Source organism: Tachypleus tridentatus, chromosome 1, assembly GCF_004210375.1.
Source record: "Tachypleus tridentatus isolate NWPU-2018 chromosome 1, ASM421037v1, whole genome shotgun sequence".
NCBI classification, from domain to species: Eukaryota; Metazoa; Arthropoda; class Merostomata; order Xiphosura; family Limulidae; genus Tachypleus; species Tachypleus tridentatus.
Window position 1 is genome coordinate 174,774,254 of NC_134825.1, and position 59,541 is coordinate 174,833,794.

At 32.8% G+C, this 59,541-nt stretch overlaps 1 protein-coding gene across 2 annotated transcripts; it reads right to left on the bottom strand.

The window, feature by feature from the left end:
• Positions 1–14,204: 14,204 nt before the first annotated feature.
• LOC143230573 (protein AATF-like) lies at positions 14,205–51,927 on the bottom strand. Of its 2 annotated transcripts, none has more exons than XM_076464367.1 (14): positions 51,802–51,927; positions 47,096–47,269; positions 46,108–46,210; positions 45,271–45,443; positions 43,906–43,986; positions 35,956–36,093; positions 34,726–34,849; positions 32,932–33,060; positions 26,667–26,775; positions 25,273–25,386; positions 24,933–25,072; positions 15,043–15,123; positions 14,747–14,818; positions 14,205–14,328 (listed from the first exon to the last, which is right to left on the bottom strand). In XM_076464367.1, exons 1-14 carry the CDS (start codon positions 51,908–51,910, stop codon positions 14,271–14,273), a joined length of 1,605 nt encoding a protein of 534 aa, XP_076320482.1. In that variant the 5' UTR covers positions 51,911–51,927; the 3' UTR covers positions 14,205–14,270. The 2 variants fall into 2 exon arrangements, with proteins under 2 accessions (XP_076320482.1, XP_076320472.1); XM_076464357.1 differs by having other exon boundaries at positions 46,108–46,213.
• Positions 51,928–59,541: the final 7,614 nt, after the last annotated feature.

Sequence of the window (59,541 nt, forward strand, 5' to 3'; positions counted from 1 at the left end):
CACTTGAGTAAGTCCGTAAATTTACCAGGAAGTAAGGAGCGACAGTAAGTACTACTGAAGCGCCTTAGGTACAGATTATTCGTTTTACATACCGCATTTTTATATCATCCGCCTTAGAGATTATAACAAGGTTTACAGTTTAACTTAGACAAATTTAATCGTTAGAAACTCATACCAGGATACATTAATATCTGAAATCTGTAAGCTAAGCGTAATTTAATAACGCAAACAAGAAATTAACAAATAAGTTAATAATAAATGTAATCTATCATTTAAGCTACAGTGATTTGTTATAACAAAAACACATATTTTTATTACATCTTTCTGCCATACTTATTCGAGTTATTATACAAAATAAAAATTGACAGTAAGAGTACACATGCACGTAGGTACACACACAGTTCATTTCTATGACAATGAATCGTTACCATTAAATACAACTATACATTCGCTTACACTCGAAACATATGGTAACAAAGTTCAAATAAATTATAAAACAATATACACAAAATATTGTTAATAAATACGTGTAAAACATTTTAATCAAAGTATAGCAGCAAGACTAAAGTTTCCAGACCTTCGACTCCACATGGGTCAGACAATTTATAAAATAAAATGTCGTTTGAAAGAACACGTGTTGTCAGTTAAAAAAGAAAAATTGCAATTTATTTTATGTACCAAAGCATACTATTAATTATAACCACCAAAACTTATGGGACAAGACCGAATTAATTTGTTCCCTAAATAATTACATTGACTGAAAGTAAGAGTTAATTTAAAATTGACATATACCACGTCCTATAAAAATGAGTTTTAAATGTACTACATACAATGTTATCTCATTTATTTTCATTTGTCTGACGATGTTTACAAATGTGGTCAAAACATGTAGCAAATAATCTTTGTTTTTGGAATAATAAATAACTGTAGCATAAATAGTGTATCACTTTTTCTTTTATTAGATAATACAATATATAGTGTAAACCAAACAAATAAATTGTTTATTTGATCACGGAAAATAGTATGAATCACATCTTTCGCTATTTGATGCATAATCAAAATTTTCTGACATTTTCTTACGTCAATGTTAGCATGGGAGCGAATCAGACATTTAAAAAGTAGGCATTTTCAAAATTAAATATTAAATGGCTTAAACGTAACACCTTAAAACCTAACATAATGAGATCAGTTTTTGTGACTTTCATAAACCTGTTTCATATAAACTGTTAGTTAAACTATTATTGACAGAAATGAATAAAAATTTGCCTCTGAAGAAGAAAGGCTCACCTTTCAAAAGCGCTCAGGTTATAGGGTTTTTATTCATTTCTATTAAGACTTCTTGAACCTACGTGTTTTTTTAACATCATGAAATTATTCTAGTAGCCTTAGGCAGGAAGTAACATATAATTTATATATATATATATTTACGTAATAGTGATCTTACTCTTTTTTTGAAATTATAACAGTTTTAGGCGGTTCAAGAGACTTGAAATGGTATCTTAATGTAATTGGTATAACATTTAGTACACGAAATTGTTGAAAATGTTAAGTGTTAACATGTTAATGTAATAAATAATATTAATATTATACTAGCTTAGCAATAAATATAATTATATTTTATAACTTGGAAATTTTGAATTTTTAAATCCTATTAAACGTACAGAATGAATTGCTTCATATTTTCAGTTGGATATCGGCTTTGTTAGCTGGTTCTGAACTACAGTCTTTAGTCAAAACATTTCACAAAACTTCATCTGCTTCATTGCTTACCAAATATAAACTAGGCCTAAATAAGCACTAACACATTGAGGCTCAATAATTTTATAAAACATTCCAGTTTTTATCACTTTAAGTGAAAAGCTAACTGAATATTGTAAATACTGAATATTAAATTGAATAATATTAATGTTATTTACCGTAATCTTGCATATTCTTTCTTTATTTCTGAATAAACTTACCTAACGTGTTACTGTTAGGCTTATTCATTGCATCAAGCCTTAATATTTTATAAAAATATTTTCAGGTATCTTTGTTAGGTTTAGGCAAAAGTTCTAAAACTAATTACTGTTACAATGATTTGGTGCTCACCAAAACAAAATGCTAAATAGTATAACTGCCTCTTCTAACTCAGATAACAGTACTATAAGTTAACAGTAATATATACCGTGTGCCTGACGAAAAACGTCTGTCGCAAATGTTGCATGAGATGAAGAAAAGTTTCTCTTATATCTGTGTTAATTAACTGTTATTACTTTTTAAGTTTCCTCTGAATAACTGTTTATGCTCACATCTCACAGTACAACAGTCAGTGAATAACATTAAAGAGTAAACAAAGATAGAACTCACTTGAATCGCAAACACATACAAGAAAAGTAATACGTTATTACGCCATAGTTATAACTACCTCGCTTGTGTGATATATGAAGCACTCTTTCGTCTGTAATAGTCTCCTGATAGTAGTTATTCGTTTTGGTTAATTATATACCCCCAACTTATTAATAAATGCATAACAACTGACGACTGCGTGAATAGATAACAGGTAAATTAATGCTTTTTCTTCGAATCACTTAATTCTAACATTATAAATAAAATATTCTCGTAGAAAAATTAGAGCCAGAAATTTTGTGTTCCGAGTGAGCGCGAGTAGTCTTAGTCCCCAAGTATATTTTTAATTGTACAACTCCTTAACAATAAAAATGTATTAATTTTTTCGATACTTCACATTAGTAGCACTTATAACCTTTTAGCTCTTTCTTTTTCATGAACACGACGAAAATTAGTGTTAAGTTGAATTTTCGAGATAGTGAAAAATAATAATAATAATAATGAACAAAAAAATCTTTGTACAAAATTCAAATAAAACAAAATCTTACACATTTTGAAAACATTTTGTTTTGTTGGGTGGGTCTTTTTGGATAATCGGTAAAACATAATAATGATGATATGAGAAACGGTTTATTTTTTGGATTACACTTTTTAATACTAACACGGTTTCACAAATTAACGACAGGTCAAGTTTCAAAATTATCGTCAAAGGTGACTTACCTGCTAATTTTCTCGTGTTTATGATAATACTTATATCCAAGTCTTTGTTGAAAATAAAGTAACAGAAATAAATATACTAACCAACTCGTTAACTCAGTAATTAGTTTAACGCTATTTCTTTGTTTAAATTTCAAGCAAAGGTACTTGAGAATTATCTACGTTAGCTGCCTTTCGTTTGTTGTTAAAGAGTAATCCAAAATTGATGGCGTGTGATTTTTTAATTTATCAAATAGTGTGAATGAGTATCACATTTTAGCGCCTTCATGGCAATGGGAAAAGTTTCGATCCTGTAACCCGCAGATTGTCAGTACAGCGCAATAACCACCAGACCATCCACCACTGTAAAAAACACCTAATCAATCAACAGTCTACCTTAAATTTCGTCTATCTCGCGTTTTATATTGTTCAAATCCTTTCCTTCACATTCAAAAACATTCATTCACGAAGCAAAACGCTCATCACGCGATCTCTTATCTCTCAAAAACAAACAAACAAATTCTAAATTCAGAACAAACAACAATCTACAATACCATGAGTTAAAATAAAACTAATATAAGTTTATTTATCTGTCATTTATCATAAACATTGTCAGTTATCTTATAAAAGTTTTTATTGACACACACACACACATATATTACATTTTCAAATATTAACCCAGCGTTTAAACACCAATCCCTTTATAATGAAATATTTTTCAACCCCATATATTTCCCCTTTAAATGTACACCATCTCTTAATATAATAAAATAATATTTTCCCTCAAAAACGGACCTAGAGCCGCCTAGAGGAACCACCCGTTTTATCCAACTGCATCATCATGCAGTAATATGTTGTCTATCACGCAGTCAAACGATACTAAATTGATGCGTAAAACGCGTGCATGCTATGAATCACGAGAAGAGTCATGCACTCTGTAGGCTACTATACAACAAGAAATAAATAACAATATTTGTTAGTCTTATTTTTTATTTTATTTACTCTTGAAACAGAATCCTGCGGGAATACATGTAGTATTACAGATTTTTACAGTCTGAGATACGTACTGTAACTTACAAAACATTTGTTAAACGTGTTATTTTGCTGTCACATTGATATTGAATAAAAAGTGTGTAGATGACTCTCGATATCATCTTTACGAACAATAACGTTTTTGTCCCAGTTTACTCTTTGTGCAAAAGAAAACTCTTCTTCGACTCTGTTTCTTTTAAATATAAAATTATATAATGCAATATATTACTTCGGTATATTATTTCATTAGAAACTTACGATTAACAGCTGTGATAGCTGGACATCAAATATTTCCTCTCTACCACATAAACTAGGAAGAACTAGTCCAAGAGTAAATTTATTACAAAACGTGCACTTTTCTTATTAGACAGCCGTATTAGGCCAGTATTTAAATAATGATGCAATTTAAACAACTGATAGTCTTACTGTGATTTTATATCAAAAACAAATCATTTACTAAATCCTAAATTTTAATACCAATTTATGAATACTCATGATAGAGGAAAAGAATATATTCAGTGAAAACTACGTCTATCCTTCTAACATCTTCTACCACATGATGGCATTTACATTTTCGTATTATTTCACTTTTAAAAACCCGCTAAAACAATCACAATAACTTGTGGTGTTGTATATAAAACATGTTTTGCTTACTCGTTAAGAACAACGGTACACGATGAGCTATGCTCTGCAAAAACAACAACAAAAACAGGTATCGAAACCAAATTTTATTACTAAGTCGTGTGACTTATGGTTCATCCATCAGGAGAATAAAGAATAAAAGGTATTACCTAGAATTTTATCAAATATAACACAGATTTTTCTAGTATGTGCTGTTTTAATTTTTCGATATAAATAAGCCAACAATGATAGTTTAGATCTAAGAGACTATATATTTAATACTTCTAAAACCTCGATGAAAGATTAAAACTAAACATTATCAAGAAATTCCAAATGTTCTTATTTTTGAAACCCAATATGTAATTCTTCTCCATTTGGTTAAAACAAATATAATATTATACAGATTAGCTTTGACAAATGAATCACCTGAGAAACGACCAAACAAACGTTACAATAATATAAAGTTCTGTGGAAGATATATTTTTTCTTTTGTTTCAAGTTAAATACAAAGGTACAGTAGGGGCTACCTGTAATATGCCCTCCACGAGTATTGAAACCTAGTTTCTAGCATTGTAAGTCTGCAGACATGCCGCTGTGCTACTGAGAGGCAAACTACAGTTTAATCTGATGGATCAAATACAGTATGTTCCCCAGATAACAACTGGTTTCCAGAGATAAATATTAATTTAGTGTACAACTGATAGATCTACATCCCCGTGACCGTTAAGATTAATAATGATTTAAACCTTCTGGTTTTTCATTTACCTGTTGCGTGTTTCAACATTTTGATTAGCCATCTGAATCATACTGTTTTTAGTTTCTTTCCTCCTGCTTTGATGGGACACTTAATCAACCTATTCTCATTTTTATTCGTAGAAAAATTTCCTAACACTAACAACGGGTGTTCTTTCGACAGGAAAAATAGTTCAAGGTAAATGTTTCATTGCAAGGCTGGCTGGATGTTGTTCGTTTTTATGCGTTTTTTTTTACTTATCTTACAATAACAATTTCCAATATCGATACGTCTCATCACTTCAATTAAGAAATATAACAGTCTAGTTCGTTTCTGGGCGGCAAAAGGACATGAAAAAGCTATCATTGACATCTTCAGGAAAAATGTTAAGCAGATGTACAAAAATGATGCCACTTCCCAGCTTATCTTGTAACAAAGTGTGGGGAGACAGCTTACAACACGTTCTAACATATTTGTTTTTGTAATGCAAAATCGAGATAAGCTTATTATTAACTTCGTATCTTTAACTTCGTATCTTTAACTATTGTTTGTTTGTTTTGAATTTCGCGCAAAGCTACACGAGGGCTATCTGCGCTAGCCGTCCCTAATTTAGCAGTGTAAAACTAGAGGGAAGGCAGCTAGTCATCACCACCCACCGCCAACTATTGGGCTACTCTTTTACCAACGAATAGTGGGATTGACCGTCACATTATAACGCCCCCACGGCTGAAAGGGCGAGCATGTTTAGCGCGACGGGGATGCGAACCCGCGACCTTCAGATTACGAGTCGCACGCCTTAACACGCTTGGCCATGCTGGGCCTTAAAATATTAAGACTCGAAAAACAAACAAGAGAGTAAAATAAGGATTTGACAGCTGACATCGTGGTTAAGAGCAAGAAGCCAATTTTGCCAAAACAAATATTCACGTGTTGGAATGGAATCACATTTTGAATTGATATATTTCAATAATTAGGATCTTACTTAAGGTATTGAAATGTGAATAAAACTATTTTTGTGCTATATTTTTAAAAAGTGCAAATACAATTGGACAATGAGACAATGTCTTTTACAAACTTGACTCTGAAATACGAAATTGAAGATGATTCGAAAATGCGATCCGATTGCTACACAAACTGAACTGAAAAAGACGGTTTGAGTGTTTAAATTTTGCACAAAAATACACTAGGGTTTTTTGTTTGTTTGTTTTTTTTTGAATTTCCCGCAAAATTACACAAGGGTTATCTGCGCTAACCGTCCCTAATTTAGCAGTGTAAGACTAGAGAGAAGGCAGTTAATCATCACTACCCATCTCAAACTCTTGTACTACTCTTTTACCAAGGAATAGTGAGACTGACCGTAACATTTTAACGCCCTCACTGCTGAAAGGGCGAGCATGTTTGGTGCGACGGGGATTCGATTTCACGACCCTCAGGTTGCAATTCAAGCGGTCTAATCACCTAGCCATGTCAGGTTTAACCGCCGGGTCATTCCAGGCCTTTTTCGAATGAAGAACAGTCAGTTTCACGTCATTGGTTATTAATTTTTTTTAGAATTTTTGCCAAAAGCTACAAATCAAGGGGTATCTGAACATGACCGATACTAACTTTTAGAAGTGATGCCATAGAGAGAAGACAGTACCGCTGCTCACCGCTAACTTTTAAGATGTCCTTGTCCCATTTATTGTAATGATTTATTATTTACCAAAGTATTCATAAAAGCAATTGTTTCTAATTTCTCTAAATTCCTTATTAAGTAAATCTTCTACAAACTTGGTTCAACAAAAAAAAACTTTCGTTATTTAGAATGCTTGAAAATGAGCTTGAAAAATTTACGATTTAATCCGATGTCAAACTACGCACAATTTGTTAAAATTGAACATCTATTGCAAGTCGTGTCTCCAACTAGTTTATTTCTTGTTAATACCTTCTATATCCAATGACTTAACATTTTTGTAAATTACCAGATAAATATTTAATAATTGTAATTTTTATTTGGACTGTAATAATCTTATCAGATTTCTACATTCGGAAGAAAATCGCATTACTATAGATTTGTTAGTAATTAAACATGGAACTATAAAATATACAATCTGCACTCTGTCCATAGCATTGCTGTACAAAATGTTATATACAAATTAGAATAATTCCCATGAATATTAACTGTTGTCAAAACATGAAAATTATCTATTATATGTCTGAAAGAAACTTTTTTGGATTTAAACAATTATATAAAAAATGTTTGGCTATAGTTAGGAGTTTCTTCCAGTTAGAAGTGATGTAGTATGTCTAAATAAATGGCTATAGTTACGAGTTTCTTCCAGTTAGAAGTGATGTAGTATGTCTAAATAAATGGCTATAGTTATGAGTTTCTTCCAGCTAGAAGTGATGTAGTATGTCTAAATAAATGGCTATAGTTATGAGTTTCTTCCAGTTAGAAGTGATGTAGTATATCTAAATAAATGGCTATAGTTATGAGTTTCTTCCAGTTAGAAGTGATGTAGTATGTCTAAATAAATGGCTATAGTTATGAGTTTCTTCCAGCTAGAAGTGATGTAGTATGTCTAAATAAATGGCTATAGTTACGAGTTTCTTCCAGTTAGAAGTGATGTAGTATGTCTAAATAAATGGCTATAGTTATGAGTTTCTTCCAGCTAGAAGTGATGTAGTATGTCTAAATAAATGGCTATAGTTATGAGTTTCTTCCAGCTAGAAGTGATGTAGTATGTCTAAATAAATGGCTATAGTTATGAGTTTCTTCCAGTTAGAAGTGTAGTATGTCTAAATAAATGGCTATAGTTATGAGTTTCTTCCAGTTAGAAGTGATGTAGTATGTCTAAATAAATGGCTATAGTTATGAGTTTCTTCCAGTTAGAAGTGATGTAGTATGTCTAAATAAATGGCTATAGTTACGAGTTTCTTCCAGTTAGAAGTGATGTAGTATGTCTAAATAAATGGCTATAGTTACGAGTTTCTTCCAGTTAGAAGTGTTGTAGTATGTCTAAATAAATGGCTATAGTTATGAGTTTCTTCCAGTTAGAAGTGATGTAGTATGTCTAAATAAATGGCTATAGTTATGAGTTTCTTCCAGTTAGAAGTGATGTAGTATGTCTAAATAAATGGCTATAGTTATGAGTTTCTTCCAGCTAGAAGTGATGTAGTATGTCTAAATAAATGGCTATAGTTATGAGTTTCTTCCAGCTAGAAGTGATGTAGTATGTCTAAATAAATGGCTATAGTTATGAGTTTCTTCCAGCTAGAAGTGATGTAGTATATCTAAATAAATGGCTATAGTTATGAGTTTCTTCCAGTTAGAAGTGATGTAGTATGTCTAAATAAATGGCTATAGTTATGAGTTTCTTCCAGTTAGAAGTGATGTAGTATGTCTAAATAAATGGCTATAGTTATGAGTTTCTTCCAGCTAGAAGTGATGTAGTATGTCTAAATAAATGGCTATAGTTACGAGTTTCTTCCAGTTAGAAGTGATGTAGTATGTCTAAATAAATGGCTATAGTTACGAGTTTCTTCCAGTTAGAAGTGTTGTAGTATGTCTAAATAAATGGCTATAGTTATGAGTTTCTTCCAGTTAGAAGTGATGTAGTATGTCTAAATAAATGGCTATAGTTATGAGTTTCTTCCAGCTAGAAGTGATGTAGTATGTCTAAATAAATGGCTATAGTTATGAGTTTCTTCCAGCTAGAAGTGATGTAGTATGTCTAAATAAATGGCTATAGTTATGAGTTTCTTCCAGTTAGAAGTGTAGTATGTCTAAATAAATGGCTATAGTTATGAGTTTCTTCCAGTTAGAAGTGATGTAGTATGTCTAAATAAATGGCTATAGTTATGAGTTTCTTCCAGTTAGAAGTGATGTAGTATGTCTAAATAAATGGCTATAGTTACGAGTTTCTTCCAGTTAGAAGTGTTGTAGTATGTCTAAATAAATGGCTATAGTTATGAGTTTCTTCCAGTTAGAAGTGTTGTAGTATGTCTAAATAAATGGCTATAGTTATGAGTTTCTTCCAGTTAGAAGTGATGTAGTATGTCTAAATAAATGGCTATAGTTATGAGTTTCTTCCAGTTAGAAGTGATGTAGTATGTCTAAATAAATGGCTATAGTTATGAGTTTCTTCCAGTTAGAAGTGATGTAGTATGTCTAAATAAATGGCTATAGTTATGAGTTTCTTCCAGTTAGAAGTGATGTAGTATGTCTAAATAAATGGCTATAGTTATGAGTTTCTTCCAGTTAGAAGTGATGTAGTATGTCTAAATAAATGGCTATAGTTATGAGTTTCTTCCAGTTAGAAGTGATGTAGTATGTCTAAATAAATGGCTATAGTTATGAGTTTCTTCCAGTTAGAAGTGATGTAGTATGTCTAAATAAATGGCTATAGTTATGAGTTTCTTCCAGTTAGAAGTGATGTAGTATGTCTAAATAAATGGCTATAGTTAGGAGTTTCTTCCAGTTAGAAGTGATGTACTATGTCTAAATAAATGGCTATAGTTAGGAGTTTCTTCCAGTTAGAAGTGATGTAGTATGTCTAAATAAATGGCTATAGTTATGAGTTTCTTCCAGTTAGAAGTGATGTACTATGTCTAAATAAATGGCTTAAGTATATTCACGTGACAAATAACAGAAGTTGACGAACTCTATTTTGAAATAAGCACGATACAAAAACGTAAAACATCTGGTAGCTTGGATATTTTCCTTAACTTCTACTGGGTTTAGTCGAAATCTGTATCTAACTTCGAATCACTATGCAACTACAATGATGACTGGTTTAAGCAGCCATGTAACACAGTTCTGTTTTGTATATAATTATTAGCATGAAGGTTAATAAGCTAATGTTTTTAATTAAATAAATTTTAACACCCAGTCTGATGAGACTGAATTCAGGGAAGAGTGCACGCTTTCTGGTGAGAACCAAAAATGTTCTATGATAAAGAAATCGATCTGTTGATCTCAAAGAACCACATTTTACTTTTAATAGAACTCAACAATGTTAGGCCATGAAGGTTCAAAGTTTAGGGTATCGGTCCAGATTGGGTTTCTATTTCACAAACTAGTAAAAGTGTTCATGTTCAGGCAGGTGCTGCATCTAGTCACCTTATAGCAACCAGTAGGCTTCACTCAGGTTTCCTTAATCATTTCTATCAACAGAACCTGTGAAAACCGTCGAGAAAATGGGTTGATAGAGCTGATAAACTAGATTTGGTATTGCACAAGATGCATGTTTTGTGTGGAATTTTAATTAGAGGTATGGGTTGTACTCCCTTATAGCATGGAAACATGCGAATTCAGTCATTAATAAAAATTTCAGGTATCACAAGTACTTGTCCATAATTTAGAAAAAGAAGAAAGAGAGTTTCATAAAGCTATATTATAACAAGATAAAAGGAATACAAATGGTTTAAGTAGGATACCATCTTCAATCAAAACAGACCGAATTAAAAATGTTGCAATTGTATTTGTCTAAAAAATAATTGTATATGTGTTGCTATTTATTTATTTTGTCTTTCATTAACAGACAAACACATTTCAATTAAGGAAATGTCAGAATTTAAATTTTCAAAATCTGTGTCCGATAAATTTTTCATTAATAATTTTATCAGTGTAAGAGAAAATTATTGCATTAAAATACTTTTGTCTGTTTCTGAGGGAAGTTTTCTGATCAGTAACCTAACCATCTCTGAAGGAAGTTTTCTAATTGGTAACCTAACTAAAAAACTATCTGGATACATTGTAACTTTTGAAGTTACCAAGTGTCAAAAATTAAATATGTTTTAGTTTATGACAAAATACATTACGTTATTTAGTACTTAAATATGTCGGATATATTATCACAAAATGGTTGATAACAATGTAAATGATTTATTTTACTGGCCTAATAATGACGTCCAGTTAAAAAAAGCTCATAAGACTATTTCAACTACACCTTGTTCACAATGCAACTGCCAACAAGACCTTTCACTACATACAAGACTTAAACGGGCTTACTGCAGTAGTCTTAAAGTGTTATTTTATGAAACAACAAGCTATACCATATAGATCACCACACCTGCTGAAACATGGCATTTGGTAATAACATGTGTGACCTGATTCACATATAATACTGATGATAAATTAAAACACATTATTCTCATGACATTATATCATAAAGACACTATCAAGTTTCACCTTATGTAAGCTAAGAATATATTATAGCATCAGTGTTCATTCTCATTTCCTTCTTGAACCTAAAGCTTTGTTTAGTTTTTCTTTTTTCATACTAGTAGCTTATGATTGATGTACACTAGTAACATTCTCTACCAAACCTAAGAGCAACCAAACATTCTTTCCTATGTATTTCATTTAATCATCCCAATAGTTTACATTCTTTCCTATGTATTTCATTTAATCACCCCAATAGTTTCAGTACCAAGAGTCCAAGGTTTTTCCATTTCACTTGCTCAGTTTTTCCCCCAAGATATTTAAAGTATTAACAACGCAAGAGTTTTAAACAAAAACACAGGTACAACAATCCAAGGTTCTTTCACCAAATACAACATGACATTTCCAGAGATGCCAACTATTTCAAATGACCAAGCGTAATGATTGTAGACAGAGCCCTTTCACAGTTTTAGTCCTTTTAGATTTGCCAGAAACAAGACAATCTGGTGAACGAGGCCTCTTTTTTTCCATCTTGTGAACGATCGCATTGGTGTTTCTATGCCGCTTAGAAAACGAGAAATACCCATCTACACGAGCACTGATTGGCTGACAAGCACTGATGACGTAACTATGGATTTCCCCACTCAAACTATTGATCGACGTTGGAGGTACAAATATTTTTTATTATTTCAAGCACAAACATGATTATCACAAGTAGCCATTTGGTTTATGTCTTTTATTTATTAGCAAAATTTATTTGTATCTCACTAGAAATTTTCTTTGCACCCTTTTCAAGCCCTGGGGATTAATTTATCACTTTATTGCATAGGCCTAAGATACAGAGAAGAGATTAGAAGCTGCTGAAATGTGGTTCCTTGGAAGGATGCTAAAAATATCATGGACTGAAAGAAAAACAAATGTGGAAGTCATGGAACTGGCAGGATACAAAAGGACCCTCATGAGAACTATAAGAAAGAGACAAATGGAATTTCTAGGACACATCTGTAGGAAGAATGGGATAGAGAAACAGATGCTACGTGGAAAAATAGAAGGGAGGAAAAGTAGAGGGTGTCAAAGAACTAAATATATCGACAACCTCAATAACTATGTCACCAAGAACTCAATGAGCAACATTGAGTTGATAAGGAGGATTGACAACAGAGAAGTCTGGCATGCCATGTCTGCCGTAGATTTGACACATGAAGAAGAAGTATAGGCCTATATAATAATTTGGGAGTTGCAACAAGTCGTAATATTTGTCTGAATGAGCATATACTCGTAACGTATACACCAAAACCATAATGATTATGCTCATATCATAACGGTTGGCATCTCTGCATGTCCTTGAAATTTTGATGTTTAACAATCAATTTTCACCACACACTCCATGCTGGTTTAACATTTTCTCACATGTCACTTTATAAACTTAAGTTTTATATTCAGAATCAAAGTTTTGTTGCTTTTATGTAGGCTCTTAAGCATTAATAAGTAACATCACTCTTGATTTAGTGTGTCCACTAGTGTGCACATTAATAAGTAGCATCACTCGATTTACTGTGTCCACTAGTGTGCACATTAATAAGTAGCATCACTCGATTTACTGTGTCCACTAGTGTGCACATTAATACGTAGCATCACTCTTGATTTACTGTGTCCACTAGTGTGCACATTAATACGTAGCATCACTCTTGATTTACTGTGTCCACTAGTGTGCACATTAATAAGTAACATCACTCTTGATTTACTGTGTCCACTAGTGTGCACATTAATAAGTAACATCACTCTTGATTTACTGTGTCCACTAGTGTGCACATTAATAAGTAGCATCACTCTTGATTTACTGTGTCCACTAGTGTGCACATTAATAAGTAGCATCACTCTTGATTTACTGTGTCCACTAGTGTGCACATTAATAAGTAGCATCACTCGATTTACTGTGTCCACTAGTATGCACATTAATAAGTAACATCACTCTTGATTTACTGTGTCCACTAGTGTGCACATTAATAAGTAACATCACTCTTGATTTACTGTGTCCACTAGTGTGCACATTAATAAGTAACATCACTCTTGATTTACTGTGTCCACTAGTGTGCACATTAATAAGTAACATCACTCTTGATTTACTGTGTCCACTAGTGTGCACATTAATACGTAACATCACTCTTGATTTACTGTGTCCACTAGTGTGCACATTAATACGTAACATCACTCTTGATTTACTGTGTCCACTAGTGTGCACATTAATAAGTAACATCACTCTTGATTTACTGTGTCCACTAGTGTGCACATTAATAAGTAACATCACTCTTGATTTACTGTGTCCACTAGTGTGCACATTAATAAGTAACATCACTCTTGATTTACTGTGTCCACTAGTGTGCACATTAATAAGTAACATCACTCTTGATTTACTGTGTCCACTAGTGTGCACATTAATAAGTAACATCACTCTTGATTTACTGTGTCCACTAGTGTGCACATTAATAAGTAACATCACCCTTGATTTACTGTGTCCACTAGTGTGCACATTAATAAGTAACATCACCCTTGATTTACTGTGTCCACTAGTGTGCACATTATTACATGAAAAATGAAATTCAAAAAAATTCTTATAAATGTTTTCTGAAGAAGGTAATCACCCAGAGCAGGTTTAGCCAGATTTTTTTTAATTAAAATTATTTTTACAAGTAAATTTACACATCAGTAACGTTACTGTCACAATGATGATATGTGGTAACTTTTCTTCCCAAACAGTGAGCTGTATAACTCATTCCTGAAAGAATGAAAAAAAAAATGCAAGTTTTCATCCAAGTTGCAACTGGAGAAAAATGGAAAAACTACATCAGAATATAAATATCTTATTACAAACAACTGAATAAATAACAAAAATCCAGGCGATTTTAAAAGTAATCTGGGAAAAAATATGCCACACTAACAGTAAATAATAATAATATAGATAAGGTAGCAAACACACAGTTACTGGAATAAGCTCATTAAAACATTCACACTTACTGACATAATAAATTATAAAACTTATACGCAACAAGAAAATCTCTTAAACACAGTTGTCTGTGATGCCCCAGCACATCACGCAGTCCATTAAATAAAAGTTAGTCGTGACCAACACAGTAGCAAATGTGTTAAGTACATTTCCTGTCATAATTGACAAAACCATTCAAAACCTTGCATACCTTGCTTCGTCAGTCATCAAAGAATTGTCAAGAGGAGCCATGAAATTTACAAGTTTAGGGTGGACATCATATCTGAAAGAATCAAGATTACAAATGTATACACCTAACAATGACTGGTTATTTCTAATCATATTTAAATACAAAGAGAAAATCTACATCATACACAAAATGATTGAAATTTCCAAAACCATAATCACTTTAATTGCTATAAATTGAGGAAGTATTACATGAGATTCAACATCAAATCATCATAAAGAAAATCTTCCAGTTTTCAGTATTTAAATGTAATATCTTACCTAACCTTCCTTCCTTTACTTGCTTTAGTGTCAACTTTCCTCTTTATTTTACTTCTCAGTTTCTGTATCTCTAACCAATGTCTATTTGATGAAGAAAAGAAAAAACTGATAAAATTTAGGCTTAAAGCTGTTTTTCAATTAAATGCACATAGATGAATAATTATTACACGTTGAATGTAAACAATGAAAGAGGTTCAACAACCAACAAAATGAGTGTTGTCATCACAACATCCTATTCAGTCTTACCAACTCTTCTTTGGACTCACAAAATACCTTGTTTTCTCCTGGTGCATCCTACTGGAAAAATTAAAGTTAATTTCATGTGTCCAACAAATTATTTCACATTCCACTCACTATCAGGTGTTGTACAGATAGTATCACCGTGTTCTCTACTTTACTCCAGTTAAAGACATCTGTGATGCACTTTACATCCGTCATTGTCTTTAATTTTTGTTGCACCAAAGCAATCAATTAATATATATATTAATTCAGCTGAGTTCAGACCCTATGCTATGTGTTATTTGTTCAGTTTTCACTGCTTTGCAACTGCAGTCATAGTTTATTGTAACAATTGTTATTAAAACAAGTAATAAAAAAGTTTGTAAAAATCAATGATGAAGTAGAAATGGTAATACCAAAAGTAAACAAACAATAAACACTGTAGCCAACTCTTTCCAATAATAACTTTTACCTATAATTCAATGTTGAATTCCTGTCAGATGCATGAATTCAGGTTTGAATAAAAGAATTTAACCTAAGTAGAGCTATACTGTCTTACAGTGGTTAATAACCTGTCTTATAGTGGTTAATAAATTCAAATTTGTGAAACTGATTTAGTAATTAGTGGCTACCTTGTTTCTGCACTTGCTGCCATCCCCATGTTATATTTAGTTTTTCCAAATATTTTTTATACTTGTTTCTCGTCTTTTTTTAAAACAATTTCATTGAACTAGGTTGATAAGCGAACATTCGTTTTATTTTTACAACTCATTGTTAATATCATATCAATTTTGTCAGTTTCTCTAATTCTGGATTACACTGTGAGGTCAGTGAAGGTGAAATGGTTCTTTCACAATGGTACAACAAGTACCCCCAGAGTACTGGATCAATATTAAGGAGATATTTACAGAACTACATGAGCACAAATCGGTTCTACCACACGCTAGGTCTGGTTTGTTTCGAATTTCACTCAAAGCTACATAAGGGCTAGCTGCGCTAGTCATCCCTAATTTAACAGTGTAAGACTAGAGGGAAGGCAGCTAGTCATCACCACCCACCACTAACTCTTGGGCTACTCTTTTACCAACGAATAGTGGGATTGACCGTAACATTATAACACCCCCACAGCTGAAATGGAGAGCATGTTTGGTGCAACCAGGATTTGAACCCACGACCCTCAGATTATGAGTCGAATGCCTTAACCCACATGGCCATGCCGGGCCTGAATATATATAAAGTGGTGACTGCTTCAAGTGCAATGTAATTTTCATCTGACAGCTTAAAATACTTTCATCTTAAAATTCTCAAATTTCATTTGCATAATCTCTAAAACCTTTGAAATAAATTTAAAGCTTTTATCAGTAAAGTTTTATTTATATTTTGTCTAATTTCTTCTATAAGAGATTAGTAAATTTCACTAGAGTCATAACCACCAATAATACAAAACATGAAATAAATTTAAATTACCCATTCATTCTTTCCAGAATGACTTCAAATTGTAATGCACCACTACATTTTTATCCTACATAGCTTTAAACTCATAACAGCATAGATATGCTTCCACTTAAGTTTTTGTCTCATTGCCCTTTAAACCTTGTTTAATATTCATGCTATATAAGTAGTAAATCACTTGTAATGTGCAGCTCACATTATCCTATCGAATCACTTAACGCACAAGCTGCTAGTGCCTTGTTCGTGAGCATATCTTATGAATATTTTTTACTTAATTTAGTTATTCTAACTTTATTTAACCTAAAAAAAACTTTTTATATTCTAGTTCTTTTATAATAATATATAAAGAACACACATGAAAAACAAAAAAATATAGTACTGACACGTGTCTTTTATTTTTGCTGTCAAATATTGATGAAACTTAACCCTACTTTTTATAATAATGGTACTGCTTCACTAAAAATTATCTAATAAAATAATGTACCAAAAACAATGTCCTATAACACAGTTTTCCTAAGTGTACAACAAGAGCCATTAAAAATTCAGCTAAGCTAGTTGACATATTTACCATTGGGAATAAGTTTGAACTAGAATTGAAATAGACAATTAACATTACAAAAAATTGTAATATGTCATTTGATAGAATAAAACTTTGGCTTTCTATTAGTATTAAATAATATGGATGAAATGTGAAAGTAAACTTTTGGCATTTACTAAAAGAGAGGATGTGACAGATTGGCATGACAAAATATGTTCTGATTTTCTATGTGACAGACAGGCATGACAAATATGTTCTGATTTTCTATGTGACAGATAGGCATGACAAAATATGTTCTGATTTTCTATGTGACAGACAGGCATGACAAAATATGTTCTGATTTTCTATGTGACAGATAGGCATGACAAATATGTTCTGATTTTCTATGTGACAGACAGGCATGACAAATATGTTCTGATTTTCTATGTGACAGACAGGCATGACAAATATGTTCTGATTTTCTATGTGACAGACAGGCATGACAAATATGTTCTGATTTTCTATGTGACAGACAGGCATGACAAATATGTTCTGATTTTCTATGTGACAGACAGGCATGACAAATATGTTCTGATTTTCTATGTGACAGACAGGCATGACAAATATGTTCTGATTTTCTATGTGACAGACAGGCATGACAAATATGTTCTGATTTTCTATGTGACAGACAGGCATGACAAATATGTTCTGATTTTCTATGTGACAGACAGGCATGACAAATATGTTCTGATTTTCTATGTGACAGACAAATATGGATTTTCTATGACAGAAGGCATGACAAATTTCTGATTTTCTATGTGACAGACAGGCATGACAAATATGTTCTGATTTTCTATGTGACAGACAGGCATGACAAATATGTTCTGATTTTCTATGTGACAGATAGGCATGACAAATATGTTCTGATTTTCTATGTGACAGATGACAAATATGTTCTGATTTTCTATGTGACAGAAGGCATGACAAATATGTTCTGATTTTCTATGTGACAGATAGGCATGACAAATATGTTCTGATTTTCTATGTGACAGATAGGCATGACAAATATGTTCTGATTTTCTATGTTCTGATATTTCTGATTTTCTATGTGACAGATAGGCATGACAAATATGTTCTGATTTTCATGTTCTGACATGACAGACAGGCATGACAAATATGCATGACAAATATGTTCTGATTTTCTATGTGACAGACAGGCATGAGGCATGACAGAAGGCATGACAAATATGTTCTGATTTTCTATGTGACAGACAGGCATGACAAATATGTTCTGATTTTCTATGTGACAGACAGGCATGACAAAATATGTTCTGATTTTCTATGTGACAGACAGGCATGACAAATATGTTCTGATTTTCTATGTGACACAGATGACAGTTCTGCATGACAGACAGGCATGACAAATATGTTCTGATTTTCTATGTGACAGACAGGCATGACAAATATGTTCTGATTTTCTATGTGACAGACAGGCATGACAAATATGTTCTGATTTTCTATGTGACAGACAGGCATGACAAATATGTTCTGATTTTCTATGTGACAGACAGGCATGACAAATATGTTCTGATTTTCTATGTGACAGACAGGCATGACAAATATGTTCTGATTTTCTATGTGACAGACAGGCATGACAAATATGTTCTGATTTTCTATGTGACAGACAGGCATGACAAATATGTTCTGATTTTCTATGTGACAGACAGGCATGACAAATATGTTCTGATTTTCTATGTGACAGACAGGCATGACAAATATGTTCTGATTTTCTATGTGACAGATAGGCATGACAAATATGTTCTGATTTTCTATGTGACAGATCATGACAAATATGTTCTGATTTTCTATGTGACAGACAGGCATGACAAATATGTTCTGATTTTCTATGTGACAGACAGGCATGACAAATATGTTCTGATTTTCTATGTGACAGACAGGCATGACAAATATGTTCTGATTTTCTATGTGACAGACAGGCATGACAAATATGTTCTGATTTTCTATGTGACAGATAGGCATGACAAATATGTTCTGATTTTCTATGTGACAGATAGGCATGACAAATATGTTCTGATTTTCTATGTGACAGACAGGCATGACAAATATGTTCTGATTTTCTATGTGACAGACAGGCATGACAAATATGTTCTGATTTTCTATGTGACAGACAGGCATGACAAATATGTTCTGATTTTCTATGTGACAGACAGGCATGACAAATATGTTCTGATTTTCTATGTGACAGACAGGCATGACAAATATGTTCTGATTTTCTATGTGACAGAAGGCATGACAAATATGTTCTGATTTTCTATGTGACAGACAGGCATGACAAATATGTTCTGATTTTCTATGTGACAGACAGGCATGACAAATATGTTCTGATTTTCTATGTGACAGACAGGCATGACAAATATGTTCTGATTTTCTATGTGACAGACAGGCATGACAAATATGTTCTGATTTTCTATGTGACAGACAGGCATGACAAATATGTTCTGATTTTCTATGTGACAGATAGGCATGACAAATATGTTCTGATTTTCTATGTGACAGACAGGCATGACAAATATGTTCTGATTTTCTATGTGACAGACAGGCATGACAAATATGTTCTGATTTTCTATATGACAAATATGTTCTGATTTTCTATGTGACAGATGACAAATATGTTCTGATTTTCTATGACAGAAGGCATGACAAATATGTTCTGATTTTCTATGTGACAGACAGGCATGACAAATATGTTCTGATTTTCTATGTGACAGATAGGCATGACAAATATGTTCTGATTTTCTATGTGACAGATAGGCATGACAAATGATATGTTCTGATTTTCTATGTGACAGACAGGCATGACAAATATGTTCTGATTTTCTATGTGACAGACAGGCATGACAAATATGTTCTGATTTTCTATGTGACAGACATTCTATGTGACAGACAGGCATGACAAATATGTTCTGATTTTCTATGTGACAGACAGATGACAAATATGTTCTGATTTTCATGTGACAGACAGGCATGACAAATATGTTCTGATTTTCTATGTGACAGACAGGCATGACAAATATGTTCTGATTTTCTATGTGACAGACAGGCATGACAAATATGTTCTGATTTTCTATGTGACAGACAGGCATGACAAATATGTTCTGATTTTCTATGTGACAGACAGGCATGACATGACAAATATGTTCTGATTTTCTATGTGACAGATGAGGCATGACAAATATGTTCTGATTTTCTATGTGACAGACAGGCATGACAAATGACAAATATGTTCTGATTTTCTATGTGACAGATAGGCATGACAAATATGTTCTGATTTTCTATGTGACAGACAGGCATGACAAATATGTTCTGATTTTCTATGTTCTGATTTTCTATGTGACAGGCATGACAAATATGTTCTGATTTTCTATGTGACAGACAGGCATGACAAATATGTTCTGATTTTCTATGTGACATGTGACAGACAGGCATGACAAATATGTTCTGATTTTCTATGTGACAGACAGGCATGACAAATATGTTCTGATTTTCTATGTGACAGACAGGCATGACAAATATGTTCTGATTTTCTATGTGACAGACAGGCATGACAAATATGTTCTGATTTTCTATGTGACAGACAGGCATGACAAATATGTTCTGATTTTCTATGTGACAGACAGGCATGACAAATATGTTCTGATTTTCTATGTGACAGACAGGCATGACAAATATGTTCTGATTTTCTATGTGACAGACAGGCATGACAAATATGTTCTGATTTTCTATGTGACAGACAGGCATGACAAATATGTTCTGATTTTCTATGTGACAGACAGGCATGACAAATATGTTCTGATTTTCTATGTGACAGACAGGCATGACAAATATGTTCTGATTTTCTATGTGACAGACAGGCATGACAAATATGTTCTGATTTTCTATGTGACAGACAGGCATGACAAATATGTTCTGATTTTCTATGTGACAGACAGGCATGACAAATATGTTCTGATTTTCTATGTGACAGACAGGCATGACAAATATGTTCTGATTTTCTATGTGACAGACAGGCATGACAAATATGTTCTGATTTTCTATGTGACAGACAGGCATGACAAATATGTTCTGATTTTCTATGTGACAGACAGGCATGACAAATATGTTCTGATTTTCTATGTGACAGACAGGCATGACAAATATGTTCTGATTTTCTATGTGACAGACAGGCATGACAAATATGTTCTGATTTTCTATGTGACAGACAGGCATGACAAATATGTTCTGATTTTCTATGTGACAGACAGGCTATGTGACAGAAGGCATGACAAATATGTTCTGATTTTCTATGTGACAGACAGGCATGACAAATATGTTCTGATTTTCTATGTGACAGACAGGCATGACAAATATGTTCTGATTTTCTATGTGACAGACAGGCATGACAAATATGTTCTGATTTTCTATGTGACAGACAGGCATGACAAATATGTTCTGATTTTCTATGTGACAGACAGGCATGACAAATATGTTCTGATTTTCTATGTGACAGACAGGCATGACAAATATGTTCTGATTTTCTATGTGACAGACAGGCATGACAAATATGTTCTGATTTTCTATGTGACAGACAGGCATGACAAATATGTTCTGATTTTCTATGTGACAGACAGGCATGACAAATATGTTCTGATTTTCTATGTGACAGACAGGCATGACAAATATGTTCTGATTTTCTATGTGACAGACAGGCATGACAAATATGTTCAGACAGGCATGACAAATATGTTTCTATGTGACAGACAGGCATGACAAATATGTTCTGATTTTCTATGTGACAGACAGGCATGACAAATATGTTCTGATTTTCTATGTGACAGACAGGCATGACAAATATGTTCTGATTTTCTATGTGACAGACAGGCATGACAAATATGTTCTGATTTTCTATGTGACAGACAGGCATGACAAATATGTTCTGATTTTCTATGTGACAGACAGGCATGACAAATATGTTCTGATTTTCTATGTGACAGATAGGCATGACAAATATGTTCTGATTTTCTATGTGACAGACAGGCATGACAAATATGTTCTGATTTTCTATGTGACAGACAGGCATGACAAATATGTTCTGATTTTCTATGTGACAGACAGGCATGACAAATATGTTCTGATTTTCTATGTGACAGACAGGCATGACAAATATGTTCTGATTTTCTATGTGACAGACAGGCATGACAAATATGTTCTGATTTTCTATGTGACAGATAGGCATGACAAATATGTTCTGATTTTCTATGTGACAGACAGGCATGACAAATATGTTCTGATTTTCTATGTGACAGACAGGCATGACAAATATGTTCTGATTTTCTATGTGACAGACAGGCATGACAAATATGTTCTGATTTTCTATGTGACAGACAGGCATGACAAATATGTTCTGATTTTCTATGTGACAGACAGGCATGACAAATATGTTCTGATTTTCTATGTGACAGATAGGCATGACAAATATGTTCTGATTTTCTATGTGACAGACAGGCATGACAAATATGTTCTGATTTTCTATTTGATAGTTTTGTAATGAAGTAAGATCGAAACAGATTATACTTTGTCTGAAAAATGACATTATGAGTAACTTGTGTTATATTTCATACTTCATGGAGGGGTTGTATATAAATTAGAGAAGAGGTGATACCTAAGGAACAAATGTCATAATTCTCACTCTTGGGGAAACCAAAGTTTTTTTTTAGTATTGCCCTGTAAAATTAAGAACTTAAAACTTACATAATATGAAACTTTGGATCACTAGCTACATTTTTATGCCACGTTTATTCATATAACATGATAACAAAGTAGTTTAATTAAATTTTGAATGTAAGCAACTAAAACCTTGTAAGACACTGACAAAATGACAGCTGTTGTCAGAAAGTTAATCAGCACGTCGAACTTAACCGTCTATTGTTTACACCAAGCCAAACTTAACCGTCTATTGTTTACACCAAGTCAAACTTAACAGTCTATTGTTTACACCAAGTCAAACTTAACAGTCTATTGTTTACACCAAGTCAAACTTAACAGTCTATTGTTTACACCAAGTCAAACTTAACAGTCTATTGTTTACACCAAGTCAAACTTAACAGTCTATTGTTTACACCAAGTCAAACTTAACAGTCTATTGTTTACACCAAGTCAAACTTAACAGTCTATTGTTTACACCAATTTCACAAGGTTCAATGCTATACATATGTATCTGTTAGACTTACCTTTCTATTTTGTAAATATACCAAGAAGGTAGTTTGTATCTGTGTCACAGTAAGATTAAGTAAATGTTGTGATGGTAAACAACAATCAATAATACTGAGTAGACAGCTGGTAAATTTAACATTTTCCTTTCCTGAAAATGTATTTCCAATAAAAAGTCACTTCCACCCACACAGTTTAGTTTTTCCACATGTTTACATATTCTGCCAAAGAGAGTCGTAAGCTACCAGCTTTGTAAAACATCCCACCTAATTTCTCCTTGCACCATTGTATGATGCTGTCATCATGCAGATGAACCCACTACCAGTAGTGGTGTGGCATTCCTCCATATTCAATGTCTCCATACAGATATCATTCTTGTGAATCTTTGTTCTATGAGACACAATTTAAGAAAGGTGTACTGAAAGTGGGGAGAATGAGTGGGTGTATATATATATATGTTAACATCTGAAATAAATACCTCTTCACACAGCTTCCCCAGAATCACACACTGAGGAAATAGAATACAGGGTATATATATATATATATATGGGGGTGAACAGTACTACATTCCCAGTGTTACAACAGCCCCATTTGTTACTGTACTGGAACCCCTTAATCCAGCCCTGGCACATAAATCTCAATTGTTAAGGATTCTCAATAGTCCACGATCACAGCATCAAGAAGCTGATAAATGTCAAGGGTCTCCCATGCTCCATTCCATAAAGGGTAAAGTGGGGGGAATTCACTCAGGAAAGACCTGTAGAATGTGCCCAGATCCCCCCTTCAGTCCAGAAAGAGCAACTATTTGCCACAAAACCATATTTTAAAAGTCAGCAACCACTAACCAGAGTAGTGGACAAAAACTGCTTTGGTACATTTTCCATGAATGGGTACAGTGTGGATAAGAAAATATAGTGAGTACATACACACATATAGATAACCATAAAGTAACTGCAAGTGGTTTTGTAAAAAAAATCTATCTCTCAGAATCAGGGCAGAGCATTTTCCATTATCCTGGCTCAATGCAAATTTCTGATAGATATACCCTGGAAGGAAACAGTGGAATCCTATTAGTAATTGAGAAGCAAGAAAAAAGGTTTTGTTTACTCAACTGGAAAACAACTATGGGTGGACATCCAGCTGGAGATGAGACAGCAAGTGATCCAGTAAACAAAGTATTTAGATGGTGACCAGCACGTATTTAGTAGAAAGTTGTAATGTACTGTTCCATCCAAAAATGTCACTCAATCTCATCTACTGCTCACCAGTTCAACATGCTGGCATCCATTCAGCTAAGAAAATAGTGATGCTGGCATCTGTTAAGCTAAGAAAACGATGATACTGACAGCTGTGGGGCTAAGGAAACTGATACTGACATCTGCTACTTAGGAAACAGCGATATATGTAACAAATTATAATAGACAACAGGACTTACCGACTTAAGGCAATTGGATCATTCACATCAACAGTTTTTCTTTCTATCAGTTCCCTCAATAACTGATGGTAGAAATCATCATCATCGTAAATCTCACTGTCATATTCTTTTAGATGCTCTTCTTGTTTAGGTAGATTTTCCTGAAATTAAATAAAATGTTGACAGAATGAAAGAGGATACACACGCTCAGAGAAACATGAAAGAGGATACACACACTCAGAGAAACATGAAAGAGGATACACACACTCAGAAAAAAAAAAAATAATTTTCTCAACTACTAATAATTTGCTTCAAATGTGAAACTTGTTTAAAACCACATCCTAAATTGAATGTCACTAACCTGCTCAGAAACTTCCACTTCTTTGGATACTTCTACTTCTGGCTTTCCTAGGACTTTATACACAGATCTCTTTAACTGTGTTCTCTTTATTAGTCTTTCTTTGTCCATTAGAATCTTTAAAAATTCAAATTAATACATTACATGCAAAGAAATCCCCACACATATCAATGTTTTCTAGGGAAAGGAAATCAGTTATAGTACATGAGGCAAACAATAGTCTGATTATTTGTATATTATATTCCTTTGTAAATTTAATTTAATTATAATGTTTGGTACATTTCATTTTTTTAAATTTAAAAAGATTTCTTATCATTGTTAACACAGCACATCCATTTAGGACTAAACTGAATCTCCTCAGCTTGCCAAACCTTTTGAGATATTACTTAGGATTGCAGCTGAAAATTTAAAGCAAACTGAAGAATGAACACATTCTCATTACTTCGAGGCTTGTTTTTCTCTTTCTTTTCATGATTTGCTTTAGGGTATTAATTGCTTTTAGTTAGACTGGTGTATAGCAGTAGCAACATTTTATAATACTTGTAATTCTATCCATACCAACATTTAAGTATTAATAACTCGTTCGTGCTAAATGCAATCTTAATTTTCCCAACCAAGTTTTACAAAACTGTTCACTTCCAATAAATGCATGAATATTTTCTCTTTTAACATGAAAAAAATAATTACATTCACCAAACCTACTGACAGATAGAAAGAATTATCACCTAGACCCTTGTTATCATTATACGAAGAAACTGTCACATTAATAATTTCTTCCCCACTTAATGTTTTTTCTTGTGCTCTAAATATTGTAGAACCTCATGTAACAGAAGCCCAAAGTTCAACAGATACTGTCATTTTATATTTCTACTAGTAAATATTTAAAATATTAAAGGTAGTTCAAAACATAAACTGATTAGAAATATACAAGAACACCAGCTTCGTTTTAAGATTAATATTTTAATTATTATTCTTTCTAAAAATTTATGAGCAAAAACAGTGAAGAATATACTATAATATACCAGAAATCATCAAACCAAGTGAAATAAAACAGACATGTACTCGTAAAAACATTAATTACATCATCAATTTTCCTGAACGACAACTGTTAACGCTGTGAACTAGAATAGGTAAGTGAGCTACAATTATTATCAATTTCATCTAATTAACTCACAAATTAGATTTGAGGACAAGGATTGATGAAACAAATAAATATTTTATTCTTAACACCAAATGTTCATTTTTTTACTTTATTTTTTATGATACACATCTGACAAGCAACTTTGATTAATTGCTTGGTATGAAACCAAAGTTAATTTAAATGTGCTTAACTTAATTCTATATTTAGATTGCTAATTACCTTCAAATGTGACAACTAGAACAGTACAGACACTTACTTGTTCTATCTGTTTCAAAGCAGACTGTTCAAAAGCACTGAAGTTCTTGCGACTAGCTTTTCCAGTTACCAATTTTGTTTTTTCATTCCATTTGTGTATTGTGGCATTTCTTCACCAGGTTTAAAAGTAACAATAAAAACTTCATGTTAACTTTTTCCTAATCTAACAAGTCAGAAGAAATAATTTAATTAAGTATTCAGGGTTCACATTTCCATTTAGAAAAAACAATAAAGTTGTTAGTGGAAAAAAAATGTTATTTTACTTAAAAAAACTATTTTTGAACGAGAGGCAAGAAAAACATGATACAACAAAAATCACTTGCATACAAACTAATAAAGACTATTACATAATTTGTTATAATGTTAAATAAATCATAACGTTCAACTATTTAGTAGAAACATTTAAACTACACTATTACGTATTGAAATCATAAGGTGTAAAACAGGCTTACAAATTAAACAGTGAACCCTGTACTGTGACATTTACAGAGACCTAAGGTGTAAAACAGGCTTACAAATTAAACAGTGAACCCTGTACTGTGACATTTACAGACACATGGGTGTAAAACAAGCTTACAAAATAAACAGCGAACATTCTACTGTAACATTTACAGAGGAGACCTAGATGTAAAACAAACTTACAAATTAAACAGCTTAACATTCTACTGTAACATTTACAGAGAGACCTAGATGTAAAACAAGCTTACAAAATAAACAGTGAACATTCTACTGTAACATTTACAGAGAAGACCTAGATGTAAAACAAGCTTACAAAATAAACAGTGAACATTCTACTGTAACATTTACAGAGGAGACCTAGATGTAAAACAAGCACAAAATAAACAGTGAACATTCTACTGTAAAACAAGCTTACAAAATAAACAGTGAACCTTCTACTGAAGCATTTATAGAGGAGACCTAGATGTAAAACAAGCTTACAAAATAAACAGCGAACATTCTACTGTAACATTTACAGAGGAGACCTAGATGTAAAACAAGCTTACAAAATAAACAGCGAACATTCTACTGTAACATTTACAGAGGAGACCTAGATGTAAAACAAGCTTACAAAATAAACAGCGAACATTCTACTGTAACATTTACAGAGGAGACCTAGATGTAAAACAAGCTTACAAAATAAACAGCGAACATTCTACTGTAACATTTATAGAGGAGACATAGATGTAAAACAAGCTTACAAAATAAACAGTAAACCTTCTACTGTAACATTTATAGAGGAGACCTAGATGTAAAACAAGCTTACAAAATAAACAGTGAACATTCTACTGTAACATTTATAGAGAAGACATAGGTGTAAAACAAGCTTACAAAATAAACAGTGAACCTTCTACTGTAACATTTATAGAGGAGACCTAGATGTAAAACAAGCTTACAAAATAAACAGTAAACCTTCTACTGAAACATTTATAGAGGAGACCTAGATGTAAAACAAGCTTACAAAATAAACAGTGAACATTCTACTGTAACATTTATAGAGGAGACATAGATGTAAAATAAGCTTACAAAATAAACAGTGAACATTCTACTGTAACATTTATAGAACAGTGAACATTCTACTGTAAACATTTATAGAGGAGACCTAGATGTAAAACAAGTAAAAATAAAAGTGAACATTCTACTGTAACAATAAAGACAGATGTAAAACAAACACAAAATAAACAGTGAACATTCTACTGTAACATTTATAGAGGAGACATAGGTGTAAAACAAGCTTACAAAATAAACAGTAAACCTTCTACTGAAACATTTATAGAGGAGACCTAGATGTAAAACAAGCTTACAAAATAAACAGCGAACATTCTACTGTAACATTTATAGAGGAGACATATGTGTAAAACAAGCTTACAAAATAAACAGTAAACCTTCTACTGAAACATTTATAGAGGAGACCTAGATGTAAAACAACCTTACAAAATAAACAGTCAACATTCTACTGTAACATTTATAGAGGAGACCCAGATGTAAAACAACCTTACAAAATAAACAGTCAACATTCTACTGTAACATTTATAGAGGAGACCCAGATGTAAAACAAGCTTAAAAAATAAACAGTGAACATTCTACTGTAACATTTATAGAGGAGACATAGGTGTAAAACAAGCTTACAAAATAAACAGTAAACCTTCTACTGTAACATTTATAGAGGAGACCTAGATGTAAAACAAGCTTACAAAATAAACAGTGAACATTCTACTGTAACATTTATAGAGGAGACATAGGTGTAAAACAAGCTTACAAAATAAACAGTAAACATTCTACTGTAACATTTATAGAGAAGACATAGATGTAAAACAAACTTACAAAATAAACAGTCAACATTCTACTGTAACATTTATAGAGAAGACACAGGTGTAAAACAAACTTACAAAATAAACAGTCAACCTTCTACTGAAACATTTATAGAGAAGACATAGATGTAAAACAACCTTACAAAATAAACAGTCAACATTCTACTGTAACATTTATAGAGGAGACCCAGATGTAAAACAAGCTTAAAAAATAAACAGTGAACATTCTACTGTAACATTTATAGAGGAGACCTAGATGTAAAACAAGCTTGCAAAATAAACAGTGAACATTCTACTGTAACATTTACAGAGGAGACCTAGATGTAAAACAAGCTTGCAAAATAAACAGTGAACATTCTACTGTAACATTTATAGAGACATAGGTGTAAAACAAGCTTACAAAATAAACAGTGAACATTCTACTGTAACATTTATAGAGGAGACCTAATGGAAAATTATGACACATGAACAAACACAGAAAGTTGGTTCATTATTAAGGTCATTACTGATGTATAATTAACATACATAGCAAGATGGAAATGTGAACTATACATCTCAATAAAATACTAAAAGTTTTATTAAATACACTAAAGAAATAAACATAGATAATCAGTGTGTTACAGAAGGTCTATGGAAGAAGTTTATTTGTTTCTCTTAGACAGTACCTTACTATAGGCTAACCATCCAAACATAATGGCACCTTGGAGGTGGTTTCGCTAGATTGTAGATAGGGACAGTGAGAATCTTGTTAATCCATTGTTTATTATGTTTCTATGATCAATACTGCAGAATACTATTTTATAGTTGTTAAAATAATCAGTATTTCAGAACACTATTTATTATATTTCTATGATCAATACTGCAGAATACTATTTATAGTTGTTAAAATAATCAGTATTTCAGAACACTGTTTATTATATTTCTATGATCAATACTGCAGAATACTATTTATAGTTGTTAAAATAATCAACATTCCAGAACACTGTTTATTACGTTTCTATGATCAATACTGGAGAATACTATTTATAGTTGTTAAAATAATCAACATTTCAGAACACTGTTTATTACGTTTCTATGATCAATACTGGAGAATACTATTTATAGTTGTTAAAATAATCAACATTTCAGAACACTGTTTATTACGTTTCTATGATCAATACTGGAGAATACTATTTATAGTTGTTAAAATAATCAACATTTCAGAACACTGTTTATTACGTTTCTATGATCAATACTGGAGAATACTATTTATAGTTGTTAAAATAATCAACATTTCAGAACACTGTTTATTACATTTCTATGATCAATACTGGAGAATACTATTTATAGTTGTTAAAATAATCAACATTTCAGAACAGTGTATATTACGTTTCTATGATCAATACTGGAGAATACTATTTATAGTTGTTAAAATAATCAACATTTCAGAACAGTGTATATTACGTTTCTATGATCAATACTGGAGAATACTATTTATAGTTGTTAAAATAATCAACATTTCAGAACACTGTTTATTACGTTTCTATGATCAATACTGGAGAATACTATTTATAGTTGTTAAAATAATCAACATTTCAGAACACTGTTTATTACGTTTCTATGATCAATACTGGAGAATACTATTTATAGTTGTTAAAATAATCAACATTTCAGAACACTGTTTATTACGTTTCTATGATCAATACTGGAGAATACTATTTATAGTTGTTAAAATAATCAACATTTCAGAACACTGTTTATTACGTTTCTATGATCAATACTGGAGAATACTATTTATAGTTGTTAAAATAATCAACATTTCAGAACACTGTTTATTACGTTTCTATGATCAATACTGGAGAATACTATTTATAGTTGTTAAAATAATCAATGTTTCAGAACAGTGTATATATTCTTTGATAGATTGTTTAGGCAAAGTATTCACGATGAAACTTTGTAGAATGGACAACAACTGCCTGTTGTAGAGACACAAGTGTAGAGGATGACGTTTCGAAAGTCTTCCACCTTTCTACAAAGTTTCAACAGTGTGTATAATTATGTTTCTATAATCAGTATTTCAAAACATTATGAAATAAGTACCTCAGACAATATTACAGTACAATAAGTTGAATAAACTTTACCCATGTGATTTCCTTGAGCAAAAATTGAGAAGTAGGATTTGTCCTACAAGTGTCACACATATTAGTCCTAAAACATGACATGTATCCATCATGGCAGTCAAAAGTTGCATATTTCTACAAATAGTGTTGACACAGAATGTTGTTTAAACAGTCTGTATTGAAAGTTTTGTAGGGTTACATCTATGACATGACATATTTCAAAGTGTAAACACATATCTAAACTGAAAGGTAAGACAGACCACTGAATACACATGCTAACTTTTCAATCATTTAGTGGTTTAAATTTACTACCGACCAACTGCGTTATAAATGCAATGAGAAACCATATTTCAGACATCAGCTATAATGATTTTACTGGACCATGTGTTGGTGTATCATCAGCTATAATGATTTTACTGGACCATGTGTTGGTGTATCATCAGCTATAATGATTTTACTGGACCATGTGTTGGTGTATCATCAGCTATAATGATTTTACTGGACCATGTGTTGGTGTATCATCAGCTATAATGATTTTACTGGACCATGTGTTGGTGTATCATCAGCTATAATGATTTTACTGGACCATGTGTTGGTGTAACATCAGCTATAATGATTTTACTGGACCATGTGTTGATGTATCATCAGCTATAATGATTTTACTGGACCATGTGTTGGTGTATCATCAGCTATAATGATTTTACTGGACCATGTGTTGATGTATCATCAGCTATAATGATTTTACTGGACCATGTGTTGGTGTATCATCAGCTATAATGATTTTACTGGACCATGTGTTGGTGTATCATCAGCTATAATGATTTTACTGGACCATGTGTTGATGTATCATCAGCTATAATGATTTTACTTGACCATGTGTTGATGTATCATCAGCTATAATGATTTTACTTGACCATGTGTTGATGTATCATCAGCTATAATGATTTTACTGGACCATGTGTTGATGTATCATCAGCTATAATGATTTTACTGGACCATGTGTTGATGTAACATCAGCTATAATGATTTTACTGGACCATGTGTTGATGTAACATCAGCTATAATGATTTTACTTGACCATGTGTTGATGTATCATCAGCTATAATGATTTTACTGGACCATGTGTTGGTGTATCATTAGCTATAATGATTTTACTGGACCATGTGTTGATGTAACATCAGCTATAATGATTTTACTGGGCCATGTGTTGGTGTATCATTAGCTATAATGATTTTACTGGACCATGTGTTGATGTATCATTAGCTATAATGATTTTACTGGACCATGTGTTGATGTAACATCAGCTATAATGATTTTACTGGGCCATGTGTTGGTGTATCATTAGCTATAATGATTTTACTGGACCATGTGTTGATGTATCATCAGCTATAATGATTTTACTGGACCATGTGTTGATGTATCATCAGCTATAATGATTTTACTGGACCATGTGTTGGTGTAACATCAGCTATAATGATTTTACTGGACCATGTGTTGGTGTAACATCATCAATCTTAGACTGATCAATTACCAAAGTTCACATAATATATGACTGATTATAACTGAAACTCTCTCATTTTCATAACAATAAATTCCTATTGAACATCAGATACTGGCAGCCCCATCTACCCACTTGTTTTACAAATCAAATCAGTTGTCATACTACAAACTATATGCACAACTAATGCTTTGCTGCCCTCTACAGTAAGAAATCACTTATTTAAATGCTGTTAGCCTTACACTTTGTGGTCAAATTTTTATTATAATCAACTGGAAATCCGTCTACAATTATACTTAAAAAATCATACAAGAAACTAAAAACTATACATTAATATAAACACATAAAATGAGTTCAAACCTGAAATTAGTAAAGGATTTATGACGTTTGGCAAGAAATTCGGAGTATTCTCCTCCGTTAAGTTTTCTCTTGACAGGCAAACTTGTCTTTTTTATATCTTCTTCAGATTCACTGGTTATCTCTTCATTGCTAAGAAGCAAACCAAGGCAAAACTATCATATAATGACCACCTCTTCCCCACTAACCAATAAAACTAGGTTTCCCTGTGATTTACTGAGTTACTTACTGGATGCATAATTGACTTTTTATCTCTCACATTTAATAATAAAATGAACAGATAATGTATGTCATAGAGGCTTCATGTAATAATTTAACTCCTGAAAAATAAACATCACAGAATCGTTTAATTGCATAAACACAGAAATATATGTACTTAAGAATATATAAATATATGTACTTAAGAATATATAAATATATGTACTTAAGAATATATAAATATATGTACTTAAGAATATATAAATATATGTACTTAAGAATATATAAATATATGTACTTAAGAATATATAAATATATGTACTTAAAAATATATAAATATATGTACTGAGAAATGCAGACTATACAACTCCTTGACAATAAGCTTTCAAGTTGACACAAAATTAGCTATATGACAAAAAATTATGTTCTCTTTCATCGTGACAATGTTACATTTCACACACAGCTCTTCACGTAACAACAATTCATCAGTTGGTTAATGGATCTTCTGTTTCACCATGACTATGTCATGCTTCACACTGCTCCTCATGTAACAACTACAATTTAGAGATTTTCTAACGTGTTACTACACATCACCAGATTCTCTCCTTCACCTATGTCATGCTTCACACTGCTCCTCATGTAACAACTACAAGTTATAGATTTACTAACACGTTACTACACATCACTAAATTCTCTCCTTCACCACGATTATGTCATGCTTCACACTGCTCCTTGTGTAACAACTACAAGTGATATATTTTCTAACACGTCACTAGATTCTCTCCTTCACCATGACTATGTCATGCTTCACACTGCTCCTCGTGTAACAACTACAAGTTATAGATTTGCTAACAGGTTACTAGACATCTGTCACTAGATTCTCTCCTTCACCATGACTATGTCATGCTTCACACTGCTCCTCATGTAACAACTACAATTTAGAGATTTGCTAACAGGTTACTAGACATCTGTCACTATATTCTCTCCTTCACCATGACTATGTCATGCTTCACACTGCTCCTCATGTAACAACTACAAGTTACAGATTTACTAACACGTTACTACACATCACTAAATTCTCTCCTTCACCATGACTATGTCATGCTTCACACTGCTCCTCATGTAACAACTACAAGTTATAGATTTACTAACACGTTACTACACATCACTAAATTCTCTCCTTCACCACGACTATGTCATTCACACTGCTCCTCGTGTAACAACTACAAGTTATAGATTTTCTAACACATTACTACTACTCTCCTTCACCATGACTATGTCATGCTTCACACTCTCCTCGTGTAACAACTACAAGTAGATTCTGTCCTTCACCATGTCTATGTCATGCTTTACACTGCTCCTCGTGTAACAATTTTAATCCACGAGTCCATTAAAACATTCACTCCATCAACAACAGCTGCCCTCTGAAAACTCAATAACATCAATGAACATGTTAAATTTTATAACATGAACTTTGATGTCTCATTGCTTACATTATCCGATATGTCCGACTCAAAAAAAAAAAAATACCTAGCTAATTTCTGAAGACCATAAAACTAATCCCACTGATTTACAATAAATTTGAAATAAAATATTTACCTATCAGTTTTGTTTCTTAGACTGCTGTCAAGTTGAATAACATGCTGTGTCTCTGGATTGGCTTGAAGCAAAGTTTCCTGAAGGTGAGTCAGGGTGTCTAACAGCAGTTTCACATCTTTCTGACCTAGAAAAAATTAATGAATATGGTTTTCACTGTAGCTCATCTCACAATGATTTAAAAATTTTAGAAGATACAAATAATACCTACATTTTTTTGTTTCCATTTCTAATCACATATTAACAATATTAAAAGTATTAAGCTTATGAATAATTAAGTATTAAGTATTAAACTTACGAATAATTAAGTATTAAGTATTAAACTTATGAATAATTAAGTGCTGGCATCCCTTTACAATCCTCTTCCACTTCGGTCAGCAGCCTCAGAGAACTTTGTCAAATTTTTATTTGTATGCAGCAGTTGTTCAACTTCCAAATACCTTACTAGCTAGAAGCATACTGTGTGACATGATAAGGCTAATCTGGCTAGAACTTGCCAACTTCATTTCATGAGACCAGATATTTCTGCCCATGCAGATCTTATGTGACCATTCATCGTCCAGACATGGCTGCTTTCAATTACCATCTTGTATGACACTGAGCAACAGAATTTGCCTTTAATTAAAAATCACAAAGTTTCCGTAGCTATTCACATCTAATGTGGAACAAACACACAAGTCTATGTTATTGTGAATGGTATCAAGAATTTTTTTCTCTTAATTTTAGTTACAAATTTACCAGTTTTACAATATCCATATTAATAGCAGAAGCTGTTATGTTATGGACATTCACTAAAGTTGTAATCATACAATTGATTACAATATCTAGGCTCAGAAGTAAACAAAGCAGATGGTGTTTATTCTCTATGAATGTAAACAGTTATTGGAACAGCTGTACAAAGTGTTTAATTATAAATTTTCAAATGTAAATACAATTTTTGTGCCCATTTAAATGCTGGTTTTACTTTAAGAACGTAAATATTTGTTCAAGAATTATTACTTTATATAAGCCCTTCCTGTTAACAACTTGCACAAAAATACGACTCTATCATATTCAAGAGTCTGCTGAGGTGTCTCAGTGAATAAAGACAATAAATCAAAGCTTGAAATTTTATAGTGTTGACTAGGCAATACAAACTGTGAGTAAAAATAATATATTTGTTTTATTATATTGACTATAAAAGCATTTTTCATTTATTCTCTCAACAGAACCACAAATACTTTTTAAACGAACCTTTCTTTAAGGCATCTCTGTAGTCTTGGTCACCCAAGGTACGGAAATCTTCAAACACATCAAACTGAGGAAGTTTGTTGACTAGGACCAACAATTTCTGCATTTTGATCCTGCAGTCCAGAAGTGAATCCCAAATAGCTACCAACAAATACAACAGTAATACATTTAAATATCTAAATTACACTGTATATAAATTTCACACAACCTTGCTACTTTTATTTCATCAAAACTTTAATAAACAGTTAATAATTCTTTAATTACCTCTACTATATTTATTAAAGTGTTTTAAGGTGTCTACTCATGGAGACTTTAAGCTGTGAGAAACTTGTAAAAATGAACATTTATCCCACAGACATACTCCTGAACAATGTTTCACTAATACTTTACCAACTAAAGTTGCAAGAAAAAATATTTTTCTTTCAGTAATTACACCTTCTCTTAGATCTGAAAATACAATCTTACCATGACTTTGTTAAACCTAAAATGATATAACCTTTTCATTACACTTGCACCAATGAATATATTTATCAAAAGACTGAAAAAAACAAACTTTATGGGATAATGACATGATAACTCTAGTTTGATTCAGATTTGTATAACTGTTATTCCTGTGGTGGGTCAAGTACATATTACAAACATTTCATATGATTACTTTCAAAATTTAATTAAACTACCTTTATGTCACTGTATATGAAACATGCTTCATATCAAAATATATTTTATAAATCAAATAATATTACACCAAATCAAATAATAATACATCAAATGAAATAATAACATCATATAAAGGGAAGTATTTAAATACATTCTCATATGACCTCCGAGTCGCACGATATGTTGGTATTCTGACTCCTTATTTGTAGACTTTTTCTCTTCCCATATACACACCTTATACTGTTCAACCAATTAGAAATACATGCTAAATATATCAATTAGCCAGAATGTATCAACCTTTAAGCTTCTTGTTTAACAGATATCACTATTTGTTTAACCCCATGACACACACCCATCCAATATCCCATCTTTTAATAAATATCTGTAATTCTCTCTGATACTGCTATTGGATATTTTGAAATAAAAATAGCACATTCAAAACTATATAAATCAAATCAGTAATGACAAGAAAACCCACTTGTAGAGAAAAATATATATGTAAAAATGGCTGGTTTGGGTTGAGAAAATTTTATGTAGAGGAGCGAACCTGTGAACCTGACGATGACTGAAGAAGGTTGAAACATTGTTCACTCCTCTACATAAAAATTTTCTCAACCCAAACCAGCCATTTTTACATATAAAATTCAAAATATGTTTTGTAGAAACCTAAACTGACAGTTTGCAGAAAAAGCTAGATGTGCTTAGTCTATTGATGTTGCTATAATGGAATTTTTAATCTATTTATAAGTTAGAAAATTAGATAAATTATAATGACTTTGGTACATTCTATTATCATGCTTGATGTATCTTTTGTATCATAAAATAAATATTTGAAAGGTAAATAAATTATTTTTGGACAACTAACAAATTACTAAGTCACACATTTCAATACAAAACCTCAAACAGAGGTGTTAAATTTCATTTTTATGAAAGGTTTTCATTGTTACATATTTTTTAACAAAAGCAATAATTATAAATTGATTATGATAGATAAAAATTTAACTGAAAACTCTTATGATCTCTCTTAAAGGAACACACATAAGCTGCTGTATCATTATGTAACTTAATAGTTTGTTTACCCTGAATTATTGTACAATTTACTGCTTTGTTACCCTCCTTAGAGACAGTTCAAAAATGAATGAAATTAAATAAAAGTTGTGAAAAAAATATGAGGCCTAGAGCTGTTAGGATAAACAATTGTTAGAACCTGCACTGATTCTAGAAAAAAAAATGTATATTTGATTTTACTTTGTATATTTCACCTTTTCATTAATGATTTTACCACCAGGGCAGAGATAAAAGATGTAAAATAAAAACCTAACACTTCACCTTTAATCTTAATCTACACTAACACTAACTGTCAAATGTTAACAATACTTTACCTTTAATCTTAAACTATACTAACACTAACTGTCAAATGTTAAACAATACTTTACCTTTAATCTTAAACTATACTAACACTAACTGTTAAATGTTAAACAATACTTCACCTTTAATCTTAATCTACACTAACTGTTAAATGTTAAACAATACTTTACCTTTAATCTTATGTACTAACACTAAATGTTAAACAATACTTTACCTTTAATCTTAAATGTTAAATGTTAAACAATAACCTTTAAAAAACTAACTGTTGAATGTTAAACAATATTTAGAAACTTATGAATGTTTATTTAGAAATTATGAAAAGAAGCATTACTATTCTTGACATAAAAATCTCCTTTCACTTGATCTGACTCAGTAATATGTTCACACATGTAGCTTTAACAAAATGATTTATCAGAATGATTTGATTTTTCTCAAACAGTTTTAGTTTACTAAAACATTGAAAAGTTTTTTTGCAGATAAACTTAGTAGATAAAGATTTATAGCACATATAATTTCATGGTTAAAAACCATACTTTTAGTTTACTGAAACGTTAAGTTTTTTGAAGATTGGTTGGTTGGTTGGTTGGTCTGGCATTTTATGGCACATAGCAACTAGGCTATATGGGCCAAACATCTGGTAAAAAGTTAAAGTATTAAAATCCATAAAAATGAATTAAGGTAAAACAAAACAGTTTAATTTTAGAATCAAAAACATAAATAGTGTTAAAACCAATATTTATATCTAGTATACAGCAATAAGAGAGAAACTATAGTAATACAAGTTTTAAAGGACTTTCTGTAGCATAATTTTAATTATCATAACTCGCCAGAATGACTAACAGGTAAGTTCAAACATAAGCGTTAGTCACCTGAAGTTGGCCTTTCCAGTCTTGGTTTCGAGTTATTTGATATTATTGCTGTTTTCTAATTTTATAACAAATTAGTTGTACTTCACAAAAACAAATCATATCAAATAAAGTTCTAATTTAGGAATTAAAAACTTAAATAGTGTTAAAAATGTAAAAAACTAAACACATTTGTAAGGTAGAAAGAGTCACCATTGCCAATGACACTGTCCAACATTATGGATAAACCTTGGTACAAAACATGTGTGACCAACATGGCATGGTATCCAGAAGAACTGGATAAAGTGGATGTTACAGAGAAATAGGCCAGTCAGTTTTGAATATTTGCAATAATAGGGTGAGAGCCAACATGAAATAATTCTGGGGCTAACAGAAAGCTAAGTGAATCATTATATATAGTACAGTTCATGTACTGCATAGCTTCTATGTGATCCAGGGCAAGAGAAATGATATACAATTCGACAGTGAATGCAGAAACTGTAGAGGGGATTCTGTGGGCAACAACAGAATCACGGCAAACAATGGCAGAGTTCGCAGAGTCATCGTATTTCGAACCATCTGTATAAATGGGAATGGAAGGATGGTTCGAAAGATGTTCAGCAAAAAGAAGGCAATACTTCCACAATCAGGAGTGTCTGTGTTCTTCAGATGACTTAAAGAAAGGTCACATTTGGAGATAGTAGTTAGCCATGGTGGGATGGGCTAATCTGTGAATGCTGCTATGTCATCCACAGATAGACCCAATTCATCCAACTGCACCTGGATGTGAAGGCTAAAAGGAACAACGGCAGATTGTCTGTTATAAAAAAGTGTGACCCAGTAAGGAAGAAAAATAAAACCCTATGTGGGATGCTGTGGTAAAGATCAAAATTTTGAAGCATTCATTAAAGACAGTTACAAATGCCAAAGGTATATAAGGAGTTCATGTGAATCCGTGTACAAACTCTGGACTGGAGAAGTGCGGAAGGCTCCTGTGTAGAGCCTAAGCCCCTGATGGTGAACAGGGTTCAATTTCAAGGCAAGAGACCCATGGTCTAGTTTTGATCAAGCAAAGGTACAACAGATTTTTAGCATGGAACATCAATCTGCCCCCAAGAGGTGGAAGAGAGGACAAGGAGGATGCTCATTGCCATTTTACACTTGACACATAGCTGCTTGATATGTGGAGTAAGTTCTGTTTACAGTCAAAGATAAGCCCCAAGAACTTTGCCTAATGGACCACAGGAAGCCTAACTTCATCAGTACAAAGTTCAGAATCAGGGTGAATACCCAATTGATGCCAAAAGTGCATGCACACAGTTTTGGAGAGAGAAAGGTTGAAACCATTTCCTGGTCCACTTTAGTAAACGATTGAGGGCAGTCTGTAGCTACTGCACAACATACCTCATGTTCAATGGCTGACACAAGATGTGTCATCGACAAAGAGACTGTTTGCAACAGTATGGGGTAGTTGTCCACCAATGACATCAATCTTTATAATGAATGTGTGACACTCAACACAAAGCCCTGAGGGACTCCAAGTTCCTGTGGGAAAGAATTGGAAAATGTTGAACCCACACAGACCTGGAATCACTGACTCGTTAAAAAATGTTTAATAAAAATTGATAAATTGCAATGCATTCCACACAAGTGAAAATTTCGCAAGATACTATACCTCCACATTGTATCATAAGCTTTCTCAAGGTAAAAAAAATTAGATGGTCCATGGTGGAGCGTTGTCTTCAAAACCCACATTGTGTGGGTGAGAGGAGGTTGTTTGATTCAAGGAACCAAACAAGATGAGCATTAATCATCCTCTCTAAGGTTTTACAGAGATATCTCATCAAAGCAACTGGACAGCAGTTCAAAGGAATCTTGGCATCCTTTCCAGGTTTAGGAAAAGGGAGTACAATAGTATGGTGCCAAGCAACAGGAAAAACATTCTACTACCAGATCCAATTAAAAATAACCAGAAGAATAGCAAGAGAAGCAGAAGAGAGATGGTGCAACATCTGGTAATGAATATCATCAGGTCCGACTGATGTATTACCATACCGATGAAGAGCAAGTTTAAGTTCCATCAGTATAAGGGGGTGATTATAGTCATAGAAACGATCAGCCCAAAAGGAAAGAGGTGATTGTTCTGCCCAAGTTTTTTGATGAGAGCTGAAACAGAAGTGCTAGATGCATGATTAAAGCTTTTGCCTGGGCATCAACAACTTCCTGGCCATCAGAGAACAAGATTGAAGGGGAGCAGAAGTACACTGAACATTAACCTTTGTCCCATATGGCTTTGGAATTGGTGGTAAAAGAAATGCTAGAGGTGTATTTAATCCAAGATTCCTTCTGGCTTTGACGTCTGACCTGTCATCCATGTGCACGGGCCTACTGAAATGCAATGTGGTTTAAAAATGTGGGATATCTAGCACCACCCCTGAGGGGATTATGTCCATTTAAATCCCCCAATGGTAAAAAAGGGATGGTAGCTGCTCAATGAGGACATCAAGGTCTGATTGATTATAGATCTCTTCAGGAGGCAGGTAGAGAGAACAAATAGTGATGGTACAGCCCAGGGAAACACAGATGTCTACAGCATCCAAGGGTGTATCAAGTGACAAAGATAGGGTGGGCACATGCTGATCAACCAGCAATGCCACCCCACCATGCACACATCCATCATACGACCTGTCATTTCTGTACAAGGAAAATTGCCAAATGGTGATTGTACCAGCAGGTTTCAGAAATGTTTCCTGTAAGGAAAGGCACATGGGATGGTAAGAATCAATCAAATCCTTAATGTCATCTACATTTGATCAAAAACCTCTACAGTTCCACTGGATCAGAATGGTCATTGTTATTTATCTGCAGGAGAATGTGGCAAGCAGAACTTCTGTTTGCAACCACGTTTGTTCCCCCCTCCTTATTGGACAAAGAACTATCAACCTCCATGGATCATGTGCTTGGCCAAGTAGGCAGGTCTCTGTCTGTGGACAAAGATTCCAATGACTGAGGGCAGGAATGAATAGTCAATTTACTTCTTGGGGCTGGGAAAGAGGATGGATCCAAGGAAACACTTGAACCTGAAGGAAGAGAAACTGGGCAGTCACTGGAAGGAGTGGTGGGGGCAGAGATGGAAGTAGGCACAGATGCTTCAACTTTTTTAATTGTGGAGGGCACAAGATTACTAAGCTGTTTTGCAAATGACTCTGTAGAAGGCACAGAAAGATTTGTCTTTACTCCCACTGTGGTAGTGGAATGGAGTGCAGCAGTATATGTCTGAGATGGAGTTGAGGATAATAATTTCCAAGCCTCTGGATAGGTGATATTATTAACAGTCGTTAAGCATTGCACCACTTTCTCTTCTATCCATTGTGAGCAAAAAATAAAGTAAGAGGGGTGTGGGCCTCTACAGTTAACACAGTGTGATTCCAGATTGCACTCATAAGCATCATGGTGTTTACCACCACAACGAACACAAAGAATCACAACATGATGTTTTTGAGTGCTTAAACTGTTGACACTGGAAACATCTGAGAGGGTTAGGAATATAAGGCCATACCTTGCAGTTCAGATAACCTGCTTTGAGTGTGGCAGGAAAACATGATGATGTAAACGTTAATATCAAAACGTTGGTAGGGTCCATAATTCCATTTTTATGAGTGATGATTCAGTGTGCCACAGTAACACCTTGGCTGTAGAAACCAGCGAGGAATTCTGACCAGGGAATGTTGTTTACATCCCTCTCAACTATAACTCCTCTGGAAGAATTCAAGGTAGCATGGGGAGTAACCTCAATATCCCCAATGGCTTTTGATTTCAAGAAGTGTTTGGTATGTTGTGGAAGATGTTTCCACCAAAATGTCTTCAGAGCACAACTTCTTTACTGACTTTGGGGAACCAGCAACTTCCTTTAATACCTTCTGAATAAAAAAATGGAGACATTTATCCCAAGAATTTCTCAGATAAGAAATGAATAATCAGAAACTGTGGTGTATAATCTGGCTGTAATATTGACTGTACAACAGAGTTATCCATGCGTGGCTATTTTCCAATGATCTTTTTTTTTTTTTCAATTTTCTCATTTTTATTTATTTTGTCAGAAAAAGTGGTATTCATAACAAAGATGCTACATTTCACTGCCCACTGACCCCACCCACCACCAAACCCTATGAGAGGACACACTACAGTGCCCAACAAGAACACTGCAGCAATGCCAAGGTTTCGTGAATACTATACCCAAACACCAGCATCAGATACAATGTCCACAACACCTGTTGAGAACATCCAACACTGGTATTTAGTTGACCCTAGCCCAAGTGGATCAGACAATTCACCCAAAGGAAGGAGGGGGGGGGCACCAGTCTACAGGAATTCAATGCCAAAGTGGTGTGTTAGAGTTGGCCCCTCAACCACCAGGATCCTTTCCTTCCCTTCACAGGGCACCACCCACAGCAAACACGTAGGTGGGTGTTTAATCCCACAGGTAAACTGAAAGAACAGAACCTTCTCTGGGAGGTTTCCTCATCACATACAGAAATCCACACCAAGGGACTTTTGAAGATAAACTAAGTAGATTAAGATTTATAGCACATATAACTTCATAGTTTAAAAACATACTTTTAGTTTACTAAAACCGTGACAAGTGTTTTGAAGATACACTTAGTAGATTAAGGTTTACAGCACATATAATTTCACAGTCAGGTGATTATTAAGTTGACAGAACCCATCTACACATGGTGAAAAGAGTAAACAAAATGAAAAAATTAACAGCTTTAGTTCAGCAGTCTTTGAAGAGTAAATGTGCTTAAAAAGAATTAAACATTTATAATCAGATTAAATTTTGATTCCTGTTTCCTTTTAAGTTTCACTAAAAAGACTTTAGAGACTTAATGAAGCACATCTAGTTCTACAATTCTATCCTCTTACGATGTTTTGGAATCCAAATAACAAACAGTGAAATCTAAGTCTCAGTCAGAAACAAAACAGCTTGCATTAAACAAAGGTATGTCATCATTTTTCCTGACCAGGTAATATAGTTATTTGGCCTATATTGACACTAGTCTAAGTAAGAAGCTTTACTTACCCAACTGTGCTTTGGTTGCTTTTCCCTTTTCAATATCTTCATGAACATCAATCTGTGAAAACTTCTGTACTACGTCTACATCTAAAAGATGTACTAAATTTTAATGTCAGCAAGCAGAAAGAGGTGCAATACATGTATGTACATTTCAGAAAATACAGACATTGTCCAGATAACAACAACTAGCTATCAGAGAGAAGATAACCACCTAGAATTTAGAAGATCCAGAAAAATTGAAACTACAATAATAGTTGCAATTGGTTTACTGTTATATATTTAATATGTATATTTGTTTTAGTTAAATACATGCTTAGAAATGTATGTGACTCGTACCGTTAAATGTGTTTTGGAAAATTCCCAACTATTCCCTTAATTTGTAGAAGATTCTCAGGTGTAAGAATCAATAATATATGTTTCATGAAAGCACTAGTGTATTTTCAATATTATTGTGGCGACTGAAACTTCTAGGACATCAATTAAAAAAAACATTTATAAATTGAAGTGCCAAGAGACAGTATATATTGTTGGTTTGGAACAGTTGGTATGCTATAAACCTTGAACAATGTAACTGTAATAAATGCTTATTAATTGGGAAACTACAGATATTTGACATTTATAGATTTTGAGTGCTACAAATTATTCAACTTCAGTGAATTCAGAGATATCAATATTCTTATGAAAACCTTACATAACTTCAGAGGTGAAAAATCAGCTTGCAAACAGCATGAGACTAGCCAAAAATAAGAGAGCTAGCTAGCAACTTAAGTGAACTATACCAGTATCAACTTGAAACTAATTTACTCATTGTGAACCAAAGTATTCAGTTCCACACCAGATAGAAGACTCAATATTGTTCGTAAGTTTGTACAACTTTTGTATATAAATAATTATTTATAATAACTATTCTTGATTCTTGACAATAACTGTTATAAATATTATTCTTTGTATATTAATATATATTTGTATTAAGAAATAAAATTGCATGTATCAATCTTGTTGGCAAATACAACAAATTTGATACATATTGACATTTAACGTCTAAATCCAAATTACAATTTAAATCAGTTTCAGGATATTTGAAATCGTAACATAACCTAATAAATTGGATGTTCATCCGAGATAAATTATATGTAACACAATGTACTAACTTGAGTTCAAACTACAGACAAAGTTTTAAAACTTTCACTGTAATAATTTATCAGTTTAATGTGTCAGTGATTTATGTATACTTCTCAAACTATTAAATATAATAACGAATCACCAACTATTAAATATAATAACAAATCACCACATAAAACTCAAGAAGGATGCAAAAAATACCTCAGATAAACACTATCATTACAAAGCCATGAATGTTTTTACATTTACCTGACGCTTGTGATTCAATATCTTCACATATTTGTTCATCATCTGATTCTTCATTATCACTAGCAGAAACTGATTCTTCTTCTGATATATCACTTTCATCATCTTTCACTTGTTCCTGTTCTGCATCACTGGCAGATTGAAGGTACCCTGTATCCTTCTGTTCTATGGAATGACTACAAACATACAAGACCTTCAGAAAACTCCATTCAACTCAGTTTAAAATCTCTCTGTCTTATTAATAAATATTTTAAGTAGTTTCAGTGAGTTGAAAATACAGTTTTTGAAAAACAGCCCACACTTTTCTTCAAAAATTAAACGTTTTAGTTACATTACACTTTCATTTACACTACTGGGAATTTGAAATGTTGGACCTCACAAGCATTGAAACACACACAGCCAAAACAATGGTTATTTGTATGTGTTCAAATTCAATCTATAATTCATTCAACTTTACCCATAAAGCAACCACAATATCCAGACTAATAAACACCAGATTTTATTATGTATGTTTTATTTCTTCTATAATCTTATTATAAGAAGTTTTAAAGTAAAAAAATTCCTCGTATCAGCTGAATATGTTTTAAATCATATGCACAATATGAAGTTTTTGGCATTACTACATCAGACATCTTTTAGAGGTCCAATGTGTTCCACAGTGCTTCAACAGAATACTGTTATCACAAATATAATATTTTAACTTCCATATAATGAACAAAAATGTTCCACATTTTATTTTTTAACCCTAAGATATCTTACATTTGTGAAATACAAATGGCATTTATTTTAGAAATAATCATAGTAGTTTTATTTCGGTGAATTCCATCTGGACGTTTCTACCTTTTGTTATCAGAAGAACTGAATTTTTTCCGAAAATCTGCAATGTCTTCACAATCCCCGTCATCACTACTAACACAACTGTCTTCATCTTCTTCTGAACTTCCTTCTGAAAAATACCAATCTATATATTTAAAGCTGAAACATTTTAAGATCTATGTACATTCTTGTAAGATATAATTTTCCTGTACTAAAAATTATAATTTTTGATATAGTATTTACTCCCAACAACCAGATTAACTAGAATCCCACACCAAGGAGAAGGAACTGGTACAAAGGAATGAAAAGTTTCACACGATAGTAAGAAAGAGCAAACTGTTCAGAAGTCATGGTGGGGCAATATGATGAACCCCACAAATAACTGCAAAACAAATTGATCAACATGTACCTGAATATCAGGACAGGAAGGAAAAACCAAACATGGTTGGGAAGCTTGTTCATACAATAAGGAAGAATGAAGTGAACAAAAGATAAGAGACCTAATTGGGTGATTCCTCAGGCTACAAACAGAAAGGGCAAATTTTGAAAAGAAAAGGTAATCAATATCTTGTCATTCTGTACAGGTTTCACCATCTTTGAAGGAGTCTGAGGTCAACCCAGGTAACATCCAATTTCCTAATGTATGAAACACAAAAGATCCACCATTGGGTCATCCTCACCATAGGCCTGAGAAAAAACATTAATTGTCTGATGTGACCCTCAAATTGGTTAAGTGAACCATGGAATCCATTGAACAAATTACAAGAATAAACTAATAAATATTAATGTATGAATTTGTGTAATGAAGGTAAATAAAGTTGAAATATTTATTGTAAGTATTAAAGTCTATTCAATGTTTTAAATTTGATTGATAATATCTAACTGACATCACATTAAACAATTTTAAGTAATTAAACAAAAGTTGTTCATGATTTTTTCAAAACATTTTACAATTATTCAAAATAACCACTGAAGTGATACAGTGTCAAAAATAATAACTAAAACCATGTACCACCAGATTCATCAAATGCTGTACTCCCTTCAAGTAGGGTTTTCCTAGAAATCTTTCTTCCACTATATCGAGTATCAATGTCTTCCAGGAGAGGAGCAACGTTTCTTCGAAGCTCACTTCTTCCAACTTCCTCTCCAGCTTCCTCAACATAATTTTCAACCTGAGCTCTAGTTTCTATAATTAAACAAAAATCAGAATAAGAAAAGCTTTTCTTGCAACTACAGTAAAATATAATATGTGAAAATTAATAAGGCAAATGAAACATTCAAAAGCAAGATACCTCCCCAAACAATCAGAAAACCAGTTATGCTGAGTTGCTACATAGCATGCCTGTATTCAAGAGTCCAAGTTGTACAAAGTACAACTTTTATTTCCATTTTTTTTCAACCATAAGTCTATATAAACCTCTGAACAATCCATACAAGTCACATTAGTAATTATAAACTTTAAGAACACAAGTTACTGAGTAATTATTTCACAAGTTCTACATATTAAACACAAAGTTTTAAACATACAACAAATGTCTGTTACTTGATAATATGAGCAAGTTCTGTCCAATTTGACATCTCACATTAATAAAACAAAAATTATTTGTAATCTCTTTAAGAAATCTTTCATCACTGGACAAAGACTTTTCAAAGATTTTCTCTCCAATGAAGAATAACCAAGTATTGGCTTAATGCACTTTCATATGTATCCATAGAAATTACAATAAAATAATGATACTAACAAAAAAACAGAATTGCACTGTCTTGGCAATTGAGAGTAAAATGCAATCTCATAAAATCAATCAGATGAAGGAAAAGTTTTAAGAAATAACTGACAAACATATTACAAATTATAAATTTTCAGAAAATATTTTTGACTGGATTTTTACAACATATAATATGGTTGTGTAAGGAAACTATAACTTGTCAATTCAAGTTTAGAAGTGTACCAGCCTAAAAAAACAGGTTACAACAGTAAGTTCCTTTTTTGTACATTCACAACCAAAAATATGTTTAGGAAAGACCATTAATTTCCAAGTTGTTGCTTTATTAGACCACAGAAATTTTGAAAACAAGTAGTCTTTTTTTAAGAACTGTCCACCCTACTCCAATGGTCACTTCTACATGTACGTTTGCAGTGACCATGTTGATCGCCTCCACTATTATTTTATTGCAGTCACCTCTGGCATCAGTTTTGTTACATCTGCTCTCAGAACATTTTACTCATTGGTCTACAAAAACACATTTTGTACCATTGGCTGACTAATATTAAACTTTATTTTAAAACACATATACACACAAACTGTTTATTTCACTTTGAATATTACCACATTCTTAGTTTGTTTTCATTACATACTTATTGGCATCTCCAGCTGCTAACAATTAAAGCTAAAACCTTCTTGTTATGGATGTAATTTAAATCAATAAACAGTGTGTAACAATCCAATGGAAATCAATAAACAGTGTGTAACAATCCAATGGAAATCAATAAACAGTGTGTAACAATCCAATGGAAATCAATAAACAGTGTGTAACAATCCAATGGAATATAAAAGTATGGCTACAGGCATTCACACATTAAGCTACACCAGTGGAGTATACAACAAGGAAAACTTTGTCCACAGACACGTTTTCTAAACAATTTCACCAATCCAAACTGGCATGTTAACACGGTAGTCCAAGCACAAACCAAATTCATATTAAACTTCCACATTATTGAAAAATAATCTTTTCTATAGAATAATCCTTAACTGTTGTAAATAGATGAATTTGAACCCAAATTTATAAATGTCAAAGACTAAGCAAAATTTTCAACATTTTTTTCTTGTTTCCCATAATAACCAAAACATACGGTAAGAAAAAATGTATGTACAATGAAGAGAAAAGACATTTCTTCTGTTTCAGCTTCCGCTTTTTTATTTACTCAACTTAACTTCTGATTTATAGTAAGGTTAGAATAAGCACTTAAGCCTAAATTAGATAAGTACTTCATAATTAAATAAATGTACCAAATTCAGACAGTAGAAATCTTGAACACATCTCTACTGTGAAATGGGTTGCTTTGAACAATAGGTAACAGAACTGCTTTACAATTTCTACCACGTTTCTCTACTATTACACCTTCTCACTTCCACTGCCTTAACAACAATTTGCTGAGAGATTGAATGTTATTGAAAATCCTCTCAGAGATTTTACTCTTTTTTATCCAATTTGTTCATGTTTTTAAAAGAAAAACAATGGACAAATGCTGTATCCATAAAATAACATGTAAAACATTCAAGATAAGGCATTTAAAGCACATTATAAAATATTTGAAAAGAAAGTCTATTACAGACTGAGAATTTACTTTTAGTTGTAGGCTTTCATCAGATGTGTTGGGTTTTCACCAACTTCCACATCTATTTAATCTGTATGCTATACACTGTTTAAGCAGTTAAGATCACAGCTTGAACTCTTTATACATTGTATCAATTAGATCAGGCATTTGTTATGAAATTAAACATCACAAACTCTCTTTAAATAATAAATACCTCATACAAAAGTATACTATGACAATAACACAACTTAATTCAGAGTGCTAGGCCTACAAGTATAACTTCTAAGTATAAATTGATTGATAATGATTACTAATACTGTGTTAGGGTTATGACTATAAGTCACAATATCAGGGCAACTGGAATCCGTCAATGTTTGCTGACTACTGTTGGACATTACAACGTGATGCACTGGACATTGAATACAAACAAAAATCAGGAGCAAACCACTTTTAATTATGTTGAACTTAATAGCATATTAGAAACATAAATGCAATTAAATACATTATTACCAGTAAACAGTTAACTGTCTATTTCTCAGAGTTCCTATGTGACGAAGCAAAACCAAAACCATATTTGTGCATACCCACCAGATGCCTGTCACAATCAGCAAAAACTTTTCAGGAAGCAAAACTTTTCAAAAAAATTGTTGTGCAGTGTAATTAGTTCCAGCTCCAAATACTGCCATGGCTGGTAAAGGCAGCTCTCATACCTGACTCAATTACTTATTTATTCATACAAATAGTTAATATGACTACAATACCATCTCATACATTTGAACCTTCTATCTGTCAGCTCTTTCTATCAAGTACAGAAGGTGGCCCTTGAATGCCACCCAACAAGCTCAGTGTTTTAAGGACATTTTTTAATGTGGTAAATCATTTGAGACAATTTCCATGTGGAGTCACTTTCTCTAATAAGTAGAATTTTCTGAGAATTTTGCTATTACTTCCAATACTCAAATCTGAGATTTTCATTTGTTGTTACTACAGAAACTAAAAAAAATACTCCATATAAAGTATGTTTTATACCAATTTGAACTATTAAATGAAATACCACATTAAACTGTCTGTACAAGATAAAGTATATTTTATTTATCATTCTTCTTTCAATAGGTAAAATAAAAGACATGTTACTGTCTGTTAATTAACCAGTTTCAATATTTCTAGTCATTGCTTACTGTGGAAACAGTAAAATATCCAATTTTCAATGAAACTGTCATTCTTTTAAATACAGAAAATTAATTATCACACAATAAAACTGTACATACCATTTGTTAACAATGTTTTTCTTTATAGGATAAGATTTTAAATTTTATGGTTATTTCTGCTTTTAACAGGTCTTTCAAGAAGCTGTTGTGGACTTTTTGTTGAAAATAAACTACCCAATCCAGTTTTTCTTAACACAGACAGAAATTTTTAAAAATGTTTATTGGCTAGAAATATGCATTTACCACACTTTTATCTCTGGAGTTGCAAAAAAGTGATTTGAAGTGGTGGGATAACTGAAATCCATTTGCACATCATGAGCTTAAGGACCAAGCATAAGAAACATCAAAGTCTCCAAATGACATAGATAAGTATTCAAGAACCATTTAAATTCACCTTTGGAGATGTTGAGTAGCAAGCTAAGTACAATATTATACATGTAGCTGCATTCATAGTGTTCCTGTCTGCTTCTCTTACAGCTGACTATCACGATGTTTCAACTTTCCCTACTGAATCGCAGGTGATACTGTTTATATCTCATTTGAAAACTAAGCATGGAAAGGTGATAGAATCATAAAAAGTTGGCAGTTAATTAATTAACAATTCTGAGAATGTGGTTTTATTGATATATACTGAGTTTACTCTCAGGAGGTAAACCTTGAAACTAGTTATACAGAAACTTGGGGATGCTGTATTTCACTTAAAGAACAATCAATTAACAAATAAAATAAGTCTTAGAGTTATCTCGAAAACATACAACCAAAACCACTCTCTTTTGTAGCTTCTGTATGGAACTTTTAATATTGAACAAATTGTAATGGAAATACACCTAGGCTCTTCAGGGATGTGTTTAGTATTCATTTGTAAAAAAATACCAGAGAGTTTCCTTTCACATTTAAGTACTACGCAATTTAATGTACTAATTGTCTTAATTTGGATAGCTGAAGAAGTAAGATGTTCAGATTTTGAATCATACATTTCTGGTTCTAAAGAGAGTGATATTTTCAAAGTTCGAAGTTTCAACTTGTCTCAGTGCCAGCTTCAGTCAATTTATTTTTAATTTCTATTGTAAATGTTACGTACTTCACCATGTTGAAAAATTACAACTTTTTAACCTTAAAGTAAAACTCAAAGTATAAAACCTAGTTGATCATAGCGTAAGCTTCAACTATTCATCAAGAAACTAAACTACAAACCTGTATTAACATCATCTTCAGGATCCGCAATAACTGGTGCGGTATTAGCTAAATCCGCTAGTTGTTCTCGAAGCGTGGCCATGTTTGTGCTTTCAGAGCCATCTGGCATAATTATATTTAAAAGTAATTTTTTTTACCCCATGTACAAAGATTTGGAATGTTAAAAGTATTATGTATGTGTTTTCTTATAGCAAAGCCACAACAGGCTATCTGCTGAGTCCACCGAGGAGAATCGAACCCCTGATTTTAGCGTTGTAAATCCATAGACTTACCGCTGTACCAGCGGGGGACAAAAGTATTAGGAGTTTTATTTGTAAACATCTTGAATAATAACAGAATCAATACAAAATTCTATTAGAACCGACTAAACAAACTCCTCTACAATTAGAGAGAAACAAAAACAATTTATTAAGTATAACAACAGATATCCAGAAATTCTTGATGGCGAGAAATTCATTTGAAATAAAAATTGTCGCAGAACAACTGGTATAGGTATTAACACTTTTATTGATACCCACACCAACTGCTCCAAGATAAAAAAATCCAAAATAAAAATTCAAACAACTAGAATACAAACGTATTCTCAACACGACTGGTATGAGTCCTGTTTGTTTGTTTGTTTGTTTTTTGAATTCGCGCAAGACTAGATGAAAACGTTAATTAATGAACAATCCAACATAAATATCAATTTCAGTGAAATAAATAAATCTAAAAGGAATTTGAAAAAAAATCAGAATGATAATAATAAAATGTCCCCGCTGTAACATCGGTAAGTCTACGGATTTACAACTCTAAAATCATGGTTTCGGTTCCCCTCGGTAGACACAGCAAGCAGCCCGATTTAGCTTTATTATTCGAAAAGCACCCGCACAAACACGACTATAAAAAATAATTCGCCAGACGATAAAACAATATTTCAAAATTAAACCACTTCCACATATAGGGCAATAATTATTCTTAACGATATATCTTGAATTAACTGTCTTAAAGATCAAGAAACGTTTTTTATTTAGTGGTTAGACCACGAGGTTACGTGTCATGTGACTAGCTTTCACTATAAATTTGCATTTTCTTTCATAACTTTAATATTTATGCGTTATTGCTAGGTAAAGTTTGTGTCATTTCATAATACATACATACTTAAAATCAATGTCCTCGAGCTAGAAGATAGGTTAGCGCTTTAGAATATCTAAAAATTAATATTTGAACTAAATAATAGAACTTATAAAAGGTAAACTCAGCATGGTCAGGTGGTTAAAGCACTCGGCTCGTAATCCAAGGGTCGCAGGTTCGAATTCCCGTCATACCAAACATGCTCGCCCTTTAAGCCGTGGAGGTGTTATAAAGTTACGATCAATCCCACTATTCGTTGGTAAAAGAGTAATCCGAGAGTTGGTGGTGGGTAGTGATGACTAGCTGCCTTCCCTCCAGTCTTACACTGATAAATTAGGGACGGCTAGCGCAGATAGCCCCCCTGTATCTTTGTGCGAAATTCAAAACAAACCTAATCACTTATAGAAGGAATGGTAAAAAATTTATAATAAACTTTGCGTGTATATTGATTTAAAATTTAAAAACATTAATAATTTCGTGATAGAACTTAGAAATTATTCCTTAGATGTTGTTGTTTTTTCACTTGAAGTTGAATGTTTCGAAATAACTTGACAAAAATAATTTACACATCACAGAAACAATTTAGACATGATAGCGTGCTCCTCTGAGTCATTTGGGGCTGCAATGTTCTCATCCTTCGTTAAGTCTTGCTGTCCTTCTCTTTGTTGAAATTATTTCCAGGATACAAAAACATCTATCGGATAATTTCTTGTTTTAAGAGCGCATGAAATAATATAATAATAACTTAAAGAGATAAATCAGCAACTACTTCCTTAAAAACTGGATCCTGATCATGGTGTTAATATGTGTTCAACTGATGTAATCCGTTAAGTAATAGTATGAGGTAATCTGAGGCTACACTCCTATACACTTGTCTGATCACCATCACAACGAAACATTTATAAATGTAATATGCAAAGATAAATGTGCGGTGATTTGTAAAAGGTGAAACAGAAGAGACAGGACAAGTGTTGATGTCAAAATAAAATGAGAACACTATATTTACCGAAACAAACAAGAATATAAAACTTCAAAATGAACTGATCATTTAATAGAAAAACAACTCTACAAAGCTGAGCACAAAAAAGAAACTAACTGATTTGAATGTCAACTGTATTTCAACATAAATGATGAACTTAAGATAATGAAACACGTCCATGAATTTAGAAACTTGATTTTTTAAAAGGGACAAAAGTGCACATATATATAATATATTATATATATACATACAAGGCAAATGTTCTTCGTTACCAACATAAAAAAAACACAGAAATTCAAAAATATTTCTGCTTCATGTGACTACTACAAGCACAACACAAAACACGAAACAAGTTCTTCGTGTGACTACTACAAGCACAACACAAAACACGAAACAAGTTCTTCGTGTGACTACTACAAGCACAACACAAAACACGAAACAAGTTCTTCATGTGACTACTACAAGCACAACACAATACACGAAACAAGTTCTTCATGTCATAACTACAAGCACAACACAATACACGAAACAAGTTCTTCATGTGACTACTACAAGCACAACACAGTACACGAAACAAGTTCTTCGTGTGACTACTACAACCACAACACAATACACGAAACAAGTTCTTCCTGTGACTACTACAAGCACAACACAATACACGAAACAAGTTCTTCCTGTGACTACTACAAGCACAACACAATACACAAAACAAGTTATTCGTGTGACTACTACAAGCACAACACAATACACGAAACAAGTTCTTCCTGTGACTACTACAAGCACAAAACAATACACAAAACAAGTTCTTCCTGTGACTACTACAAGCACAACACAATACACGAAACAAGTTCTTCCTGTGACTACTACAAGCACAACACAATACACGAAACAAGTTCTTCGTGTGACTACTACAACCACAACACAATACACGAAACAAGTTTTTTCTGTGACTACTACAAGCACAACACAATACACAAAACAAGTTCTTCATGTGATAACTACAAGCACAACACAATACACGAAACAAGTTCTTCCTGTGACTACTACAAGCACAACACAATACACGAAACAAGTTCTTTCTGTGACTACTACAAGCACAACACAATACACGAAACAAGTTCTTCCTGTGACTACTACAAGCACAACACAATACACGAAACAAGTTCTTCCTGTGACTACTACAAGCACAACACAATACACGAAACAAGTTCTTCGTGTGACTACTACAACCACAACACAATACACGAAACAAGTTCTTCCTGTGACTACTACAAGCCCAACACAATACACGAAACAAGTTCTTCGTGTGACTACTACAACCACAACACAATACACGAAACAAGTTCTTCCTGTGACTACTACAAGCACAACACAATACACGAAACAAGTTCTTCCTGTGACTACTACAAGCACAACACAATACACGAAACAAGTTCTTCCTGTGACTACTACAAGCACAACACAATACACGAAACAAGTTCTTCCTGTGACTACTACAAGCATAACACAATACACAAAACAAGTTCTTCCTGTGACTACTACAAGCATAACACAATACACAAAACAAGTTCTTCCTGTGACTACTACAAGCACAACACAATACACGAAACAAGTTCTTCCTGTGACTACTAGAAGCACAACACAATACACGAAACAAGTTCTTCGTGTGACTACTACAACCACAACACAATACACGAAACAAGTTCTTCCTGTGACTACTACAAGCACAACACAATACACAAAACAAGTTCTTCGTGTGACTACTACAACCACAACACAATACACGAAACAAGTTCTTCATGTGACTATTACAAGCACAACACAAAACACGAAACAAGTTCTTCATGTGATAACTACAAGCACAACACAATACACGAAACAAGTTCTTCCTGTGACTACTACAAGCACAACACAATACACGAAACAAGTTCTTCCTGTGACTACTACAAGCACAACACAATACACGAAACAAGTTCTTCCTGTGACTACTACAAGCACAACACAATACACGAAACAAGTTCTTCGTGTGACTACTACAACCACAACACAATACACGAAACAAGTTCTTCCTGTGACTACTACAATCACAACACAATACACGAAACAAGTTATTCGTGTGACTACTACAAGCACAACACAATACACGAAACAAGTTCTTCCTGTGACTACTACAAGCACAACACAATACACAAAACAAGTTCTTCCTGTGACTACTACAAGCACAACACAATACACAAAACAAGTTCTTCCTGTGACTACTACAAGCACAACACAATACACGAAACAAGTTCTTCCTGTGACTACTACAAGCACAACACAATACACGAAACAAGTTTTTCCTGTGACTACTACAAGCACAACACAATACACGAAACAAGTTCTTCCTGTGACTACTACAAGCACAACACAATACACAAAACAAGTTCTTCCTGTGACTACTACAAACACAACACAATACACAAAACAAGTTCTTCCTGTGACTACTACAAGCACAACACAATACACAAAACAAGTTATTCGTGTGACTACTACAAGCACAACACAATACACGAAACAAGTTCTTCCTGTGACTACTACAAGCACAACACAATACACGAAACAAGTTTTTCATGTGACTACCACAGGCACAACACAATACACGAAACAAGTTCTTAACCAGTAAAACAATAAAATATAACACCTCAAGTTGCATTTTCCATGTGACTGAATCAGATTAAGAAAGAGTTCTAGAATTAGGATTTAGAAAATGTTTATTCCTAATAAGTGTATAACAAAGGAGCAATAAATATATATTACTTGCAAACGTTTAAAGTTCGCATTTTTTTATGGATATAGATATATGTAAATATAAAACTAGCACACAATGTATCTCGGAACAACTGGTATGGGTATTAATACTTTTATTGATAAGGAGAGAACAACGTTTTTACCTTCCTTGGTCATCTTCAGGTTAACCTTAATTAGTTAATCGTAACGTGTAGATAACCTTGGAAGGTCGAAACGTTGTTCTTTCCTTAATAAAAGTGTATTAACCCATACCAGCCGTTCTGAAATACATTTTTATTTCAAACGAGTTTCTCGTCATCAAGAAAAACTAGCAAACAGGTAAAGAAACATAACTAACTTTCTTTTTTACTCGTTAGTTAGAGTTTTTGAGTTCTGCTCGTTTGGCAATGCGTGTGTTTTGTTGTTGGAAAGAGTCCTGTAGAGTATAATACACTTTGAAATAAATTTAAAGCCATATCTCTCACTCCTTGTCAGTAAGTTACAATAATGTTATGGAACGTTGATTCCGTTAATTTATACTTGTGAATTATTCGGTCGAATGTTAAAACCAGTTTATCCCTCACTAAGCATAAGATATACACTGTAGCACTGTGTGAAGCTAAATATTATTCTTTTACATTCCTTTGTCCAGTATTAAATGTGAGAGGTAAAATCATCCAAAACTAGTTTTAACTCGGGAGGTAAACTAAATAGTGTAACTCAGCAACAGGAGGTAAACTAAATAGTGTAACTCGGCAACAGGAGGTAAACTAAATTGTATAACTCAGCAACAGGAGGTAAACTAAATAGTGTAACTCAGCAACAGGAGGTAAACTAAATTGTATAACTCAGCAACATGAGGTAAACTAAATAGTGTAACTCAGCAACAGGAGGTAAACTAAATTGTATAACTCAGCAAAAGGAGGTAAACTAAATTGTATAACTCAGCAACAGGAGGTAAACTAAATAGTGTAACTCAGCAACAGGAGGTTAACTAAATAGTATAACTCAGCAACAGGAGATAAACTAAATAGTGTAACTCAGCAACAGGAGGTAAACTAGATGATAGATTGCGCTTCACGTTTAATTTTACTATTTTGAGCAACTTGTTGACTGAATAATTCACAAAAATAAAGTAATAATATAAATACTGCATATTTTTGAGATCCCGTATAAATGTAGGATCAGTTTGTTAAGTATAATATATCTCAAAATACCTTACATTTTATAAAGTAGACAATAATATTTTTCGTAGCTGGGTCGAGTGCTATTTTAAGAATATAAATACATTGATATGTTTTCTTAGTCTGAAATAGGTTTTTCAGAAAGAGAGATCTGGGACAAGATCAACCACTAAAATGATTTTTGGCCTCCAGTGAAGATCTGTTGTTTTTCAAGTGCACTTGTGGCTTTGAATTTTTTCTTCTTTCTGAATAAAGACTGATTTTCATTTTTTACTTGATGCTCAATCTCTATCTTCAAACTCATTTATAATTAAATAATTCAGTTTAACTTCACCAAACCATTTGCTCAAACTTTTTGTCAATAGAGGGCTCTACTGAATCTGTGGAGGAAAACGATGTCCAGAAGTATTACCATACCAGTACAAAAATTATATCATTATACAACAAATAAATGTTGTTAACACAATATTCATGTTTCACGACATTTTTTTCCAGAAAGAAAGTTAAGGTAAAAGTTAAAAGTGTTTTTTAAGGATTTGCACACAAACATACACAAGAGTTATCTGTTGTTGTTTGAATTAAGCACAAAGCTACACAATGGGATATCTGTGCTGTGTCCATCACGGGTATCGAAAGCCGGATTTTAGCGTTGTAACTCCGCAGACATACCGCTGAGCCACTGGGGGCAAGAATTATCTGTAAGTAGCTACCATTAATTTTGACCTGAGAGGTTAGAGAAAGGGCAACTAGTCAACAGCGTCCAAATACAATTCTGTGTCTACTTTTTTCCTAATCAAATAATACATTTTCACTATCATTCTTTTAGCAAACAAATAACCCTGAAATAAGAAAATGTTTTCGTGGCAACAAGATACGAACCTGGAATCTTTGGATTCATAATTCAAGGATGCTAACATGTACGCCACACACAGTCCCAAAAATACGATTGAGTAATATCTGCACAATCCGAAAATAATTCAACTGTATGAGCCAAATGTCTTATAGTTTTCAAACACTGTAATTGCAAGTTATTCACTAATGTTTTTATTGATTTGCTTGAACTCTTTTACCAGTGGAGGGAACAACAACCGAAAATATTTCATCAAATCTTTCTATAATAACCTTATTAATAAATTAGTTTTTATTTTACTGATTCATTATTAATGAGCGAGAGAAAAATATGAAACAAATAAATTTTGTATTTTTAATTTGTACGAAGCGACGTATGGGCTAAATAACTAAGTCAGAGACTCTTTACGTTTAGATATAGTCATCCGTAATCGATTCATTTTTCGGAAAACGTAATTTCATAATAAAGCAGAACATAAACGTAATAGTGCATAGAATTTATTAAATGTTTTGAAATCTTTAAAATTCCAGCTTCAGGGTTCTGTAAGTGCAGAACAAACACAATGGTAAATACAACAGAAATAGGATACAATTTGAAATACATAATAAGTACCTTATTTAAATATTTGAAAAATAGAAGAAGAGAAAATTAAAAGTAAACTATTTCTATAAAATACTCTAATCTTCTTACAATAAAAGCAATGATTGTCTTTATTTAATCTTAATGCAAATCAGTTGTCTCACAAAAATACAAATAATCGCCGTGGAGGTGTTATAAAGTTACGATCAATCCCACTATTCGTTGGTAAAAGAGTAATCCGAGAGTTGGTGGTGGGTGGTGATGACTAG

Excerpts from the sequence above, each read along its gene's own strand:
- LOC143230573 (XM_076464357.1), bottom strand. The coding sequence starts at position 51,910 with ATGCCAGATGGCTCTGAAAGCACAAACATGGCCACGCTTCGAGAACAA. Across the intron at positions 14,819-15,042 it reads AGTAAAGGAAGGAAGGTTAG|ATATGATGTCCACCCTAAAC; the intron begins GTAAGATATTAC and ends TGATTCTTTCAG. Across the intron at positions 14,329-14,746 it reads TTGATGACTGACGAAGCAAG|GAATGAGTTATACAGCTCAC; the intron begins GTATGCAAGGTT and ends TCATTCTTTCAG.